The sequence below is a fragment of the Dysidea avara genome, chromosome 11, assembly GCF_963678975.1.
Source record: "Dysidea avara chromosome 11, odDysAvar1.4, whole genome shotgun sequence".
Lineage (NCBI taxonomy): Eukaryota > Metazoa > Porifera > Demospongiae > Dictyoceratida > Dysideidae > Dysidea > Dysidea avara.
In genome coordinates, this window is record NC_089282.1 from 8,290,182 (window position 1) to 8,362,270 (window position 72,089).

The window sequence follows — 72,089 nt, forward strand, 5'->3', positions numbered from 1 at the left end:
TAATGCGATGTTCCATCTCTTTTTCTTTACTCCGATCCGTTCTGCCATCTTGGCTATCCAGGGCAGTAGGACCGTGAGACTTGTACATGTGGAGCGCCCCACTACCTCTGCTGAACTGTGCTTGGCAGAGGTTCAGCTTGACTCATCTGTTTAATGTGTTTATTTTATTTTGTACCTGTTTAATGTGTTCGTTTATGTGAAAACATGCAACTATAGACCTGTGTCCCTTATGTGTATCTGCTGTAAAATATTAGAGCATATAGTATATTCAAGTGCGTCTAATCATCTAACATCCTTTAACATTTTATATGATGAACAACATGGTTTCCGTCACAAAAGGAGCTGTGAAACACAATTAATTTCCATGGTTAATGACTTTGCCAAGTGTTTGAATCATAAGGGCCAGTGTGATGTACTCCTACTTGACTTCAGTAAGGCCTTTGATAAGGTTCCACATTCCCGACTCTACCTCAAGCTTCAACATTATGGGATTGATGGATCTATCCTATTGTGGATTAAGTCCTTCTTAACTTGTAGATCCCAGTATGTAGTGCTAGAAGAGAAAAACAGCTACTCTAAACAAGTTCTCTCTGGTGTACCCCAAGGTACTGTACTCGCACCACTTCTGTTTTTACTGTACATAAATGATCTCCCTGCTTGTGTCAATAGTAAGGTTAAACTGTATGCAGATGATGTCCTACTGTACTCCTACATACATTCCGAATCCGATTGTATAACCCTACAACAGGATCTTGACAAACTCATTGAATGGGCTCATACCTGGCTGATGGAATTTAACATTAAGAAATGCGAACACTTGAGAATTACCAATAAAAGAAATCCCATCATTCATAGCTATTATCTGGAGAATTCTATCATTTCTGAGGTTCCTCACACGAAATATCTTGGGGTCACCATTGACCAGAAACTATCATGGAATGAACACATTCAAAGAGTCACTAGCAAAGCAAACCAGGTTAATGGATTCTTGCGCCGTAACCTTCACCAATGCCCTGTTTCTGTTAAGAGCAATTGTTATAAGATGATGGTCCGCCCCATTATTGAATATGCATACTCTGTCTGGGCCCCCCACACCCACACCAACATAAACCAACTTGAGTCCATCCAAAGGAGAGCAGCTAGATTTTGCTACAATGATTTTTTTGGATTTAGTAGTGTAACAAGAATGATGTCATCATTAAATTTACCTACCCTCGAAGAAAGAAGAAACAAATCTAAGATAACTACAATGTATAAGATAATCAATGGCATAGGCGGCGGAAAGGGGGGGGCTAGGGGGCTAAAGCCCCCCCTCGGTCTGCTGAGGGGGGGCTTAGCCCCCCCTCAGAATGATATCACACCGAAATTATCTTTCTTGGAGTGGGGCTGAAAACCGTGATAAAGATCGAGATACTCTAATAGAGCAGTCACTCTAATAAAGTAGTCAGTGTGTAGCGAGCTATGTAAGGATTTTTATGTAGTTTATCAGCTAGAAATGGTAGCTGGTGAGGTGGAAAGCTCTTGTCAGTTGGTTGTGACCTTTTTTTTTTTTTTTTTTTTTTGGTCTCACCTTACCAAACTATAGAAATAAGTCTGGGTCAGCCCAGCCCCCCCCCCCTCATATCAACTACTTCCTCCGCCGCTGAGATTCAATGGCAATCTAAGTATACCCGCAAATGATCTAATACCTAGCTAATCATTATCCATCAAGGGAAGGATATTATAAACAGCTTGACACTATGATTGATTCTTATAAATTTTCCTTTTTCCCTTCTACAATCAGACTTTGGAACACACTCCCCCCTTTGTAATTCACTCCCCTACCTTAGATGAGTTTTGTACTAACCTGAACATTCATTATGATCACACCTGTGCACAACAATCTTTTTGATTTCTGCACAGTAACAAATATAATAATAATAATAATAATAAAATAAAAAAACTACCAGCACATACCACAATCGATTTTTTAGTGACAAGCGGAAACACCAATGGATAATATAACAAAAGTGCTACAAGATCTGACTCTTACTGGAGTGATCCCACTTGATGAAGAACTGGGACGAGGCGCTTATGGGAAGGTGTTCAAGGTCAAATATTGCAGTATGATTTGCGCCGCTAAAGAAATTCACTCGCTACTCGTTGAGGCAGCAAACACCGAGGAGAAGCGAAAGATAAGAAATAGTTTCCTTCGCGAGTGCTATCACTGCAGTTCTCTTCGTCATCCCAACATCGTCCGCTTCATAGGGGTTTATTATCCGAAAAGAAATTCACTTCTTCCCGTGATGTTAATGGAATTGATGGATGATAGCTTAACCAACTACCTGAAAAATACGAACATTGGTATGAAGAGGAAAACTTCTATTTTGTACGATATATCCCTCGGTCTCGGCTACCTTCACGGTAACGATCCCCCCATTATCCATCGTGACCTCTCTCCCAACAATATCCTTATCTCACGTGATTCTGTCGCGAAAGTAAGTGATCTGGGAGTAGCTAAAGTGGTTCAAGCTGACCGCAAAGCTACACAAAATATGCTTACCAAGGTTCCAGGTACAGCAGATTTTATGCCACCAGAAGCACTAGAAGATAATCCTGTGTATGGGACCAGTTTGGATATATTCTCATATGGTGGCATAGTTCTTCACGTGGTTAACCAGGAGTGGCCCACACCAACAAAAGCAACAGAGTACAATTCCTGGACAGGACGAGTGACCGGGTTTAACGAGGTACAACGCCGACAAAGGCACATAGATAAAATGACAGAATGGGCTGAAGTGCTGAAACCTTTGGTGAAGGCTTGTTTACATAACAACCCAAGTAAACGGCCAGTAATAGCAGCAGTGTTCAAGATGTTGGAGCCACTGAAGGTATGTATGTAGTTATATGCCACATACAAAGCCCAGGCTTTTATTTCCCTTCTAGCCTGTTTGATTCGGCCTTTGAATAACTGTAAGGAAAATTACATTTGAGTAGGAATCATAGAAATAAACAGAAGTGAAAAAAGGGAGGTCATCTACACCTACAGCTATGCTAGTTGATATTCGTTTCTTACTTCAGTCGTAGTTACAGCTTGTCAGTAGTGTAGAGTAAGCCACCAATGTTCGACCACCATAGGTTCGGACACGATTTTTCTTTAAACCCGCAAAGAAAATTTCTGCTCTTTCTATGCCTTTGGAGAGGTCTAGGCCATAAACTCTTGCATGCAAAATTTCAGACCTGCAGCTTTCTTAGCCTGGCTGCAGGAGCTGCAAAAGTGACCTGTCCGAATGTTCTCAATTCTCAGACAAAAATATGTATTATCGGTCAAGTGGCACTGCTCGTAATGCTTGAAGCTGATCAAGTCTTTCTGTGCTTGATATGAAAGAGCAACTCTTATACTCTCCAAATATATGCAGATGTTTGGCTTAGTCCTTATTGGCTGTGAATTACAAAGCTCCAAAGTCACCTCTGTCGTGCAATCTTAAATTCGGCCACATGTGAAGTTCGTACAAATCAAATAGTTACCTATATCGAATTCAAAGCTATTTTTATGAACATTGAGAGCATCAGCTACCGTTCAGTAGTAAATAGATACATGCACAATGACCGCACCTTGATTTTTGCCCAAATAGCTACATTGCATTTATGCTTCTTTGATATTTTTAAGACAGGGGTTAGTCAAAACCCCATTTAGATGAATTTGGATTGTGTATATGTGTGCTGGGTGCAGTAGCTAGGCTGCTACTGTCAAACGTTTCTCTCCAAAATGTCCAGGACATTAGCCAGATCGAAACACTCTAATAGAACAGTCACCTATTATACAATTGGACCAGTCAGAAAATCTGAGGGCCACACCCAGGAATATTCACTTCAATAAAACTATTATATGTGAATTTCATTGATCACAACGCTCAAAACCTGATTACATGTGATATAAATTGGTTGATCGTTATATTCAGGGCTCAACCCAGAATATTAACCTAGAGGGGGCGAAGTAAGTCACTTCGGATTCTGGGGGCATGCTCCCCCAGGAAAATTTTGAAAATTTAGGTGTAAATATACTCAATTTTGGTGAAATTTTACTGTGATGCCATTGAATATTGACCATTGGATCAATATTCAATGGCATCACAGTAATATTGACCAACTTTGGGATCAATTAAACCTTTCCATTTCTCAAGGCTTTAGGTATAAACCTAGGGGGGCAATAGCTAACCCAGAGGGAGCCTGTGCCCCCCCCCCTAGATTAACCCCAGATATTAGAGTAATTGACTGCTCTATTAGAGTATTTTGATCTGGCTAATGTCCTGGAGATTTTGAAGAGAAACTTTAAACATTTTTAAGATGGGATAGTCAAAACCCCATTTAAGTGGATTTGGATTGTGTATATGTGTGCTGGGTGCAGTAGCTAGGCTGCTACTGTCAGAGAAGCCTAAATGCAATGTAGCTATTTGGGAAAAAATCAAGGTGCGGTCATCGTGCATGTATCTATTTACTACTGAACGGTAGCTGATGCTCTCAATGTTCATAAAAATAGCTTTGAATTCGATATAGGTAACTATTTGATTTGTACGAACTTCACATGTGGCCGAATTTAAGATTGCACGACAGGTGACTTTGGAGCTTTGTAATTCACAGCCAATAAGGACTAAGCCAAATATCTGCATATATTTGGAGAGTATAAGAGATGCTCTTTCATATCAAGTATAGAAAGACTTGATCAGCTTCAAGCATTACGAGCAGTGCCACTCGACTGATAATACATATTTTTGTCTGAGAATTTAGAACATTCGGACAGGTCACTTTTGCAGCTCCTGCAGCCAGACAAAGAAAGCTGCAGGTCTGAAATTTTGCATGCAAGAGTTTATGGCCTAGACCTCTCCAAAGGCATAGCAAGAGCAGAAATTTTCTATGTGGGTTTAAAGAAAAATTACTTCCAAACCTATGGTGGTCGAACATTGGTGGCTTACTCTACCCATGACTGAAGTATGGATTAAATTTCAACTAGTATAACTGCAGGTGTATAGTTGACCTTCCTTGTTTCATTGTTTTTAACCAGTGCATACCCAGCAGGCGGCCTTCGACTGACAGTGGGGGCATGCACCTTGGTTACTGTAATCATAGAAAGAACTTTCAGTTTTACCAATATCCAATTTATCGGTGCCTTAACAAGCTGATACCAATTATACTTCAGTGCTGGTCACTGTAAAGTACTAATTATACAACCAAGTACTAAAGATAATACGAAATGCGGTTAAAATTATGTCATAAATAATAATTAAATAATTAATGTTCTCGAAAACTACGAGGTCTAGAGACATGAACTAACCGGGGATAGATTCGCCTGTGAATGAATGCACAAACGTATAATCATCGCTCCTGTTCGTGCTGATTACTTGACCATACGTGTAATTCTATATATCACCCAGCACCACACCCTTGTTTAATTACAGATTTCTCGAAGGAGAAGATTAGTAAATGTTAGTAAATGTCCGCGAAGTGACTACAGCAGAGCCAGAGGCCACCTTACACGTAAACAACAACATTACAAGTATGTTTAAATGTTTGTAACTGTATTTTGTATGCAGGATATGTGCTCCAGGCGTCATGCAGTAAACCACCAGCTGATGACCAGTTGGGATACCAGCTGATGCGCTGGTAAACAACCAGCTGGAACAACAAGGTAATGAGTAATGTAATACTTGTACCGGTAGTTGTACTATACATCTTCATCCTTCATCTGGCTTGCTAGCGGCTGGAATTATTTTCCACTTGGCTTAACTACTACTCTACTGTGAGTCTGTAATAGCTAAACAAGAAGCCGATGCAGTACTGCATATACAACAATGTGTAACTATCTCCTGTATGTTGTGCATGGCTGTATGCATAATATTATAGACTGTGATCACTGTGCCAATGCCACACCGCTGATATACAGGTACATCACCAGTGGCCCCTAGTTACAACAGAGTCTGTTGTGCCATATTGGCTTGATTGGGATCAATTGCTAATTGTGCCTTCACCATGTCCCTTGTTCTGCATAGCCTCACTTCACTGCTGAGTCATCTTCAGAGACACGTCACACCTACAATATATAGTTACTTTCAATATAGCTAATTTAACTTGGTTTTTGTGTAGGCTGTGTTTTAGTATTGTGGTTTTCTGATGCCAGTTAAACTCCCTTGCCTGTGTACGTTTGCATATGTATCATTTCCACTGGTACACACACACTGCTCTGAGTGCTGCCTATGGCACTGTTTATACTTGCCCAATGGGTAGGTTGCAACGTTGGTGTATGTACTTGGTTGTATGTGACGCGGTCCTAGTAATAATAATAATAATAATACCAATCCGGTACTTGTATTTTTGTACAAGTACACAGAAAACTTTGGAATTTTCAACTAGAATAGGGACCATAGCACATCGATAAAAAGTACTGAAACAAGTTGGAGTAGTGCACGATATTAAGTCACAGTAAAACAATAAGAAGTGTTATATCCCTACTGTGCTCATGATACCATAATGGAAATGCACAGTAGGGATATAACACTTCTTATTGCTTTACTGTGACTTAATATTGTGCGCTACTCCAACTTGTTTCAGTACTTTTTATCAATATGCTATGGTCCCTACTCTAGTTGAAAATTCCAAATTTTTCTGTGTACTTGTTTGTTAACTTTTTTGTAAATAATTATTATGACTCAACTGGTGAACCCACGCAAAAGGCATCTGAAATGGTACCACGCGCCCCAATTATCATCTAAAATGTTTACGCTTCGTTGTCGGCTATGTTCAACCCGTTACACAGCAGTATGAATCAAGAACTGTTTGAAAAGCACCTCTGCTATCAAAATAGCCACTATGACAAATACGGACGATTTCTATTATGAAGGGAAGCCATCGCGTGCTATTGCCAAATCGACACTTTTCGCTGTCAGCAAAGATGAATGGGACACAAAGGAGGACACTGGTAAGTCCATGTAGAATGCATTGTACATACTGCGGTATGCCAAAAGGCACCTGTCGGGCTGAAGTAACATCTAACAGTGAAAAAATCAAGCCCGTAGCTTTAGCCGCTATTGAGTTTACACTTGTCTGAAGGCATCAGTCAGTCAGTTACTCAGTCAGTCAGTCACTAGAAAATTCCATTAAATAAATTATTTTTAAAATTCCGTAGCAACTTGTTGAAAGTGTTTCGGGTCGATCTGAAGGCTTGTTTGGGCTTAGTTTTACTGTCGTCAGGGGAAATTGAGGCTGTTTTGTGGGTGATATTATTTCGTGGGCCATGCCTACTCCTTTGTGGTCCCTACTATACAGTTACTATCGTACTGTATGATACACAGTGAAATGTAACATTACAGGTGTACTGATGTGACCATTAGTGAATTCTGATATGATTTTTAGTATGGAGAAAACAGAGTGCTGTAACTTTTGCTACAAAGCACCTGGCTACCTATGGTGGTGTGACCTATTTTACACTTCCCAGACAAGTAGGCACCGCACAAACATTTTATTACATGCTTCCACAAAGACTTGTCCACCCTATTATCAAGATGCATTGCATAATTGTAACACACTGAACAAAAACTGGCCATTTTTGCACATTCCTCAAATTCCATTTTATTGCATCTCTGTAATCTGTAGTAACAAAAGAGTGGACAGCCAAAGTTTCAGCCTATATTATTATGAATGGTCTTGGAGTTATAGCGATAGACAGTTGGAACAGTGATAAACTCGATTTGTACAGCAACAGTACAGGGAATATATTACAGACGCTTAGATAATCGATCATAACCCACGATTAAAAGAAGTTACAAAGATGGGGCGTGGCTCTATCTGTGCACCATGAATTGGGAAATCAAGCAAGGATAGTACTTTCCTTGTACTCCTTTGTGTTGACAAAGAAGAAGGCCATTCCAACTAAGAAATGATGATGGTGGACGTCGTTTTTAGTGCATCCTAAACAAACGCCCATAACTCACGTATCCTTTGCTGTGTAAACACAAAACCAAGAATTTCTTACTCTTTGTAAACAGGCAAATCCAATGATGTATAGTTTTTATTAATTTGAGCTTTATTTCAGTGCATACGAATACGATTAATTAAAACGTGCATAAATTTTTCATGTAGCACGCATACTTTTACCCAGTGTATTTCAATACAGTTTTATGGCAAACTATAATTTTGCGAAAATGTCCGGTTTTCACTCAGCGGGTCACAATTATGGCTGGATTATTTAGTAATGTAGTTCTTCATCAATTTTACACAGTAGGATGCAGCATTTCCTTTGATGTGTGGAAGTCTCTTATTTACAAAGAAACCTGGTATCAGTTGTCTTACTGGTAAAACACCTGACTCAATAGGACAGTTGTTTACAACCACAATGTGGCCCACAGTAATGCAATTAGCCTTTTGTGGACAATTAGTATTTAGCACATCAGTAAACACCAAGGGAAATGATGCGATTGTGAGCAGATTGTAATAAAGAAATTACACTCAGGTATGCTATCTGTGGCTAGCTCAGTGGGTTCATGGTAGCTGGTTAATCAAAAAAGCCATTAATTCAGTTTGTGGCCTTTACCATATTAAAGCGTACTCTGTAGACCTAGACAGCCACGCTGGCACTGTATATTCACATTCGCTGCTATCTATAATGCCTCAAATATTCTTTTTATCAACTTACAAACCTTTATTCATGCTCCATGGCTTGCACAACCTCACATCGTTTGCTCACTGAAATACCCTCAGTGTTTACAGATGGGAACTCGCTATACTAACTCACTGCTTCTACGCCGTTGTCTAAAACACTTAGACACTCGTAATAGGCATCTTCGAGGATTTAAAACCATTGGTGACGTCAATAATTATCTCAGCTGCACCTCAGTAATTATTGATGTCACCTCAGGTTTTAAATCCTCGAAGACACCTATTATGAGTGTCTAACTTTTACAAAATGTAACAAATGCTGTAGTTCAAAAGACCTGGTTAAGAAGTACTACTACTACTACACGCATAATTGTATGGCTTCTTGTTATGCTACATTGTATAGCACAGGTAATAGAGAGGCTTTCTATTTGTATGGATGGTAGTATAGCTATGTTACTTCACATGCAAACTATCGGTAGCGATATCATTTCTTGGAGTGTTTGCGCCAATTACAGATATGGTAGAAATGGCCACATTGACAACTGATTCAATCACCGATCCAATTGTCAGTACATCTTGTGAAAAGTGTGTTTGTGTGTGCATGTGTGTGTCATTCTGCTTGCGTGAGCAAAAGTTTTGTGTTAAAGGCAGCCTATGTGTGAGAAATTAAGGCTATACGGTTCTAGTATTAACCTTCCAGGTAGGTAAGGCCATTATTATTAAGACTCATGATAGTGAGTTGTGCTACCAAGGAAGTGACTATCCTATGTTATTACACAAATGACAAACTCTAGTAGAATGCTCACCAAAAATCAACCTTTAACACTATTCTCTAGTAAAAAAAACACACCTTGCAATACAGCACAACCTTTGGTATAATGTTATGTAAGCACATTAGTAAGTAAATAATTCCTCTCATATTTTAGTAATGCCTCATGGCATTTTATGCGAAATGTTGTATTCTTCTCCTTTGCATACTTGTTAGTGCAAGAGGCCCTGTGAAGCCAATGTTTCTTATGGTTATATCTTAGACTGTGTTTGTTCCACAGCCTTGAATTTACTAATGTAAGTTCTTTGACTAGTTAAGTTTCTTCAATACAAATCTTGGAACTCCACCTATCTTGTGCATGAGAGCCATCATAAGGAATTTCTCAAAGCTTGATTCAGTCTCATGAGACAATCTTTGATATGTAATTAAATATATGGGGTAGTTTCTGGGAAGCAGTGAGTTATTTTCCATATGCACACTCATAAGATAATAATGTTGCCTATGATAATTTCTGGCTTATTTTGTGATCTTTTAGAACCCTATCTTAAATTTAAGACATCTCTAAAATATGTAGTGTTTACTCGAGTAGCAGTGAACGTTTGTTATTATACAGTTTGCTGAACTCAGTGAATTCGGTACAATTCCCCGTAAGCGTTTATTTGCTATCAATGCTATAGGTGAATCAGTGTGGTGAATTCAGTGAACTTGCTATTCGATGCCATTCCTATAAGTGTGAAAGTGTTTGTGAGTTTGTTTGTTTGTTAAGGGCCTGAAAGTAATGCCAAAATGCTAAAGGTCTGAAAGTAACGCCGGAACGCTTACATTGTTTGTGTGTTTCAAGGGATACCCAGAAGCCATACTCTAAATAACCATTAAGGTTGCAACATTACTACAAGTACCTGCCTACTTGTACCAAACTGGTTTTGGGGATGCATCACTTCATATCCTAAGCTATGGACATGAGTAAAACACAGAACGGACTGGAAAACGGGCTCACAAACAGACTGGGTACTTCAATCCCTCACGCTGCAGAGCAGACAATGTTTTATGATGAAATAAGTAGCCACAAATGAAGAAGGAAGAGCAATATACGTGAAGAAAGTAAAGTAGGTCTTATATCTTCTTCATCGTGGTGCAATGAACAAAGTAACCCATAATTTATCGACTATTAGTGGTTGTCGTTTTTTGATAGGACCTTCTGGCGAGGAATGGCGTAGTGATGAAGAAGACTGATTAGTGAATGCTCAAGTCCGGAAGAAGAGTATCTAACAGTGGCGTATCTAGACCTTCCCTATTGGTAGGGCACAGCTAGGGCCTCGGCTAGGACACTGTATATGCTGCTGAAGGTAGGGGCATCCCCCACCCAGCAATTTTTCGAATTTCAACAGCTGCAAAATGGCATCTGAGGCCATTCCAGTTGCAAAATGGCATCTGAGGCCATTTCAGCTGCAAATAAACATGCTTTTAGATTTTTATGAAGTAGCTTATTATTATGTTTAACCTGTTCAAATTGTACAGTAACACGAACAACATTAGGGAAGTACCCTCGTGTAGGACTAGCCTTTTGGTGCCACCCCTTCCAATTTGGATGAATTAGATAGCTAGCTAGCTACATAAATAAAATTAGAACAAGACAATACTATACACCTTAGGCAAGATGAAACGTTACAAGGATCTAAGATATGATTACAAATTACAAGAACACTAGGAAGACACATACTTGTCAATGTTACCAACAATAGGTAATTTAATAACATGTTTAATTGGTGGGTGTTAATTAGAATCATTGTACTTTTTGACTTCATGACACCTCAATACTAATAATTTGGTGAGTAATTTAGTATAGATTAAGTTTCACTTGTTAGATAATGCAATGATCCATGAAAAGCTGGTGATTGTGGGTTTTGTACTCTTCAGTTTGGTAGGGCACTAGCCAAGTTTAGCAGGGCCTAGGCCCTACAAAGCCCTGCTGTAGATACGCCTAATGTTTGACAAGTTAGAGGACAAAAGTAGAAACTCACATTTGATTGTATAGTTTTAAAAATTTAAGGCTCTAAGTCATGAAATGTAAGACTAGTTCTAATTTAAAGCGAAAAAGTATAACTTTCTAATTTAAAGCGAAAAAGTATAACTCGCGTGTGGCAATGAGTTAAAACACAGGGTTTGAACTAAACTGTGCGCTGTTGATTCTTTATCTCGAGGAAAGTATGTATCGTAGAATTGGTTAGCCCGTTTGTGAGTTATAAAGGGAAGATTTGTGGGAAGCCATACTGAAATAGTACAGAGCACCCTTAATCCGATATTAAGCACCGCACTAAAAACTGCTCTTGAACTTAATTCTTTTGTGCTGAATTAAAAGTGCATTCTTCGTGGTGCATGACTATATAATGCTGTAAACAAGCCAAGATATATATACAAGATTTAAGACTTGTTGAAGAGATGCTGTTAACATAGCATGAATTTATTGCTGTAGTCAGCATTGCCAGCCAATGAAGTACAATGTGGTGTGATTTTGAAGCCTCCCGTCACCTGTTAAACTGAGAAGCAGTTACAAAATTATCCTGAACACAAATCTATTAGTAACAGTATCTCTTCAACAAGTATTGAATCTTGTATCTTGCTTGTTTACAGCATTATACAGTCATGTTCCACGAAGAATGCGTTTTTAAGTTGGCACAAAAGAATGAAGTTCAAGAGCAGTTTTAAGCGCAGTGCTTAATATCGGCTTAAGCAAGCTTTGAGACAACAATGTTCAGAGGTTTATTTACTGTCACTGCAGTGTCTGATATTGTTTTGGAGTGGGTAGCTGATAAACAAACGTTTGGGGTAAGTTTTACCCAGTCCGTTTGCGAGTCCATTTTCCAGTCCGTTCCGTGTTTTAGTCCCGTCCCTAAGCTATGATGCAATGCACACAATAACTGTTGAAGCTGTTGTGATAACCAAAGGTGGCTTCTATAAACTATTAGCTTATAAGCATTACTTTTTTTTGTCTTGATTGATGTTACTCAATGACAAAATGTGTGATGTCCTAAAACAAAAACAGCCTTGGGGCTGTAAAAAAGGGCGCTGCCAAGTAAAGTAAGATCAAACAAACAAGCTTATTCAACATAACTGGTAAGAACTAGGACTGATATCAAGTTGCGGCCAAGTAGATTGGAACATTGCCATGATGAATCCGTAAAACAACTGCTAAGAAAAGGACTGATATCAAGTTGCAGCCACGTGAATGTGGTATTATGCTTTATCTTTGTAGCTAGCTATAGCTATAATAAAACTAGAGCGAATACACATGCAACTATTTTATTTGGCTGTCAAAAGGTGCAGAAACTATGCACCCTAGTGAACAAGAGTGGAGGGACTGCAATTGTTCCTGCTATGTTTATATGCACAGCTAAATACATTTACTTTGATATTCGGTCATTTTGTGCCTTCCTCCATCATGAAATGAAGCATTCATGTGATCTACAGAATAATCAAATAATTATATAAAATTCAGTGCAGCTAGCAAAATGATCTTTCTTCCTGCACCTTTTGTAAGAAATTCTACTAGCGGTACATTGTGTTCCATGAGGATAGGTTGTTTGCTGCATTAAGAATATGATCATGCCATCACCTTTGCAGAAACAAGGACTGTTCTTGCTATTGCCAAGTAACTCAGAGTCTATGTGCACAGCATCTTGAATGCTCCCTACCAGCTTATCACATAACATTTCAATCTTCCAAGTTGCCGCATGCACAAGTGACTAGACGGAACAGAGCCATGACATACACTGACTTTCAATTAAATCATACTTACTCAAAAATGATCAATGTTCTTTTCCACCTTGAACATTCATCAAGCTTACTCTGTACTTTTCTGTGTCCTCAGTGGAACTATTAGTCAATTAGAGAGATCATTTCTGGTTCTTCACCTAGTCAGTAGAGTAAGGTGTTAACTTGGCATGTTTCATCTTGGAGGCTGGAAGGCCTGAGGCATGAAAATACTACAAGTCCATTAGGACTATATATTCATCAGGATGCTTGAAATCAAACAGAGTGGGCTACTTTCTGTAGTTGTAATTAAAATGCATGGCTGTAGTTGAAATGCAAGCATTTAGATTAATCAATAATCTTTGTGATTGAAGTACAAGCTCAACATAATCAAGACTCACGGTAGTGAGTCGCGCGGCCAGTAAAGCAGAAACGCGTGCCGCAGACAATAAATGACGCGACCACTACGTGAGGATTTTACAAGAACGAACGTTGTCAAATTCGGCCTTCCTGTAATCCACCCGTCACTTACGCTATCCCTCTGAAACTCTGGAGTTGAACTCATCGTGTCACTAGTAACTACCACACAAGCAGTGAAGCAAATCCATGCCAATTGTTTCGTGATTGAGGTTGCTGACATCAAAGGGGAAGTTTCTTTTTTTTTTTTTGTTTTATCGCATGCGGTTAGACGCAACCGCAGGTGTATGCCTTGCGTTCCTTTGTGCATTCCGAACATTGATTGCCCTGTTATCGCTTCAGTATTCACTCAATCACCTCAAGATTCACATCATCGATTTCACCATACATGATTACCCTACAGTTGTGATTTCAGCACCAAACGAAGTTTCAGTCGTCCTCAGTCGACCTAGAGGCCAAATACAAATTCCAGATTGTTGTTTTCCGCAATACTCGCTTGGCATGTAGGGCAATGTGTCTTTAAACTGTTCTGAAAGTTTCGTTCAGATTGAAACATTTGTTTTCGAGAATGGCTAGTTTGAAATTTGAATTTAGTCGCCCCCACGTCATTTGCTCTCTAAGAATTTTACTCAGAATTTAAAGAATGACGCAGAGCACAACTGCGGTCACTGGGTATTGATGAACTGGCGCTCTATGTAGTTAATCAGTACATATAGCCACCAAGAAGTGTGCTGCCATAGATTATAGTCCATAGATATAATCTATGGTGCTGCATGCATACCATCTTTCGTTTTGAAATTAGTCGCCCCCACATAATTTGTCCTCTAAGGGCGCGGTACAACTGCGGTTACCAGTTGTTGACACAAGCTGTGAGTAATTAGCACATGTAGCTAGCTTAAAAGGAAGTGTGCAAAATCGCCTAATACAATTGTCATCATGCATTATTGCATTTTATAGCACCCCCACACAAAATTACACATGTAATTACAACATACAGAGGAGACACATGAATACCAAACACTTTTCACAACAATAATGTAAGAATTGTACAATAATGACTGTAATATAACTGCTATGCAAATGTTTTCCAGTGGCCCACCATGGTAGCAAGTCTCACATGACGGCATGTATATTCATCCAAACACAATGGGAGTAACGAGTAAGTATGATGACAACAAGTTGGTATGACTTCATTTGTAGAATCCAGATGAGTGGGTGTGGCTCCAGTATGTCTAAACAGTTAACAAACATTCCTGTTATAAATACGTGCTAGAGTTGCAATATAATAGTATAGTATTTAAATGCAATAGTACATAGTCTCCATTGCATCACTATCAAATGACACTAAGTGGAGGATATTGTTGCATCTCTAGTATGTACACTCTATCAGTACAACCTATCTTAATGGCCACTAGTATAGAAAGACAACCACTCTTGAAAAGCCAATTCCAATTGAGAATTTATACACTGTTACCTGCTGAATGAGTGAAGGTGGCAATAAACAAGTTCCACCGTAATTTATACATGTGATCTGATCCTGTATATTCTGTCAGTGGATGAGATCCACTTGGCCAGGACAAAATGTGACTCAAGTGCCCTGGATGATCCATACTCAACCAACGTATGACCCAGTGGCACAATGGAACTGACTATTTATAGAGAATACAATTATATTTATTTCTAAGATGTGTGGATGAGTGGACACATTACAACACATTACATGTACATACAAGACATGCTACGTACTGTTTTAGCATTTCAAGTCACCACATTATACATGTACCAGTCAACAATGCTTCATAGTGCCCATCAGTAAACCTGAAGAAAAGTTACGAAAAATAAAAATTCACATAAGTACAATGAAACCTCATTAATATGGCAGGCTGTGGGACCAAAAAATTTGGCCTGAATAACAAGGTGACCTTATTAATGAGGTCATAAGTAATGCTTAGCTATATTTGGGACCTACTAGAGGTGGCCAATATAATGAGGTGGTCTTATTAAAGAGGTGGCCACTAAGTGAGGTTTCACTGTACATATAGTTCACAATATTGTGAACAATATTAATGGTTAACAATATACACTGAAACTTGCAGGTCACTTCTTGTGGAAGATTGCTCTCTACACAAAATGACACATTCAGAGATTGTATTTAGATGGATGATACAGTAACGCATTGTGACTTCAATACTCGTGATGTGTCACTGCTAGGCAGCAACCATATACACGGCACTGCCACATCGCACTTGCTCGCACACACAATTTTGCTAAAGATTTTACAAATTGATAATTAAGGGGTGTGGCAACTAGCTGTTTCGCTCGCAAGACTGTGTGGCAGCTGTTTCCCTTCTGTACAAGTGGCCACCAAGACAGGTCCACTGTGGATGAAAGCCAGGCATTAGATATTTGGTATTTCATGTGTTGAAGACATTCCAGGGCTTCTGGTAGTCTCAAATCTCACCACAGTTTAACTCAGGCAGTGTTGTGGTCACCACTTAACTACTGGAATGCTGTGTTATGTTCATCTTATGCTTGGCTACTATATTGTAGAACTGAAATGGATACTCTGAAAAATATATCCTATGGATAATGACTTCATCACTTTCTTCATCAGGAGCTTATAAGGACCAATAGTGAAACTTTTTACACTTGGGGCTGACAGTCAACTGCCTATGTCTGAAGCAGTGCTTTTGGTGCTCTAACAGATTGGCTGCCCCCTTGCTGCCAGCACTCACTGTCTCATACGCTGTCATACACTAAATCCATCTCTATAGCCAGTTAGAACAGCATGCTTCTTACCTTTTTTTAAGGCAGCATAATGCAGCCACCTCTTTAAAAGGCAAGGTTAGAAAATTTTGTCCCTACGGCCTGAATAATGACCAGTTTTCACTGTACTATTAGTGATTAGTGATCATGGGGGATTATTTATTAAGATACTAAGATATACAAACGCTACAACCTCTAAATATAGCAGTAAATTTTTTACCCTGGTCCAATGTCTCGTAATAATCGTGACTTCGTGAGAGACTCTACTGTGACAAATACATGTTTATCATGATATGTGCTAATCGCCTTTTTACAATTAAGTTTTACAACACAAATACATGTATAGTTAAACTCACCAATTGCGACTAAATCCCTTCAACACGAAAAGACAAGTAATGAGACAACCTTGGAGACAACAGCCACACAAGCCTATTCTGGTGCGTTTATTTAGTAGTAATATAAATTTTAAAGGCGTTTATTTACAACAGGACATAATTACGCGCCCCTCTATTGTCTCTGTACATACTTGCCTTTTCTTTACTATTCTCATTTCATTTCACAAGATCTCTTGGCAGGGGCGTAGCTTCTTCACTTGAATTAGTCAATGCTTGAAGTAGATCGAGATACTCTAATAGAACAGTCACATTTCTACAAGTGCCATATTTTTATATTGTAAAGTCTGTAAGTAGCTAGTAATTTAAACTATACAATCCGATGCTAAGCAGAAGTTGTAACTATGCTAAATTTTGATTGCTGTGTTACAGCTGTTTTGTGACTGCTCTAATAGAGTATCTTGATAGTTTCAATGCAGTACAAGATGAAAGGCAAAGTGTTGTTAAGGGTTTACTAGTTAAAATGGGTGTTAGTTGACTGCAGTTGCATGCCACTAACAGGACCGTCCAGAGAAATTAGAGGGCCCAGGGAAAAGAGTTAAAGAGGGGCCCAGGGGCAAGGAAGGGTCTAGATCCTGACTGCTCTATTAGAGTATATCGATCTTTCTTTAAACAGGTATTCAAGTGGCCCCTTTCGGGCTGTGGTAGGGGGCAAAATACCCCAGTTACCCCCAATGTGGGCGGCCCTGGCCACTAAAATTACAGTTATATTTTAATATTCTGTCACTGTAATCTGGGGTTTCTGTCAAAACCATGGAAACTCACCTATTGTTATCAACAGTGCATTGCTTATTCTAACAAAAAGTATTGAAATCCCATCCAAAAACAGCTTATAGCTGTAAAAAAAGTGCGCGTCCAAGTAAAGCAGAGTTAACGGCGACAAAAAGTAATGATATCATAATGCGGCCATGTGCGAGGTGTGCAAGTTGTAAAATTAATATTAGCTAATCAGATAATACAATGTTATTGTTAAAGTGTTAATGAGAACTATGTGATGCTGCTAGTTTTTAAGTGTGTGAGCATCTTCATAAATGCCACATAAATTTAATTCTCAATAAAGCAATGTGTATAGATTCTCTGATAGTAATAAATAGTTTGAGTTTGGCCGCCTTTCCTGTATACAGCAATGCTACGAACAAAGGAAAGGTGGCCAAACTCAAACTATTTATTACTATCAGAGAATCTATACACATTGCTTTATTGAGAATTAAATTTATGTGGCATTTATGAAGATGCTCACACACTTAAAAACTAGCAGCATCACATAGTTCTCATTAACACTTTAACAATAACATTGTATTATCTGATTAGCTAATATTAATTTTACAACTTGCACACCTCGCACATGGCCGCATTATGATATCATTACTTTTTGTCGCAGTTAACTCTGCTTTACTTGGACGCGCACTTTTTTTACAGCTATAAGCTGTTTTTGGATGGGATTATAAAATACAAACAAGTGTACAATAATCATACAGTATGGTAGCACATGATGGCTTCATTGCTGACTATCACAAGAATTGTCTGTAATTTCCTTTGTTGGTGTATTGATTACAGAAATACTCTTCATACTGTTCTTCATTTGTAATGGTGCATAACTGGTAAAACACAGCAGAAGACGAAGCCAAATTACCATGTCACTATTTAGTATAGAAGGAAAAATTAGGAAGTATAAGTTAATCAAAGAAATAAGTAGTGAAACAAGGGAATAGCTAAAAAGTGGTGAAACAAGGAAGGTTGCCTATACCTGCATGCAAACATACTAGTGGAGATTAAATTCATAAACTTCAGTCTATAACCATGAATGAATTAGTGATTAAATGTCCACTAGCATATCTGCAGGTATAGGAACCTTCCTTGTTTTACCACTCTTTAGCTATTCCCTTGTTTCACTACGTTCCCTATTCCAACTTAAAATTCCTAACTTTCCTTCTACTTGTTTGTTTGCTTTTTTATAATGAACCATTGTGTAACTGATTGTTGGGGCATGTATTCTGATGCAACATTACTTTTATGGCATTCCTGGCACCATTCTTTCTTTTAATGTGGCATGCGCTGATGGAAAGGGAGGTGGCCATTATGCTTTGTTTTCAGCTATACTTCAGCTATTACACAGCATTACAAATGAAGAACAATAGGAGAAGCATCTCTGCAATCAATCCAGTTGCTACAGAAAATACAAGTGATAAGCATTATAGCCCTCACAGCCACAGGGAAGCCACATCGCTCTAGGGCAAATCAACACCTTGCGTTGTCATCAAAAGAACTGGAACACAAAGGAGGACAAAGGCAAGTCCATGATGCTTGTATTGTACGTACTGCCGTTGATGAAAAAGCACATCTTGGGATATAATGATGTTGAATAGTGCAGAAAACAAGCCCATAGAATTATCCATTGTTGAGTTATGCTTGGCTGGAGGCATCAGTTAGTTAGTTAGTTATAATTAGTCAGTCAGTCAGCATAAAATTCTGTTAAGTAGAAACTTTTTCTATATAAACTTTTTAGAGGGGTTTGGGTTGGTCTAAAGACATTTTTTAGGCTTGGCTGTACTTAACCAAAATGCTGCCAAGATGTCATGAAGGGGAATTGAGGCTGGTATTGCGGTGATATTTTTGGTTGGAAAAACCCAGATCTTCATGATCCCTAGTATCTAAACCAAAACAGCCAAGCTGTATAAAAGGAGTGCGGCCCCCAACAAGGCCAGGGTGAAAAAAGATGTGAAACCCATGGTGGCGGCCAAGAAATAGCTCTGATGGACTGATGGATGGATGGTTAATGGCAAAAATCTTAATTACATCAATTCAGATGAATTTGCGTTGCCTCCTCCACTAGGATTCGGCACCAAATTCTCCTGAATTATTGTAATTAAATTTTTTGCCATTAACCTACCATCATGCATCACAGCCATTTCTTAGCCACCACCTTGGATTTCACATCTTTTTTCACCCTGGCCTTTTTGGGGGCTGCGCTTTTTTTTTTACAATTTGGCTGTTTTGGTTTAGATATCACTTCTTTTTGCAAGCCACAAAGCCGGCCATAAACTGGTCCTTTTAACTTTTATTTTTTCTTTACTGCAGGAATTGTGGAACAAAGGAAGTAATTGTGTGTATAGCTTTTGTCTGATTAAATATTTGTATATTTAACACTGAATGATTATCACATACTGTAGTTAATAAGGTGACTTCTTACATAACTGAACTGTTGCTGAAAGTCTCATTGTTTGTAGCTGAAACTCTCATTGTTTGTAGCTGAAACTCTCATTGTTTGTAGCTGAAACTCTCATTGTTTGTAGCTGAACTCTTTTCAGGGTGATTTGTTTCTAGCTGAACTCTCTACAGGATGATTTGTTTCTAGCTGAACTTTCTACAGGGTGATTTGTTTGCAGCTGAACTCTACATGGTGGTTTCTTTGTAGCTGAACTCTCTACAAGGTGACTTGTTTTAGCTGAACTCTCTACAAAGTGGTTGAACTCTCTACAGGATGATTTGTTTGCAGCTGAACTCTCTACATGGTGGTTTCTTTGTAGGTGAACTATCTACAAGGTTACTTCTTTGAGTTGATCTCTCTACAGGGTGACTTGTTTGTAGCTGATCTCTCTACAGGATGATTTGTTTCTAGCTGAACTCTCTACAGGGTGATTTGTTTGCAGCTGAACTCTCTACAGGGTGATTTGTTTGCAGCTGAATTGTCTACATGGTGGTTTCTTTGTAGCTGAACTCTCTACAAGGTGACTTCTTCTAGCTGAATTCTCTACAGGGTGATTTGTTTGCAGCTGAACTCACTATATGATGGTTTCTTTGTAGCTGAACTCTCTACAAATAACTTCTTCTTGCTGCTCTCTTTACAGGGTAAATTGTTTGTAGCTGAACTCTCTATAGGTTGATATGTTCGTAGCTGAACTCTCTACAGGGTTATTTGTTTGCAGCTGAACACTCTACATGATGGTTTCTTTGTAGCTGAACTCTTTACAAGGTAACTTCTTCCAGCTGATCTCTCTACAGGGTGACTTGTTTGTAGCTGAACTATCTGCAGGGTGATTTGTTTGTAGCTGAACTCTCTACAAGGTGATCCTTCTAGCTGATCTCTCTACAGGATGACTTGTTTCTAGCTGAACTCTCTACAGGGTGATCTGTCTGTAGCTGAACTTCCTACAGGGTGATTTGTTTGCAGTTAACTCTCTACATGATGGTTTCTTAACTCTCTATAAGGTAACTGCTTCTTGCTGATCTCTCTACAGGGTGACTTGTTTCTAGCTGATCTCTGGATGACTTGTTTCTAGCTTATCTCTCTACAGGCTGACTTGTTTCTTGCTGAACTTTCTATAGGGTAATCTGTTTGTAATTGAACTCTGTACAGGGTGATTTGTTTGCAGCTGAACTCCCTACATGATGATTTGTTTCTAGCTGATCTCTTGTTTGTAGCTGAACTCTCTACAGGGTAACTTGTTTCTAGCTGATCTCTCTACAGGTGACTTGTTTCTAGCTGAACTCTCTACAAGTGATTTGTTTGCAGCTTTTTACTCTCTACATGGTGGTTTCTTTTTAGCTGAACTCTCTACAAGATGACTTCTTCTACAGGGTGATTTGTTTGCAGCTGAACTCTCTACTGGGTAGTTTTTTGTAGCTGAACTCTCTACATACAAAGTGACTTCTTCTAGCTGGTCTCTGTACAGGGTGATTTGAACTCTTCCACAGGGTGTTTCTTTGTAACTGAACTCTCTACAAGGTAGCTTCTTTTTTCAAGCTGATCTCTCTACAGGGTGACTTATTTCTAGCCGATCTCTCTACAGGGTGATTTTTCTCTAGGTGAACTCTCTACGGGTGATCTGCTCGTAGCAGAACTCTCTACAGGGTGATTTGTTTGCAGCTGAACTATCTACATGGTGGTTTCTTTGTAGCTGAACTCTCTACAAGATAACTTCTTCTAGCTGATCTCTCTACAGGGTGACTTGTTTCTAGCTGAACTCTCTACAGTGTGGTCTGTTCAATTTGTAGCTGAGCTCTCTCTTGTTTCTAGCTGCTCTTGTTTCTGGCTGATCTCTCTATGGAGTTAGAACTTGTTTTTTTTTATAGCTAAACTCTTTTCGGGGTGGTTTTTTAATTGGTTGCTGAACTCTCTACGTGGTGACTTGTTTGTACTACAGAGTGACTTGTTTGTAGCTGAACTCTCGTACAGAGTAACTTACTTGTAGCTGAACATTGTATAAAGTAACTGGTTTGTGGCTGATCTCTATAGGGTAGCTAACTTGTTTATAAAAATGAAATCTCTACTGGGTAGTTTCTTTGTAGCTGAACTCTCTACACAGTGACTTGTGTGTAGCTGAATTCTCTACAGAATGACTTGTAATGTTGTAGCTGAATTCTCTACAGGGTGACTTGTGTATAGCTGAACTCTCTTCGGTGTGTTCTGAATTACTACAGCGATATATTTGTAGCTGAACTCTCTACAGGGTGACTTGCTTGTAGCTGTATTGTCTATAAGATTAACTGGTTGTAGCTAAACTCCCTACTGAATAACTTGCAATGTAATGTAATTAATGGAGTAAGTTATAAACATAGCTGAATGCTCTATTAGGGTGACTGTTCTATTAGAGTATCTCGATCTCTCATTTGCTACACGTAGTTGGCTTTCGAATGATAACTCAGTGGTTTGTAATCCGATTCTTCTATACTACTGCAAGGACTTTCTATGATCAAGACACACGATAGTGTGTCGTGCGGCCCAAGAAGCCGGCGTGTCACACCGTGAGTATATTAACAGGAAGAAAGAAAATGCAATTTTCACACCTATGTAGCTCTGTGATCCCTTATCCGATTGGAACCAAATTTGCCACAGACGTGCCGGCCAGTTATGGGAGTCTACATACCAAATTTGAAGAAAATCGGTCCAGCCATTTCCGAGATACGAGCGAACAAAATTTCATTTTAATTTCTTCGTTTTTTTCTTCTTCATCTTCATTTCGCACACTTCGCAAAATCTGCCATAAAACACGAATGCGTACTCGGATAGGGCTAAAATTTGGCACACTTGAAGGGCTCATTAAGGCGGATCTCAGTACCAACTTTGGTAGGAATCCGATGAACATATACGGAGTTATGACCGATTATGTGCGTACAATAAGGCCAAAGGTCTGTCACGCCTACAGGGTAAACCCCTTGGAGGAATGAGTTGAAAATTGATATGTAGATGGAGTAACCATCGTAGGAGTGCCTTTTTGTGGTGTGAAAGGAATTGAGATAAAGACCATGGGGATATGACACAAAACCCAACCTGTGTCAAAATTACGCGATCGATTTTTATGAATAAAAAAACTATTAATTTTCACATCTACCAGGCAAACCGCTTAGAGCAATGAGCTGAAAATCAGTATGTAGCTGGAATAATCATCATAGAAAGTCCTTGCAGTAGTACAGAAGAATCGGATTACAAACCACTGAGTTATGATTCGAAAGGCAACTACGTGTAGCAAATGCGAGATCGAGATACTCTAATAGAACAGTCACCCTAATAGAGCATTCAGCTACGTTTATAACTTACTCCATTATAGAATTATATTACACTGCAAGATATTCTGTACGGAATTCAGCTACAAACAGTTAATCTGATAGACAATTCAGCTACATGCAAGTCACCCTGTAGAGAGTTCATCTAGAAACAAGTCACCCTGTATCAGCTAGAAGAAGTCACCTTGTAGAGAGTTCAGCTACAAAGAAACCACCATGTAGAGAGTTCAGCTGCAAACAAATCACCCTGTAGAGAGTTCAGCTACGAACAGATCACCCTGTAGAGAGTTCAGCTACAAACAAATCACCCTGTAGAGAGTTCAGTTACAAAGAAACCACCATGTAGAGAGTTCAGCTGCAAACAAATCACCCTGTAGAGAAGATCAGCTAGAAGAAATCACCTTGTAGAGAGTTCATCTACAAAGAAACCATCATGTAGAGAGTTCAGCTGCAAAAAATCAATCACTCTGTAGAGAGTTCAGCTAGAAGAAGTCACCTTGTAGAGAGTTCAGCTGCAAATAAATCATCCTGTAGAGAATTCAGCTACAAACAAATCACCCTGTAGAAAGATCAGCTAAAAGAAGTTACCTTGTAGAGAGTTCAGCTACAAAGAAATCACCATGTAGAGAGTTCAGCTGCAAACAAATCACCTGTAGAGAGTTCAGCTAGAAACAAGTCACCCTGTAGAGAGATCAGCTAGAAACAAGTCACATCGTAGAGAGTTCAGCTACAAAGAAACTACCATGTAGAGAGTTCAGCTGCAAACAAATCACCCTATAGAGAACTCAGCTACAAACAAACATGCCCTGTAAAATGATCAGCTAGAAGAAGCTACCTTGTAGAGAGTTCAGCTACAAAGAAACCACCATGTAGAGAGTTCAGCTGCAAACAAATCAACCAGTAGAAAGTTCAGCTATGAACAGATCACCCTGTTGAGAGTTCAGTTAGAAACAAGTCATCCTGTAGAGAGATCAGCTAGAAGTATCACCTTGTAGAGAGTTCAGCTACAAATAAATCACCTGTAGAGAGTTCAGCTACAAACAAATCACCCTGTAGAGAGATCAGCTAGAAGAAGTCACCTTGTAGAGAATTCAGCTGTAAAGAAACCACCATGTAGAGAGTTCAGCTGCAAACAAATCCCCTGTAGAGAGTTCAGCTAGAAACAAGTCACTCTGTAGAGAGATCAGCTAGAAACAAGTCACCCTGTAGAGAGATCAGCTAGAAACAAGTCACCCTGTAGAGAGTTCAGCTAGAAGAAATCACATTGTAGAGAATTCAGCTACAAAGAAACTACCATGTAGAGAGTTCAGCTGCAAACAAACACTCTGTAGAGAACTCAGCTACAAACAAATCGCCCTGTAGAAAGATCAGCTAGAAGAAGTTACCTTGTAGGGAGTTCAGCTACGAACAAATCACCCTGTAGAGAGTTCAGCTACAAAGAAATCATCATGTAGAGAGTTCAGCTGCAAACAAATCATCCTGTAGAAAGATCAGCTATGCAAAGATCACCCTGTAGGGAGTTCAGCTAGAAGAAGTCACCTTTTAGAGAGTTCAGCTACAAAGCAACCACCATGTAGAGAGTTCAGCTGCAAACAAATCATCCTGTAGAAAGATCAGCTATGCAAAGATCACCCTGTAGGGAGTTCAGCTAGAAAAAGTCACCTTTTAGAGAGTTCAGCTACAAAGCAACCACCATGTAGAGAGTTCAGCTGCAAAAAAAATCAATCACTCTGTAGAGAGTTCAGTTAGAAGAAGTCACCTTGCAGCTGCAAATAAATCACCCTGTAGAGAATTCAGCTACAAACAAATCACCCTGTAGAAAGATCAGCTAGAAGAAGTTACCTTGTAGAGTTCAGCTACAAAGAAACCACCATGTAGAGAGTTCAGCTGCAAACAAATCACTTGTAGAGAGTTCAGCTAGAAACAAGTCACCCTGTAGAGAGTTCAGCTACAAGAAATCACATTGTAGAGAGTTCAGCTACAATGAAACTCCCATGTAGATTGTTCAGCTGCAAACAAATCACCCTGTAGAGAACTCAGCTACAAACAAATATGCCCTGTAAAAAGATCAGCTAGTAGGAGTTACCTTGTAGAGAGTTCAGCTAGAAGAAGTCACATTGTAGAGAGTTCAGCTACAAAGAAACCACCATGTAGAGAGTTCAGCTGCAAACAAATCACCCTGTAGAGAATTCAGCTACAAACACAGCATAATTCATACACAAATACTGACTGTATTTATTCCGTCTATGTTGTGGTATTGGAACTAATAGTCTAAAAATTCTACCTAGGCTCAAACAAAAATAGACCACAGCCCCCAATAGTAAATAACATTAGAGTCATTTATAGATTTGAGGTTCGTTTTGTCTCGTTATAGGGAGTTTTAAAAAATAGCTGTTCCAATATTGAATAAAGACGGGGTTAGTATTGGAACACTATTTTTGCTGTGAAACAAATCACCCTGTAGAGAGACCAGCTAGAAACAAGTCACCCTGTAGACAGATCAGCTAGAAGAAGTTACCTTGTAGAGAGTTCAGCTGCAAACAAATCACCCTGTAGAGAATTCAACTACAAACAGATAACCCTGCAGAGAGTTCAGCTAGAGTCAAGTCACCCTGTAGAGAGAATCCTGTAAAGAGTTCATCTACGTACAAGCAAATCACCCTGTAGAGAGATCAGCTACATTTCAAGTCACCCAGTAGAGAGATCAGCTGCAAATTATCCTGTGGGGATTAATTGACATGTAATAAATATATGCATTATATATATAATTTGTACATTTACTGATAAAATCGTAAAGTATTTATAAAATCTGCTTCATCTTTTTCTTCTTCCTGTGGTAAAGAAAAATATATAGGTTTAAAAGCCCCAAAGCTGGCCATAGGCTGGCTTTGGGGTATACAAATACAAAAAGAAGTGAAATCTAATCAAAAACAGCCAAGCTGTAAAAAAAGGAGTGCGGCCCTTGAAAAGGCTATGGTGAAAAAAGATGTGAAATCCGAAACTCCCCTACCTAGCCGGCATTTCCGTAGCAAATTTGGTTTCAATCGGATAAGGGATCACGGAACTACAAAGGTGTGAAAATCACGATTTCTTTCTTCCTGTTAATATACTCACAGTGTGGCGTGCTGGCTTCTTGGGCTGCACGACACACTACCGTGTGTCTTGATACTGTACTTTATGATAAGTCAGGGTGCACAATTTCTGTAGTGACTGGATTGATGGCATTCTCCTACAGTTCTTTGTAATGCTGTATAGTAGAGGTGTACTGATAATCAGATCGGTTAAAATTACCATATTGGTATTGGTACAGAACAGTAGGAGGACCGATATTGCTACCGATATTTATACATTAGCAATAGTTTGTACTTAAATATATATTAGTTTTCTATGTTATGCATGTGGCTGTTTAGTGCCAGTGGCTTATTGTTCTCTCTACCAACAAGCGCCATGCTACGAGAAGCCGTATAAACACACATGATTCTAGTGTTTGCTGCTGGAAAGCTTATCGCAGTCTTTAAAAATGAAGCAGTTATATAGTACCTTTGTAATAAAAAGAAGAGTCACAGGATAACCAAGGAAACCTGCTGTACCAGCCTTCACACAAGCCATTAAAATGCAGAGTAATGCAGAAATATCCTATTAAGGCTTTCTGGGAGTATGCATAAAATGTTTGTGGGTGCCTAAATTGTCTGGATTGCACAATAGAAAACCAAGCCACTACCACCACAGGCATAGAGTGATTAATGAATATGATTATGCACATGTTGTTGTAGAGTGGGTAATGTACAGTTTTACATAGATCATCTATGACTCTTGGTTGTAGAATTGAGCTGAAAACCATGAATATACAACGAAAAGACTAACAGTGTGTAACAATTATGCAATCGAGATTAGCTAATAAAAAATTACTACTTGCCACGCCTACCAGAAAAACCACTTGGAGAGCAATACTTTGAAAATCGCTGTACAGATGGAGTAATCATCTTTGAAAGGCTCTTCAATGATGTAGAAGAGTCAGACTTAAAGCCACAGAGTTATAACATGAAATCCAACTAGGTGTAGCAAGTGCAAGATCGAGATACTCTAATAGAGCAGTCACCCTGAAGAGAGATCAGCTACGTACAAACAAGTCACCCTGTGAGATATCAGCTAGATACAAGTTACAGTATAGAGATCAGCTACAAAGAAATCACCCAGTAGAAATAAGTGCTGAAAACAAATCACCATGTAGGGAGATCAGTTAGGAACAAGTCACCCATTAGAGGGTTCAGCTAGAAATAAGTCATCCTGTAGAGAGATCAGCTACAAACAAATCACCCTGTAGAAATATGTGCTGGGAATAAATCACCATGTAGAAGAGCTCAGCTAGAAACAAGTCACCCTGAAAAGAGTTCAACAACAAACAATGAGAGTTTCGGCTACAGTTCAGTTATGTAAGAAGTCACCTTATTACTTATTATTCAATTTATTCAGTGTTAAATATACAAATATTTAACCAGACAACAGATATATACACAATTGCTTCTTTTGTTCCACAATTCTTGCAGTAAAAGAAAAAACAAATTAAAAGGAAGTACCAAAGCCAGTTTATGGCAGGCTTTGTGGCTTGCAATACAAAAAGAAGTGATATCTAACCTAAAACATCCAAACTGTAAAGAAGGCGGCCCCCAAAAAGACCAGAGTGAAAAAAGATGTGAAATCAAAGGTGGTCGCCAAGAAATGGCTGTGATGGTAGGTTAATGGCAAAAATTTTAATAACGACAATTCGGGTGAAACTTGGAGGAGGTAACGCAAATTCACCTGAATTGTCGGTATTAAAATTTTTCCATTAACATACCATCACAGCCATTTCTTGGCTGTCACCTTTGACTTCATATCTTTTTTCACCCTGGCCTTTTTGGGGGCCTCACTCTTTTTACAGCTTGGCTGGTTTGGTTTAGATGTGTAATTACAGCATATAAGTGCACCAAATGTTCATGCATGTATTTTCATAATTATAAATTCTTTCCAAGTGCAATGCTACACTGTAGTATAGCATTAACAACTGCACATAGCCCATGATCTGCTCCAGTTATTTGTTTCTGTACCTCTTTGACCCTTTAAGACACATAAAACTTTACAAAATGCCTGTACCGTATCTGCATAAGCCACTAAGGTAGCTATTGATATTCATTGATGAATAACTCATATATGGAGCTCACATGAACTTGAAATTTAGGAATTCTGATGTCATAAAAAACAAAATGGTATACATGTTTCACCAATTGCAATGTTTCTTCATTATACTATGACGGTTAAAACACAGAGGTGTAACTTGCATAATTCCTTGAGGTTTGTGAACTCTGGATATCTTAGTTATATGATGGAAAGTTTATTTTTCAATTTAAAAGTTGATATAGTCTACTGTTGCACCTTTCATTTACAAATCACTTAAGATCAGTCACCTTATTGTCATCCTCATGAGCAGAGCCATCAAGTAAACTACTGGTGATTTTAGTCAATCAAGGACAGATTTTCATCAGAAATTAGGCGAATAAGACCACAGAGAAAGAATACTACTTTATTATTAATATATAACACTTTGTTTCCAACACAGTTGTTACTTAAGCATCATGTGTTTTCCATACATTTTTAACCAGGCGCATGCCCACAGCCCGCCAAAGTGGGTGTACACCTAGTTTCCTGAATTTGTTTCTTATATTATTTACAGAGTTTATTTATGATTATTGAGCAGTCAACACTGCTGGTATGCCCAGGGAAAAAAAGGTTAGGTATTATCAGTGATGCTAATTGTTAGTGAAAAGTAATTGTACAGGATGAATAAAAAATTTGAAAGGGGAATAGGGATCGCTAAAAAAAGCTGTGAAACAAGAAGGGATCACTGGAGTGGTAATGTAAACCACAAATGTCTATGTCATAAATTTTAGTTACATGCTCCCTGATTTTGAGACAAGTCAAAATAGGGATTTGTGGTTTACATTACCACCCCAGCAATCCCTTCTTGTTTCTTGGCGATCCCTATTCACCTTTAAAATTTTCAATTTTTTATTCATAATTTTTATTATTAATCCAGTAAAGGATTGTTTTATTGATAATGGTAATTGTTGTACGTAGATATGTAGAGCAATTTACATTAGCGGCTGTTAAGTTCAGTGCAGGGGCATAGCTAGCCAGAAGGTGGTGGGGGGGGGGCAGGTACCCCCCAAAAAACACTCGACATTGTTCATAATTGCACAAAAGGCTAATGACTCAATGATGGGCTAGCCAACATACGGTGTTGTATTATTACAGCTTATGTAATTAGCTACATAACTACTTCATTACTGATTGCTACCAGTTATCACTTATCAGTGGAAGTATTTTCGTCGAGCATCATCGCATGTGCCACAACTGTACTCCAACAAATTCGCCCACAATCCAGTAGAACTATATTGCGAATATTTTAGTACAAATACAATGTGTCACAGTTACTTACGTCAGCCACAGTCTGGGATACAGTCCTAGTACACTGGCACAGTATGACGAGCTCACTCACTTCAACCGGCAAAATTCAAATGCCATGCCGGTTTTGGCACGAAATCCCAGCTCTACACCTCTCCTGTCTGTTAGCAGTATTTGTAAGCTTGTAACGGATCGTCTGACTGACAGACAAAGTAAAAAAATTAAACTGGCATGCCACTGCACTGTATGAAGATCCATTGTGATCAACTCTGGAAAATAAAGTTGGTCCATTTAAAACTTTATCACCTCGTAGGCAGTAGGTTTGTAGCGTCATCGCATATCGCCGTGGCTTGAGTTGCGACTTTTGCGAAGTCACTTTGAGCGGGTCACTAGTCTTTTTAGGTTTGGAAAAAAAGCACTATCACGTGAGTAGTGTAGGTTAAATATAGAATTGTGAGTCTAATATTTTCGTTACGGGGGGAATCCCCTGGGAATTCGGGAATGCCCTATTTTTAGCACATCGTTTTATTCAGTGTTTGTAACGTGCAAGAAATGGTCGCATTATTACCACGATTCACAAACAAGTTGAATGTTGTGTGTACTCGCGTAGTAGCGTTCAAACAGTAATTTGGGATGCGTGTCAGTTACTGGTAAGCTTGTGACGGAAGTTTAAAAAACACCACTTTGTGATGGGGAGGCAAATGCCCCCCTTGCCCCCCCTTGGTTACGCCACTGGTTCAGTGTAAGCTTTGTTGTTATCAGATACACTTGACTGCATTATTACAGTATTTACCTGTATTGTTGTGGACGAGACTATCTATTACACAAGTTTAAGGAAAAAAGTTGTTTTCTATGATCGAACTTAAAATTTCTGATTTTACCTTAAACTTGTTTGTTTACATTATTATGACTGGTGACCTAGTGTTGTTTTAGTAAGGACTTTTAGTTTTAGTTATAGTCATAGTCAGGTTCGTCAATAATTTTAGTTTTATAGTAATTTTTCTTAATTCCTTTTAGCTATTTATTTAGTTATAGTTATATTCTCTGTGTTATTTTGGTTTTAGTTATAGTTTTAGAAATGCGAAAATCTTTTAGTTATAGTTTTAGTAACATTTATAAAAACGTTTTAGTTATAGTTTAGTTGTATATACATAAGAAAATCTTTTAGTTTTAGTTATAGTAATCTTTTCTAATTCTTTTTAGTTTAGATTTAGTTTTAGTAAATATTTTAGTTATAGATTTTTTTAGTTATAATATGGATTTGCTTTTAGTTATAGTTTTAGTTGTAGTTAATTAAACCATCATCTGGTCACAAACTATAGGATATGTTTGGATGCTACATATAGCAGTACAATTTTATTCTGTGCTTCCTTCCACCTATAGAACATACGTTAACTTTAAGGCTCAAACGAATAGTGGTTTACTGTATTCGAATATTCGCTCAGCTCTAACGAAATTAGTCGAACAATCGGTGTAAGGTTTCATTGCAATTCAGCTAGTAATTAAGGTGGCCACTACCAAATAACCACAAACAGCTTTGTGTGAATAACTTTGCTAAGAAAGAGGTGCCATAATGCCCTTTCTGAAAAGTTTATCACAGCGATACTGTGATAGCTAGAAAGTGATTGTAACAAAGTATAAGTACCTGGACAAGCCGGGGTGACACACAGGCACTCACTGTAGGTAGATCTGCGACCGCGGTCAAAGTCTAAGTCAAAGGTCAAGGCCACCAAAATCGTGCCAATTCAACGGTCAAGGGTAAAAGCTTCCAACCCACAATCTAAAAGTGCTGAAATATCGTCGCTAAGTCAAAGGTCGAAAAAGGCTCTTAGTCACAGGTCAAAGCGAAATTTCGGCTGGTCAAGACTTTGACCGCGGTCGCAGATCTACCTACAGCGTGTACCCACGTGACACCCCCTTGCTGGAGTAATGCACCAATCAATGTATTGCCCCACTACCCCCCACTCGGGCATATATGGGACTATAGTGGGGATTTGACACAGCCGAATGTCAAATGCCCCATAGTAGGGAAAACTTATCGTGTCAAATCCCCACCGTTGGCCCCAGTTGCAACGCGGGATTTACTTGGGATTTGACATAGCGAAGGAAGTTACAACGAAAATATTTGGGAACTTACTGAACGATTGTCAAATGCCCCATAGTGGGGCAGCAGCTTTGTGTCAATTCCCCCTGTAAAGCCCCACTTACGCCCGAGGGGGGGTGGGGCAATTCATTGATAGGTGCATAAGCTACAAATCCGTACGAAGTCTTGTGCTTATGACGATTCACCATGGAATTAGTACATCTTCACCAATTAGTGGCTGCCTTATTCTATTATACTACTCTTCACTTCATCATCATAGTCCTTTCCTTGTTAGCATCACCTTCTGCTTCGCTAATTACTGACAGCTAATCACGTGTCACCATATAAATGATCACGTGCGAATAATCGTCTGTTAATTTTATTATTCGGCTACAAAGCAAACGAATATTAATCCGAATATTCGGCTAATCGTTTGAGCCTTAGTTAACTTATATGTGCTGTGGTCTGAGCAACATGGTGTTGTTTTAGTAAAGAGTTTTAGTTTTAGTTATAGTCATAGCTAGTTTCTTCAATAATTTTAGTTTTAGTTGTAGTAATTCTTCTAAATTCATTTTAGTTATAGATTTAGTTATGGTTATATTGTCTTTGTTACTTTATATTTTAGTTATAGTTATAGTTTTAGTTAGAAACATGAAAACATTTTAGTTTTAGTTGTGCATAAGAAAATCTTTTGGTTTCAGTTATAGTTTTAGTAATCTTTCTTGATTCTTTTTAGTTTTAGATTTAGTAAATTATTCTGTTGTTTTTTAGTTATAGATTTAGTTATAGTTATAGTATGGATTTGCTTTTGGTTATAGTTTTAGTTAACTAATCATACAGTACGATAGTAACTGTATAGTAGGGACCACAAATGAGTAGGCGTGGCCCACGAAATAACATCACCCAAAAACCAGCTTCAATTTTCTCTGACGATGATGAGGCAGTTTGGTGAGGTAAAACTAAGCCCAAAAAAGCCTTCAGATTGACCCAAAATGCTTTCAACAAGTTGCTACAGAATTTTAAAATTTTTTTATTTGACGGAATTTTCTACTGACTGAGTAATTAAGTAAGTAAGTAACTGACAGATGCCTTCAGACAAGCGTAACTCGATAACGGCTAAGGCTACGGGCTTGATTTTTCACTGTTCGACATCGCTTTGGCCCGACAGGTGCCTTTTGGCATACCGCAGTACGTACAATGCATTCTTCATGGACTTACCAGTGTCCTCCTTTGTGTCCCATTCATCTTTGCTGACAGGGAAAGTGTCGATTTGGTGCGAGCATGTGATGGCTTCCCTTTGTAACGGAAATCGTCCATATTTTCATAGTGGTTATTTTGATTGCCGAGGTGCTTTTCAAACAGTTCTTGATTCGTATTGCTGTGTAACGGGTTGAACATAGCCAACAGCGAAGTGTAATGGATACTTCACTTTTCAGACGATAATTAATAAAATTGGGGCACGGCACCATTTGTTTTGCTATGCGTAGATTGTAGAGGTGCTTCTGGAAAAGTTTTTGATTCGAAATGCTGTATAACGGTTTGGACATAGCTGACAACCAAGCGTAATGGATACTTCACTTTTCAGACGATAATTGATATAGCTGAGGCACGTGGCGCCATTTCAGATGTGGTATGCATGGGTTCACCAGTCATAAAATTATTTGCAAAAAAAGTTAACAAACAAGTACACGAAAAAATTTGGAATTTTCAACTAGAGTAGGGACCATAGCACACGATAAAAAGTACTGAAACAAGTTGGAGTAGTCCATGATATTAAATCACAGTAAAACAATAAGAAGCGTTATATCCCTACTGTGCATTTCCATTATGGTATCTTGAGCACAGTAGGGATATAACACTTCTTAATGTTTTACTGTGATTTAATATCATGGACTACTCCAACTTGTTTCAGTACTTTTTATCGATGTGCTATGGTCCCTACTCTAGTTGAAAATTTTTTCATGTACTTGTACATATTTGTCTTACTAAAAGTACTTTTAATTTTAGTTATAACAACACTATGGTGAACCCACTCATACTGCATCAAAAGAAAAGATGGTTCCAGAATTAATGTTTGCATTTGAACACGTGCCCCAGCTACTTCAAAAGTGTAGTGGCCATTATGCTTCACTTTCAGCTACGTTCAGCCAGTTACTCAGCGCTACAGATGAAAAACAGTAGAAGAAGTACTCTGTAACAATCCAGTCATACCTCTGCAACAATCCAGTCATACAATGATTCGATTTCCCATAACTATCAATTACTGCCTCGAAAGTGCAGCAGCTATTACGCTTCGCTTCAGCTATGTTCAGCCATTACACAGCATTACAAAGAACAGTGTTAGAATTGTCTCTGCAATCAGTCCAGTCACCACGGAAAATACAGACGATTCCTCTTTACAAACATAACATAGGGAAGCCATGCATCATTTTACCACGAATCGACACCTTGGGCTGTCAGTAAAATAAATGGGACACAAAGGAGGACAAAGGTAAGTCCATGATGAGTGCATTGTACGTACTGTGGTACGCTAAAAGGAACGTCTCGGGACGAAGCGACATCGAACAGTGAAATAGTCGTTATCGAGTTACACTTGCTGAAGGCAGGCAGGCAGGCAGGCAGGCAGGCAGGCAGGCAGGCAGGCAGGCAGGCAGGCAGGCAGGCAGGCAGGCAGGCAGGCAGGCAGGCAGGCAGGCAGGCAGGCAGGCAGGCAGGCAGGCAGGCAGGCAGGCAGGCAGGCAGGCAGGCAGGCAGGCAGGCAGGCAGGCAGGCAGGCAGGCAGGCAGGCAGGCAGGCAGGCAGGCAGGCAGGCAGGCAGGCAGGCAGGCAGGCAGGCAGGCAGGCAGGCAGGCAGGCAGGCAGGCAGGCAGGCAGGCAGGCAGGCAGGCAGGCAGGCAGGCAGGCAGGCAGGCAGGCAGGCAGGCAGGCAGATGTCGATCTTGTCATAGCGCTTATCCATTTATAAGCGCATGTGCGAAGGACTAGACTAGGATTCCACAGCATGCCAAAGACCATAATATAGTGTTGTACACATGCTATCTAATACAGAGTTATATAGTTGTAGAGATTAGCTTGTATGCCCCATGCAACTTAGCCTAGCAGGCCAAATCCACAATCTTACACCTTTTAGTATAAGGCACAGGCACTTATACCAAGTGTGGAGGGTTTCAAGGACCTGGCCTACGAGATTAGGTTGGGACATGCTAGATTAATCTCTGACTCTGAATCAGATTTCTAGAGCATGTTTACAACACTATATGGTCTTTAGAGTGCTAATGTATCCTTCACACATGTGCTTATATATGGATAAGTGCTATGACAAGATCGACTCCTGGGTCTGGAAGCGAATGCTGCTGTAAAAACAGCATTAGGTATGAAAAATAACTGTTCTAAAAATGTAAAAATGCTTTTTGGAAATGTCTGTGTCCATGTCCGCGTCCAACCGTATCCGCCTTTTCCAACTACCCATCACCAGCAACTGTAATGACCACAGCCTAGTGACCAATATATTGCAGCTATGTGGTTGTATTTAACTTCAAAACTTTCAATGGAAACTCCCTATTCCAATTCCAGCAGTGTAAAGTGCTTCTCTAGCTCATGTCTGTACAGTTTGACTCTATGTCTGTATATTTGTGAATATATAAGGACATTTGTCCTTGGCACCTTAAAAATTAAATTAAGGTCTGTATTCCATCTCTGAGATATGATCTGATATGTGACAAGGTGTAGTTTGTGTCCACATGCCCTACTTGGTCACAAATATACTTATTCAACAACACTCTACAGATGGTGAAGTTGTAGTCTCACAATAGTACACAGCAATAGTCTTAGCAAGAGTAAAACTCTTCCATTATTTACTCTTGGTCTTAGTAACAAGCCCATAAATTTTGTGTGGATACAACTAGTACAGTGTATAATTATTCATAAACTAGTAAATGAGCTTATCTTGCATTTCAGTGACCTCACTATTCATCTGCTTAACCCTTTAGCTATCAGGTTTTCCACCATGGACCGAAAATGGGGTTGTATTATTCAACCTGTGTGGATATTCACATAGTAACTATGTATCTAAACACTCCCAATAGGCTAAGGAACTCGATCGAGGTGTTTTTGTTTACACAGCGTAAACCACAAGATTTTTAATAAACAATAAAATCACAAAATCAGCTGTAAACACAATCCTATCTCTATCAAACTAGCTGAGAGCGTATAATACTACTTCTAATGCTGTTCTAAGTGTTAACTCACAGAGCGATTCACATCAGGTCTAGCTTTTTGAAGTTTTCCACTGTCACCCGCAATACACATGCATAATGAAATGCATGGCCACCATGCTGTGTCTTGAAAAAGTAGCTTGTGCCTGTACCCATTCTTAAAGATTGACTTCTTTCATTCCTTCTTAATGATAAGTACACAGAAAATTTTGGAATTTTCAACTAGAGTAAGGACCATAGCACATCGATAAAAAGTACTGAAACAAGTTGGAGTATAGTGCACAATGTTAAATCACAGTAAAACAGTAAGAAGTGTTATATCCCTACTGTGCTCAAGATACCATAATGGAAATGCACAGTAGGGATATAATACTTCTTATTATTTTACTGTGATTTAATATCGTGCACTATACTCCAACTTGTTTCAGTACTTTCTATCGATGTGCTATGGTCCCTACTCTAGTTGAAAATTCCAAATTTTTCTGTGTACTTGTTTGTTAACTTTTTTTTGTTGTAAATAATTATTATGACTGGTGGACCCACGCATACTGCATCTGAATGGCGCCGCGCCCCCCAGCTATATTAATTATCGTCTGAAAAGTGAAGTATCCATTACGCTTCGTTGTCAGCTATGTTCAACCCGTTACACAGCATTTCGGATCAAGAACTGTTCGAAAAGCACCTCTGCAATAAATGCACACTGAAAGAAATGGTGCTGCGCGCCCCAGTTATATTAATTATCGTCTGAAAAGTGAAGTATCCATTACGCTTCATTGTCTGCTACGTTCAACCCGTTACACAGCAGTACGAATCAAGAACTGTTTGAAAAGCACCTCTGCAATCAAAATAACCACTACAAAAATATGGACGATTTCTGTTACGAAGGGAAGCCATCATGTGCTACCACCAAATCGACACTTTTTGCTGTCAGCAAAGATGAATGGGACACAAAGGAGGACACTGGTAAGTCCATGAAAAATGTATTGTACGTACTGCGGTATGCCAAAAGGCACCAGTCGGGCCAAAGCAACGTCGAACAGTGAAAAAGTCAAGCCCGTAGCCTTAGCCGTTATCGAGTTACGCTTGTCTGAAGACATCAGTCAGTTACTCAGTCAGTAGAAAATTACGTTACATAATTTTTTTTAAAAATTCCGTAGCAACTTGTTGAAAGCATTTCAAGTTGATCTGAAAGCTTTTTTGGGCTTAGTTTTACCTAACCAATACTGCCTCATCATCGTCAGGGAAAATTGAGGTTGTTTTTTGGGTGATATTATTCCATGGGCCACGCCTACTCCTTTGTGGTCCCTACTATACAGTTACTATCGTACTGCATGATAGACACAATTAACAACTCAAACAACTAACAAAGTAGTCTTCTTTCACAATGAGACATTTTCCATGATTCTGTAACTATCACACAATAATTCTCGAGGAATCCATTTACCCCAGCACCTGGGACCCTGTGGGCATAATAAGGATTTCAGGGTAAGTGCACTGCATTATTAATCGCACAAACAAGCTATAGTAAAGTCGAAATTGTCCTCAGAGCATAAGTTATTAGATTGATCCGCCATATGGTGGTTGTGATGGTTAGACGGTTAAGTTTCCTCTGTCTTATTTGCAAAGCTTCTTGGACCAGTAAATCTGTAAATGTATGGCAGCTCAAGACCACCCTTATCCTAACTGTTAACATGTAAAATATCATTGTACCTCAGTTATAGTAGCCAAAATATACTGTACTGCCACTGTGTCTATTAAACGAAGTAAGATATAATTATTAGTATACGAAACATGTCTGATAACTTCACTGTCCTTCATTATAGCAACTGCAAACAGATATTACAGTCACAAACTTTGTATTCACAATCATGCTTTTCACCAATAAGTTAGGCAGTCCACATAAATTATCTTTGTATACCAGTAATTAATCTGTGAATTAATTGATTGCACTTGTTCCACTCACTGCCATGTGCTTCATTGATTGAGAAGTCACAGTCAATTAAATCAAAGGATGAAAAATTTGTGGATATCAGGTCAACCATGAAAACTGCAAAAATTATGTACATAGAAAATTAAATTGTGCGCATGTCAATTAAGTATTCCACACAGCTCACTACACTAATTGGTAAAATATTACAAAATCACTTATTGTGTAAAATTGATGATTATTGAATACAATATTTTCCAATTGTTAGACGACTGCATGTTATATATAGCTAAGGGCATACTTATTGCCATGACCATGTGATTTATAGTGTTCTTCATGTCTTCCTCATAGGAATCACCACCTTTGGTTCCAGCATTACAAAGTGGTTGCTATAAAATCATATGGGAGAGGTGTGCAGACTTGCCCTCTCTCATGTACACCATATCAGCTGTCCAACATCACAAGAAGGTGTACATCATGGCTGGTGATGCTCCAGATGATGATACGTTAGATCGTGTCTACTGCTACAACATTGCCACTGATGATTGGGAACAGTTACCTCCCCCTGGTCACTATAATGGCAGATTAACAATAATCAATAGCAAAGTAGCTGTAATTGGTGGAGTGGATAATGTCACTAACAAGGTTACTAATAAAGTGTCCACTCATATCAACAGATGGACTGACCATGTCCCCAACTTGTTAAAGGCCAGAAATAAACCAGGAGTAGTGAGTCACTCAGAATATGTCATTGTAGCAGGTGGAAAAAATGACGATGACACTATCAATGATGATATTGAGGTACTGAACACTACACAACCATATCAGTGGATAGTGACTAGCATTCTCCTACCGAGGCCAATGTGGAGCATTTTCCCCACCATTACTGACAATATGATCCTCATTGTAGGTTACATTGGATTAGATGGCATGTATACTACATCATACCGACTACCAGTGAATGGCATCACTTTATCTACTACACAGCAGCCAATGAATTCTCTGCCAGTGCAATGGATAGAATTACCCAGTGCCCCTCATTATGGTACTATAACAATACCAAACTCTCACCCACCAGTGATCATGGGTGGTTATGATTGGGATGGTCACTATGTTCCTACCTCTGATGTTTTCATGTTGGATTATTCCAATAATATCTGGAAGAAAGTAGCATCATTATCCAGCCCCAGGTTCAATGTTGTTGTAGTTCCCACAGATTTAGACACCATTTTTGTTTTTGGGGGTTCTACTGGTGGAGAAGGTGCTGCAGGAGCTAAGGCAAATTCCATCAGTATGGTGCAGAAGGGAAGAGCTGCCCTCACACATGAAGTAGCTGCTATTCCTACAGAAAGCTATAAGTGTAGTATCCAGTAAGACTTTAACCAATTCTAATATGGATACTTGCTGTAACTTATCACTGTTTGCATTTTTGTGTGTTTCTATAGTATTATTTTATAATATCCAAAATGAACTTATATTACTGTGTCTGCAATGGATATCTTAATAGAGTGGTTGGGAGAATGGGTAATTTATACGGATGAAATTATTTTTGCAAATTTTACAAGTGATGACAGCTTTGCGAAATGTGTCAGCAGTGTATCTTACCATTGATTGTTTTTGGAATTCCATGAATAAAAGAAATAATTAAGGATATGAGAATACAAATTTAAGACAACTGAGTTCAGCAGTAAATTGTAACAATACTGCTGTTCAATAAGGTCGGCCATCCAATAATACGTGATGTAACATAAGAAAGCCATCATTGGTGTTGGGACTGTTGTCATCACATTTGTATGTCATATTTAGTAAACTGTATGTATATAAAACAGCTAAAGTGGTTTAAGTAACCTTTTTAAACTAGTACTGTTGTCACTAAAATAATATGTGACCAGGGAAAACCATCCGCTCCAGGTGTTGGCTTCTTGGAACAGTGTTGTAGAGTAGATTTGACTAATCCAGGGGTAATTCTTTGTGTATTAAATATGGAGGAGTCACACTCAGGTATGACTCGCTAACCCAAGATGCCGGGTAAATGATTCCCATGCATTACTGAATTCTTTGAGTAAGTGCTAATAATAAAATGCTTGAGAATCAAAGGAAGGCTCCCAGGATTGAAGCTTCTGGTGCGCATACTTCCAAGGATTCTTTTAGAAATCTCGTTCATCTCAATAGTTCATTGTTGGCAGCGGTAACACCTAAGCACTTTATTATGAGTTTGAACAACACTAATAAAACTATCTGCACTAGACTGTATATATTCTTATGTACCCTGTTCTTCATCACTGAAAGAGTCTGTGATATAGTGTGACAATGTCGGTGATAACTGTTACAACGAGGCAATTTAGAGAGTCTGTATTCTAATAAAAGATCACCCACTACATTCGAAAACTGTTCCGTAGTTTCAGCAGGGGGTAACACATTGTTGCCAAGAAAGTGGTGAAACCAAGCCAAATAATCACAAAGGATTTCATCCAGATATGACCAGCACAACCAACACAGGAGAATGTTGGCCCTGAAACGGTACAAAAATTACCAGTAAAATGCTACCATTAAACAAATTATGGTGTATTAATCGGTGAACCCATTGGCAGTGAAACGGGTTTTTCAAAATTCCCAACATGTATTTCTAAAATCTGACTGCCAGTGCAGGCATTTTTGCTATGCATTTCTGAAATTTAACATTTTTAGAAAAGATGCAGCCAGTGCCCAGTGGACCATGCATGGTTCAATTAGATTTGAACTTCCAGTAGCATCAAATACTACCAGATCACATTGTTTGTAATCACACTCAAACACAGAAATCTGTTTTACATATATCTGAACATTTGAATAGGAACTAAGCTTATACCTCGTGAAGGGCTTTACTCTAGAGTAAATCAAACATGTTCACAATCAAGTCCTTGTCAAAGTAATGTTTACCTGGTAAGAACTGCAATTGAACACAGCAAGAAGAGTGTCAGTTTCCAACAGTTTCTCAATTAGTCCACTTCATGTGTACAAATGCAGTTTACAAAATTGAGAGACCTCAAGTGTTCAAAGTTGCAAACTCTGTGTACACAACCACAAATATATGGTTATTGAGTTAAGCAACTTATGTACTAGCAAGGCACTAGTGGTTCCCAAATGTGGAAACTCTGGCAGTTACATACCACAAGCAAGTAGTTAGCAAACAGTTTCCAAATGTGGAAACTCACTCAATTAATTTTTCAACCACAAAAACCATACAAAGCCTTACAAATACACCTATTAATAGTTGTATGATGTCATAATTAACATACACCACACAACACAGTTGGCATTCTAGCAAATTAATTGTTATATCATAATCTAAATATTTACAAATATACACATAAGTCATATTCAGCTCTATATTAAAGAGTTATAGATATATGTTATCAAAATAAATATGTGACCCAATTTTGGAAAACCATCCCTTTTGGCACATTGGTCAATTTTCTCTTTTGTGGCTAAAATGTGGCACTGGGTGTTTATCTATCTTGTGTCAAAATTTGTCAAAATTTCAGCTTGAAATCTTGAAGGGTTCCAGAAATATGGCCAATTTACTGTCTAATACATTACAAAGCAACTTTTCATCTTAATGCAATGAATTCTGCGAGTGATTAAGCATGACAAATCAAGGTCGTAGTACATGGTTAGGCCAGTCAGGCCAAAGCCTGACCACTTTTCCAGATACGTACTACCAGTATATATATTCTTAAAACTGACAACATATAATACTTAACAAATCATTTACTACACTACTACCGGGCGATACTTACAAAGGATTGGCAACGCGTGATCAAAAACAATAGTGACATCATATCCAATCCTCGTTGTGGTCTTTACGCGCCCTCTGCCAGGTTACTAGATGCACAAGCCTTCTTCATTTCTTCTTCCGTAGCACGGGTAGTTCTCTCTATTGATGTACAACCTTCTTCAAATGAACCCAGCACTACTAGGTGAGTAACTGACAAAGGAAATAACGTAACACACCCTAAAACCTCAACCTAGTTGAATGTTCAGGGAAACTACTAGACGCATCCCCTAAAGTTGAATGCTTGGGGAATCTACTAGACGCAAAAATAAAAACCTTTCGGTTCAATATAAAGGTAAAAGAAACGAGAAGGCGCAGAGGTCGTCAGAACCCCAAAAGGCACATCCCACTGGTAAGTTTATTATTATTATTATTACTAGGCCCAGGGCACATATAACCAAGTACAATCACCAACAGGACAACCTACCAATAAGGCAGTGTATGACCAGTACAGTGTGTGTGTGTGTGTGTGTGTGTGTGTGTTTTATTTTATTTATTTATTTATTTAGCTTTACAGCATGCGTGCAAGTAAAATCAAAATTACATGCTGAAGGTATGCCAGCAACAGGTGCTGACATCCAAAGTGAAAAAAAAAATATTAATAAATAAACAATTTTAGTTACCATTAATTACAGAATTATAGTTACAGTTCATTGAAGTTTACAGATATAGGCACACTGGAGCAACGATGACATGGACAAAGAAGGTGAAAAGTGCAGGCTCGATCAGAATTGAAATTATTGTAAAAATGAGTCCATAAGTGTTGGATTAATTGGCGTTTGATAATGTTAGTTGGTAATGAAATGTTAATAACTGGGAGGTAGTTGTAAAGTCGTGAGATTCTATTGAAGTAAAAGTGACGCTGTACCGCTGATGATGTTCTAGGATGGGTTAGCTTGTGATGTGTCCCTGATCTAGTAGAGTTACTGGTAAAGGTAATATGGTCTCTAATTTCAAAGTTGTCTGATGGCGATTTCAATGATTTTATTAAGAACATAAGGTCATTTATTTCATAGATGTACATTAGTGGTAGGAGGTTTAGTTGTTCCAGTCTGGATTTATAGGTAGAGGTGTAGTCATTTAAAATATACTTAGTTGCTCTTCGTTGTATTCGTTCTAGTGATGTTATGTCTTTTATTAATTGCGGTCTCCACATTTGTGAGCAGTAGATTAGTTGGGATCTTACTAATGAGATGTACAAGTTTTTCTTGGCTTCCACACAATTGGTTTTAAAAGTTCTCCTGATAAGACCTAAAATTTTATAAGCTTTTGCAGAAATAGATGAATAGTGGGCTGTCCAGTTGAAGTCACATGTGAATATTACCCCAAGATCTTTGTGGTGTGATAAACGAGGGATTGGCTGTCCATTAATACTATAAATTGAATTGTCTAATGAGTCTTTGGCCCAGAAGCGAAGATGAACGAATTTGGAATAATTAAAAAATAGTTCTGATGTAATACTCCAGATAAAGGCATTGTTGATATCTGTTTGTAATTTCTCAGTGTCATCAGAAGATCTAATCTTACACAGACACTTGGTGTCATCTGCAAAGATAAAGGAAATTGCGAATTGAATATGTTCGGGTAAATCATTGATGAAAATGACAAACAGTAAGGGTCCAAGGACACTTCCCTGAGGAACTCCTGATAAAACATTACATAGATCTGAAAATGAGTCCCCAACCTTGACGCATTGGTATCGTTGCTTCAGATACGCTTGGAACCACTTCCAAACTGTTCCAGTTATTCCAACAGCCCATAGTTTTTGTAAAAGACGATCGTGAGAAACAGTATCGAATGCTTTTCGAAAATCCATATACACGACATCAACTTCACATTTAGGCTCTAAAACGTTTTTGGCAAATACCAACAATTGTTGTAATGTAGATCTTTTGGGAAGAAAACCAAATTGACATTTAGTGGAGAGTTTCTGTACATGATCAATAATATTGTTGTACACTAATCTTTCCATTACCTTGGAGAGAATACATAAAAGTGAAATGGGTCTGTAGTTGAAAACAGAAGTCTTATCTCCAGATTTATATATGGGGATCACACAGTGGGTGCGCCAGTCCTGGGGTATGGTGCTGCATGATAAAGTTGTACGAAAAAGATGGCAAATCACTTGAAGTAATGGTAGGGCACAATATTTAAAAATTTTTGGACTGAAGCTGTCAATACCACATGCTTTACTGACATCCAGGGTTGTGAGCAGTTCAAGGACATCAGAATTAGAGAAATTAATGTCCTGTACAATGGGAGATCTGGGCTGATAATCTGTTTCATTTGTTGGTACGTCATCAGATGTGGAGAATATAGAATAAAAGTAGTTGTTGAACAATTGAGCTTTATCTGAGTCTGAGGATACACAGTCATCATTGTAAGTCATGTTGGCTGGAAAGTTTTCTTGACCCTTGATGCTAGAAATATACTGAAAGATTTTGTTACTGTTTGTGTGAGCATAACTAAGTGCAAGATTGGTCTCATAATTGGCCTTGGCTTCTATTATCATCTGTTGTAGCTCGTTTTGTAAATTAGTTACTTTGAGTCTTTTCCTGGTAGTAGGGTGTCTTGTAAGTTGTCTTTTGGAGGTACGGAGACACTTAATTTTATGACGAATAGCTGAGTTAAACCATCTGGGTTGATTACATTCTTTAACAGGTAATTTTGGTACAAAGAGATTTAACGCACTGTTAATTGCTGTCTTAAGGAATAGCCAAATAAATTCGGTGTTGCTGGAGTTTAGTGCTAAGACAAAGTCGTATTGGATGAAGAACTCATTCATGTCATCCCAGGAAGCATTGTTATAATCAAATTTTTGTTTGTAAACCCTTGTAGGCCTGTTGGAGGAATGATCGATAAGGAGAGTTATTATGTAGTGATCTGATGAAAGACCGGATGGTAAAACTGAGTATGTATAAACATGATAGAGACTGTTAATATTGGATAAGACTATGTCTAAAGTATTCCCAGCAGAATGTGTGGAGCCATTGATGTGTTGTACTAAATTATGATTGAATGCAAATTCTGCTAGGTTATCAGCCAAAGAGGAAGAACCACTGTAGATATCCCAGTCAATATCGGGTAAGTTGAAATCTCCAAGTAGTATTAAATTCTTAGTGCTGTCCAATGAAGTAAGATAGGATATCATTAAAGAATTGTGTTGGTCTGAGGAGTTTGGCGGACGATACAAGAGACAAACAATAAAACTAGAGTCAACTTCAGCAGATATTATTTCAAGTTCATTTGGAGAGGGGAGCTGAGTCAAGTTAAACGAGTTTTTAAGAGCAAGCAACACACCACCTCCTCTGCCATCACGATCTCTTCTTACAACAGTGTATCTAGATGGAAATATTTCATCCGTGTAAATGTGATCAGTGAGCCATGTTTCTGTTATTGCAATTATGTCAAAACTGTTAGAATAAACAAATGACTGAAAAGCATTGATTTGTTTTTTTAGGCTACGTGCATTCCAGAGAAGTACATGAAGTTTACTATCAGTAAATTTTAATTGAGTTTTGGGAGAGCTAGAGTCAATAAGTGGGGTAATTCTAATCAAAATGTCAACGTTGCAGCGATTAGTAGTGTTTGTGTTGATATCACCATTAGAAGTAATATTAAGAGAATCATTCATATTATTTACAGGACTGTTGCCTACTCCATGGGATAGTCAGGTGTTAGTGTCTTCCATTTCAGTATTGCTAGACTTAGTATGAGCAGGAACATAGGAAGAATTAAAGACTTGGCCGTGAAGTTTGTTGTGAACAAAGATTTTATTGTATCGGATTCTGATTGCTTTGCGTTCAATTCCATGAGTTTGAATTAGGGACCATCTTTCTTTGAGTAAAAGAGACTCCACCAATCGTTCATCTTGTGTCATGTCAGGTTTTATACGGATATTCTTTGGGAGCAATCTAGCTTTAGACAATAAAAGAGAAACATCTACAGTACGGGTCAGTTTAACTAGTACTGGTCGTGGTTTGGTTGTTGAATCACGGTATTTTCCAAGTCTAAAAAGATCACGTAATGATAGTGGACTGATGCTGCTTTCTCCTTCTGTTACAATTTGTGTCACCTTGTCAACATCATGTTTTAGACGTTCATGTCTAGGGGTACCTTTACCACATTCATTTATACCATAAATAACGACATTGAACTTACGGTCTCCCTGAACCTGATCTTCTACTTTGTTGACCTTACTAGTGGTGGGTTCTGATTGTGATATATTGTTGGTATCAGTAGTCATTGATGGTTGATTTGTGACAGAAGACTGTAGTGACTTGATGGTTCCAGTCAGAGAAGTGATGGCAGAGTTTAGTTCAGTTATGATATTTGAAAGCTTGGATATTTCATTGTGTGTGTGTGTGTGTGTGTGTGTGTGTGTGTGTGTGTGTGTGTGTGTGTGTGTGTGTGTGTGTGTGTGTGTGTGTGTGTGTGTGTGTGTTGGCACATAAAATACAAATATTATATATCAGATGCTTAAGCTTTATTGTAAGACAACAGCCACGTGCACTCTAATATATATAATTATATACATATATAGCAGGCCCTCAGAATTCATACTTAATTAAGTCTAGGATATTAATTTATGTATCTGTACACAATTTGTGTCCTCCACATGTGATACCAGTTGTTTAAATGAGGATGGATCATGGTGATGGATTAAGACATGGCTGGAGTTGCCAAGGGCAGACCACAGTGTTATCTGGGAGAAAAGAAGCCGAGTATTCCACTATGTGCCACACACAACCGTTATCTGACTCATCTGCTGAGTTACATTTTTAAGTATGAGATGGGCCGATACGTCAAAAAATGGTCAGATGGTGTCTTGGATACACTGCAAAATGAAATAAAATGTGTAGCAGATCGCTATGAAAGGTGGTAGTGCCTTCAAAGGAATACTCATGGATATGGCATAACAGTGGTGTATGGACACTGAATGGTAGTGATTGGCACTCACAGCAACAGGAGATCATAAATTTATTTATTGTTACTGGGTAGTGAAATACAAACACAGTACAAACAAACAATGCAAACAGTATTACAACATGAAAACATAGTCTACCTCTGTTAATAATCCACCATTATTCCACCTGAACACATGTACTGCCGGCAGCTGGCACTGATGACGGCTACTCGTAAGTTGGGACGGCTTACAGCGGCACCTGGTACTTGTCTGAACGAAGATCTGGTCACAAACGATTAGTAGACAAGTTAGTAGTAGACCTGCAGATGGTCGCTCGTGGTCTCTAATCTTCTCCCGGCCTTTGGAGTGCTGGGCGTTATATAGAAGTAAACGTTCGTTCAAGTCATCAGCACGAACAGGTGTAATTATTATACATTTGTGCCTTTGTTCACCGGCGAGTCGAACCCCGGTTAGTGCAAGTTCACAGGCCTTGTAGTTTTCCCAAACATTTTTTATTTATAGAGACGCGTCTATTATGCCGGAATAATTTCGGGAATAATAGGTAGTGAAAAGAATTAGGGAATATTCCGGAATAATCGGATGAGTTCTAGGAATAATTAGTGCAAAGTTATAAGTTTTTCTTGTAGTGTGATACAAAAATCTTTTGAATACACCACTGAAACAGTGCAAGCAAAAAACGGTTGAAAAGATCGAGATACTCTAATAGGGCAGTCACTTATACTCTAATAGAGCAGTCAACTTCGAGAAGAAGTTTCCTTGTAGAGAGTTCAGCTACAAACAAATCACCCTGTAGAAAGATCAGCTAGAAGAAGTCACCTTGTAGAGAGTTCAGCTACAAAGAAACCATCATATAGAGAGTTCAGCTACAAAGAAAGCACCCTGTAGAAAGATCAGCTAGAAGAAGTCACCTTGTAGAGTGTTCAGTTACAAAGAAACCATCATGTAGAGAGTTCAGCTGCAAACAAATCACCCTGTAGAGAGTTCAGCTACAAAAAGATCACCCTGTAGAGAGTTCAGCTAGAAGAAGTCACCTTGTAGAGAGTTCAGCTACAAAGAAACCATCGTGTAGAGAGTTCAGCTACAAAGGAACCACCATGTAGAGAGTTTAGCTGCAAACAAATCACCTGTAGAGAGTTCATCTAGAAACAAATCACCCTGTAGAGAGATCAGCTAGAAGAGGTCACCTTATAGATAGTTCAGCTACATTTCAAGTCACCCAGTAGAGAGATCAGCTGCAAAATAATATCCTGTGGGGAATAATGGGCATGTAATAAATATATGTATATAATTTGTATAATTACTAATAACATCAAAAATAATTGAAGTATTAAAAATCTTCTTTAAGTTCTTTTCTTCTTCCTGTGGTAAAGAAAAAACACATGGGTTAAAAAACCCCCAAAGCCAGCCATTGGCCGGCTTTGCAGTATACAAATACAAAAAGAAGTGATATCTAATCAAAAACAGCCAAGCTGTAAAAAAAGGTGCGGCCCCCAAAAAGGCCATGGTGAAAAAAGATGTGAAATCCAAGGTGGCGGCAAAGAAATGGCTGTGATGGTAGGTTAATGGTAAAAATTTTAATAACGACAATTCAGATGAATTTTGTGCCACTTGGTCTTGGTTCACCTGAATTGTTGTTATTAAAATTTTTACCATTAACCTACCATCACAGCCATTTCTTGGCCGCCACCTTGGATTTCACATCTTTTTTCACCATGGCCTTTTTGGGGGCCGCACCTTTTTTTACAGCTTGGCTGTTTTTGATTAGATAATACATATATTTATTACAGAACTCTCCATGGTGGTTTCTTTGTAACTGAACACTCTACAAGGTGACTTCTTCTTGCTGCTCTCTCTACAGGGTGAATTGTTAGTAGCTGAACAATCTACAAGGTAACTTCTTCTAGCTGATCTCTCTACAGGGTGATTTGTTTGTAGCTGAACTATCTACAAGGTAACTTCTTCTAGCTGATCTCTCTACAGGGTGATTTGTTTGTAGCTGAACTATCTACAAGGTAACTTCTTCTAGCTGATCTCTCCACAGGGTGATTTGTTTGTAGCTGAATTCTGTACAGGTGATTTGTTTGCAGCTGAGCTCTTTACAGAATGGTTTCTTTGTAGCTGAACTCTCTACAAGGTAACTTCTTCTAACTGATCTTTCTACAGGGCAATTTGTTTGTGGCTGAATTTTCTACAGGGTGATTTCTTTGAAGCTGAACTCTCTACATGGTGGTTTCTTTGTAACTGAACTCTCTAAAAGGTAATTTCTTTTAGCTGATGTCTCTATAAGGTCACTAGTGTGTAGCTGAACTCTCTACATGATGATTTCTTTGTAACTGAACTCTCTACAAGGTGACTCCTTCTAGCTGATCTTTCTACAGGGTGATTTGTTTGTAGCTGAACCCTCTACAACGATACTTCTTCTAACTGATCTCTCTACAGGGAGATTTGTTTGTAGCTGAACTCTCTACAGGTGATTTGTTTGCAGCTGAACTCTCTACATGATGGTTTCTTTGTAGCTGAACTCTCTACGAGGTAACTTCTTCTAGCTGATCTCTCTACAGGGAGATTTGTTTGTAGCTGAACTCTCTACAGGTGATTTGTTTGCAGCTGAACTCTCTACATGATGGTTTCTTTGTAACTGAACTCTCCACAAGGTAACTTCTTCTAGCTGATCTTTCTACAGGGTGATTTGTTTGTAGCTGAACTCTCTACAAGGAAACTTCTTCTAGCTAATCTCTCTACAGGGAGACTTGTTTGTAGCTGAACTCTCTACAGGTGATTTGTTTGCAGCTGAACTCTCTACATGATGGTTTCTTTGTAACTGAACTCTCTACAAGGTAACTGATGTCTCTACAAGGTCACTAGTTTGTAGCTGAACTCTCTATATGGTGGTTTCTTTGTACCTGAACTCTCTACAAGGTGACTTGTTTCTAGCTGATCCCTCTACAAGGTGACTTCCTCGAGCTGATCTCTCTACAGTTTGATTTGTTTTTAGCTGAACTCTCTACAGGGTGATTTGTTTGCAGCTGAACTCTCTACAGGGTGATTTGTTTGTAGCTGAACTCTCTACAGGATGGTTTCTTTTGTTACTGAACTTTCTACAAGGCAACTTATTCTAGCTGATCTCTCTACAAGGTGACTTCCTCTAGCTGATCTCTCTATAGGGTGACTTGTATCTAGCTGAACTATCTACAGGATGATCTGTTCATAGTTGAACTCTCTACAGGTTAATTTATTTGTAGCTGAAACCTCTTGTTTCAAACTGATCTCACTGTAGCATAACTTCTTTGTAGCTTAACTCTCTACAGAGTGATTTTTTTGTAGCTGAACTGTATATAGGGTGATTTGTTTGTACCTGAACTTTCTACAGGGTGATTTGTTTATAGCTGAATGCTCTGCAGGGTGATTTGTTTGTAGTTGATCTCTCTACAGGGTTTCTTTGCAGCTGAGTTCTCTACAGGGTGACTTCTTCTAGCTGAACTCTCTCTTGTTTCTAGCTGATCTCTCTACAGAGTAACTTGTTTGTATAGCTGAACTCTTTACAGAGTAGTATTTTGGTTGCTGAACTCTCTACACGGTGACTTGTTTGTAGCAAAATTCTTTACAGAGTGACTTGGTGGTAGCTGAATTCTCTACAGAGTGACTTATTTGTAGCTGAATTCTCTACAGAGTGACTTACTTGTAGCTGAACACTGTATAAACTATAAAGTGACTTGTCTGTAGCTGAACTCTCTTCAGGGTTACTTGTTTGCAGGTGATCTCTATAGGGTAACTTGTTTGTATAGATGAACTCTTTACAGGATAGTTTCTTTGTAGCTGAACTCTCTCCACAGTGACTTGTTTGTAGCTGAATTCTCTAGAGAGTGTAGCCGAACTCTCTACAGGGTGCATGACTTGTTTATAGCTGAACTCACTTCAGTGTGACTTGCAATGTTATGAATCACTACAGTGATATATTTGTAGCTGAACTCTCTATAGGGTGACTTGCTTCTTACTGAACTGTCTATAAGATTAACTGCTTGCAGCTGAACTCCCTACAGAATATGGTAATAGAATTCTATAATGGAGTAAATAAATTAGCTGAATGCTCTATTAGGGTGACTGTTCTATTAGAGTATCTCGATCTCGCATTTGCTACACGGAGTTGGCTTTCGAATCATAACTCAGTGGTTTGTAATCCAATTCTTCTATACTACTGCAAGGACTTTCAATGAAGATTATTCCTGCTATACACCGATTTTCAGCTCATTGCTCTAAGCGGTTTGCCTAGTAGGCGTGAAAACTAATACTTTTTTATTCCTAAAAATCGATCGCGTAATTGTGACACAGGTTGGGTTTTGTGTCATATCTCCGTGGTCTTTATCTCGATTCCTTCCAAACCACCAAAAGGCACTCCTACGATGGTTACTCCATCTACATAGCAATTTTCAACTCATTCCATGAAGCGGTTTACCCTGTAGGCGTGACAACAAATCGATTTTGTTTTACGCGAATAATCGGTCATAACTCCTGAATAATTCACCGGATTTACACCACATTTGATGCTAGGATTCGCCTTTGTACTCCCCTTCTGTGTGCCAAATTTCAAGGCGATCGGAGTACGCATTTGCGTTTTATAGCAATTTTTGCAAGTGTGCGAAAAGACGAAGAAGAAAAAAAAACGAAGAAAAAAAAACGAAACTTTGGCCACTCGTATCTCGGAAATGGCTTGAGTGATTTCCTTCAAATTTGGAATGTAGACTCTCCTAGCTGGCGGGCAACTCTGCAGCAAATTTGTTTCCAATCGGATGAGGTATCACCGAGATACAAATGTGTGAAAATGACGTTTTCTTTCTTCCTGTCAATATACTCACGGTGTGGCGCGCCGGCTTCTTGGGCCGCACGACACACTATCGTGTGTCTTGATATATATAATTTGTACATTTACTGATAAAATCAGATATTTAAAGTACATCTGCTTCATCTTTTCTTCTTCCTGTGGTAAAGAAAAAAAGATAGGTTAAAAAAGTCCCAAAGCCGGCCATAGGCCAGCTTTGGGGTATGCAAATACAAAAAGAAGTGAAATCTAATCCAAAACAGCCAAGCTGTAAAAAAAACAGTGCGGCCCTCAAAAAGGCTATGGTGAAAAAAGATGTGAAATACAAGGTGGCGGCCAAGAAATGGCTGCGATGGTAGGTTAATGGTAAAAATTTTAAATTTTTAATAACGACAATTCAGGTGAATTTTTGTGCCGCTTGGTCTTGGCAAAAAATCACCTAAATTGCCATTATTAAAATTTTTACTATTAACCTACCATCACAACCATTTCTTGGCCGCCACCTTGGATTTCACATCTTTTTTCACCATAGCCTTTTTGAGGGCCGCACTGTTTTTTTACAGCTTGGCTGTTTTGGATTAGATAACTATTACATGATATTATTGTTATGTGTGCAAAATTTATAAATTGAACCACAGTTAGTCAAAAAAATAGTGTGACAATAGAATTTAAAGCAGTGTTGCTGCATACCGTAGCTGGGGAAAGTTACGTGTGGGAAAACTTTTACGCTGGTTAGCTTCTACATGCTTGTAATTGTACGGTAATAAATTAGTATGCAAAATCAGCACCGCGAAACTTTTATGCCGGTATACAATGTAGAGTACAATTCGCGAAACTTTTCTCATGTGTAACTTCCCCACCTACGGTACTTAATAGTAATGATCTTACTACAAACCTGTAAAAAGGAAACAAAAATATATTAAAACTCAGGAAAAATCCCAGACCAGCTAGGTGGTGACTTGATCCACAATTAATGTTGGTTGGTAAATAACAGAACCACAGTACAGTAAGCTGATATTATTCACTTGTCAACCGCCATCCAATGATGGTGGTTGTTTTGGTAAACCTCATGCAATCGGGAGCCACAATTTGTGGTTGATCATATCAATACTGCATGGTCCTATTGCATAGTCGTATAGGAGAGCCATGGAACCCTACATACTTGGGGGCACAATAATTGGGGATTCCTGTCTTTGAAGCCACAGAGATTTCTAACACCATTCTACACATACTTAGGAACCACGCACTGCAATAACCAGAACACTGATGACAAGATAGGACAGAGAACAAGCTTAAGACAGGTATCGGACATCAGCTATAATAATAAAGCTGATGTAATAGAGTATTCAAAATTCGGTGGTGCACCAGATAACAGAATAACTAAATATCCAGCCCTATCTAGGCCACCAAGAGCAAACAACAGAATATCCACTTATATCAAAGGGGTGTAACTAGGCCATGTAGAACAAAAATAGATGGGTATCATCATTATTCAGGTACTCCCTTGATGTGTGTGTGTGCTGTATGTGAGTGTGTGTAGATAGATGTAATGAAGGGGTAATGCAGTCAAGACAGGTAAGTTGTGTAATCCTGTGCAATGTGTTGTGTAGCACTGGGTACCGTTGGCCATAACCTGTGGCTCAATAATGAACATTTTTGATAGCAATATGGTTTCAGTGACATTTTTAGGAACTTGCTGCATTTTAAAAGTCTTAATGGTGGTTGGGTGCCACAAAAGTTTAACCGCTAATAAGTTTGCATGCCAGCCCTCTACTGTGAAAGTTTCACTCATCAAAATTTGCCTTTATATGGTAGTTATTTAAGCAGATGTTTGAGTCCACCAAGGAAGCCTTGCATAAATGGTTTAAAATTGGGAATGCTGTATATCCACGTTCTAGCATTGGTAGCAATAAAATTAATTAAAATTATAATCATGGTCCTGGAACACCCAATACAATCATGCCAAAAGTTATGTGGAAATTTGCTACACTAGGTTGGTTGAGGCCATTTTTGTATGCCAAATTTCCATGAATTTGCTTTGTCTAGTATCAGAGAGTTGCCCTGCACATATATAACACCTGGAAAGTAGACTATTGAAATGTTTTGAATTACAGTATGATTCTCACAATTTTTCCATGTGTATTTCCACAATACAATGTATGTAAAATAGAGTAATGAATCTAATAAAACAACTGCATGGTACAAAATCTACATTGCATGTGTGTTGTGTGTAGCATACTTTTATTATAGCTATATAGTTTATACAATAATTAGCTAGAAAGTGTAATAGTCTGCAGGTACAATGAACCTAAATCTAGTACTTCAAGCAATAACGATTCACCGTGGTGAGCTGTGTTAAGTACTGTAAAATCACCACTAAAACTTGTGCCAAGACTGTCCATCCGGGCCACACTTGGATTTAACTGATCTACAATTTTCCACATGTTGGCTTTCGGACAACAAGAGTAGATAACATATGGTGACCAATGTGTTGGGTCTGAGTGACCAATAGCCAGCAAATAATCTTCAACCAAGACTCCAATACACAAATTTAGGGGAACTGCTGAATTGTTTTCCATGTTGGTGGCATTGAATACATGGGAAAAAGAGTGTGTAATCAGCTTAAGGACAGAGCAAACATAATTATTTTTACCACCTATCAAATACAAACTAGCCCGAGCAATGACAGCAGAGTAACCCATTTCAAACTGCTTTCTTTTGGAAATGGAGAAGAACATCTATACCACCTATTGAAGCTTAAATCTAGTATATCAACATGGCTGCTGTAAAGCTGCAATAATCCACCATAAAATACGATGAGGTGGTCATCAAATACTACAGTGGCTTGTGAAGAACAACATTTTTTCATTGGAGGAAAGCCTTCTTTTTGCTTTTGTTCCAGCAGTACCATTTGTTAGTAGCTGTGCCTCTTCTGTCAACTCCTCCAATTGTTACTAATTTTCCTTTTATGACAACCAACCCAAATCACTTGAGAGGGGTGTTAATTGATGAGCATTTCCTTTTAAGTTTATAAGCAATGATTTTGAATCTTCTTCTCCAAGACAAATCATACCATTGTAAAGTACCTTTTGTCCATGACAGTTAATCCTATATACAGCCATTTCTGGTGGTAAAAGTCCATCCACATGGTGTATGAAGTCGGCATTATTGTTCAATGATTCTACATCATGCACAAAAGTTTGGAACAATTTATGAAGATCGACATATCATCAACTATTGTTGCCTCTCTAAGGCATGCATAGCTCCAGTGAAGACTCAGGCAATCCTCTAGACTGGCAGCATTAATATATTCTCACTGGACTAGTGTAAAGAAGTTAGTCGGCTCTCTGTCCAACTTAATTGAAAAACTCCACGTACCATAGCATTACACTGAACCTGAAACCATAAGCTAACCATTACATGGAATTAAACCAATGTTAGTCATAGGGTGAAGACATTACTGGCTACCAGAAGAATGAAATCATTGTCTAGGATTGGTCAATCCAGCCATCAAGAGGACTGGCAGATTCTGAGCATACCTGTAGTAACAACCAGTGTTGATGGATTCTTGTGTAAGTCCAAGGCTACATAGCCAATTATGTCTGACCTTGACAATGTTGAAGAGGCTAACCTACACTGTATAATTGATCATGGATGTGCCTGTTGTTTCACATTCCTTTGTCATTTCAGACATTCAGCTTAGACTACAGGATGTCATTAACAGTATATGAGATTCAGTATTATAGTTTGCGTAAGCTGTTAAACACTACTGCTTATGTACAATATTAAGTTATAATAGAATCAAGGGCTTCAGGGCTACAACAATATTTCTTCCATATCACAGAGAGGTAGTTATAATTCTTTGACTACTGGTGAGGAGATCAAGGAATCAGGATAAAATCTGTTCAAGGAGACTCATAATCAACAATCAAGTATCTTTCTGCTGATCACCCTACTAGTAGTGAAGGTTCTACACATGTTAAGCAATTTGGACTGTTCTTTGAACGAGGAATCATGAGGTGTAGAGGAAGGCTAAATAATTCAACATTACCCCTCAATGTCAAGAAACCAGTAAAACAGTTCTCCTACCCCACAATCAGCTGTTTGTGAACTTGTTGATTCAGCAGTGCCATGAGAGATTGAAGCATAGTAGGCTAAATTACTTTGACATTGCTGAGGGAGAATTATTGGCTTCTCAAGGATATGAGGTAAGCGAGCTGTGAAACAAGTAAATGCGTGACATACTTGAAATACAAAGGACTGCCTTACCGTGTTACCACTACCCCTGACTTACCTTTGGAGAGGGTGTTTGATGACCCACCTTTTACTCATGTCAGTATCAATTTTGCTAATCTTTTTTATATATATCAAAGATAAGTCATCAAATCTACATGCATGCTTACTGATCTACTTTTAGCTGAGTCATTCTTGTTGGTACTCCAAAGTTTTGTAGGAAGAAGAGGAGTAATTACCACCTACTGTATACTCTGATAATACCCAGATGTTTGATACTATGCATATCTAATGAGATACAGAAATTAAGGGTACAGTCTTGGTAGAAATTGAATCCGTGATTAACTCTGAACCTCATGTATGTTGTTTAATGACTCAGAGGGTGTCAGCTACCCACTGTTACTATCTCATTAATATTATGACTAAAAGGTTGCAACAATACCTTAACATTGGTCACTTTGAAATAATAGTACAAGCGAAAGTGTGTCAAGGCATGCTGAGCGTCATCAAACCCTGCTTTGACACTACAGTGGAGAAGTCAGTATTCATTGACCTTACAAGAAGTTCATTCCTCAACTTCCAGACCATCAGCTGTATAATCAGTGAAAGTTGGTGATGTTGTGATCCTATGTGATAAATAAAGTGTTTTGGATATTAGGCATTTTGACAGAAATTCTCACTGGAAGAGACAATGTAACCATTATTATACAAGATATGACACAATTACTTCATTGCAACATCTAACACTTTATTCTAGTAAGATGAGCTGCCATTATAGTGTAGAGAAACGAAGATGGCTTAACTGTAACAAACAATTTTGTATATGTGTGCATTAAGACTTTATCATTTTGTAATTTCGAGTTGGTTACACTTCTGTTCACTGATCACTATACTTTAGGAACTTCTGATTATTTATAGGAAGTTTTTGCTGTAATGATTCATGTGATACAAAGTTGACAAGATATGCGGTTACCGTGTTGTAGTGAAATTTATCTAATGAAAAATGGCATGTTTTTATTTCTATGCTTGATCCCCACTCATATGTAAAATTCCTTACACCTGTTTGTTTACCTTTTTGTAGACTAGTGAACCTGCATATTGGCACTGACCAAACATGCTAATTGAGCAACTTACTGTATGCCCTGATTATTAATTACTGGAAATGATGTGGCTATTCTTCTTCTTTTCAGTTTTGTTCCACCTGTTACACTGCATTAAAAAGGAAGAACAGTATGAGAGAAGCACCTCTATGATCAATCCAGTCAGTATAGCTATACTAAACATGTGTCCTGACTGTCACTAAGAAGTGAAAAGGTCATTCCACTTTATTTCATGTACATTTTACAGTAGGAGAAGCACCTTTGGATAATCCTTTGGACTACGGAAATTATGGACAATTCTTGTGATAGCCAGCTCCACTGAAGCCATCATTCATTACCATGAATCAACATGCATTTAGTGGAGAAAGAAAAGAGACACAAAGGAGGACAAAGGTACGTAAGTCCATGATGTATAGACTGTTAGTAGATGCTGTGGTTGGTAAAAAGGCATATCTTGGGCTGAAGCAAAGCTAAACAGTGAAGAATTCAGATCTGTAGCCTTAACCATTATTAAGTTACTGTATGCTTGGCTGCAAACATTAGTTAGTCGGTTAGTAGAAATTTAGTTAAATAGGAAAATTCCATAAAGCTTGTTGGAAGGTCATTCTGGAGGCTTTATTATGCCTAACCAGTTCTGCCAAGCTGGCATGAATTAAGTAATAATAGTTTTTGGGCAAGAAAGCCCAAACCATCATGATTCCCACTGTACAGTACTACCACACACACCATGATACCTATGTACAAGCCACACTCTGCCAATCTCACCGGATGCCATCTAAGCTTTTGCAGAAATTCTTTCGCTCAGGCCACCCATTGGTGGAACTCATTACCTGACATCATTAAGGAGCAAACTTCATTTGCCAACTTTTATAATGACTCAAGGCTTCACTTTGTAAATTTTAACTAATATTTGATGTGTATTCACTGTGTTTGTTTATTGTTATTTTTGCATTGCTTGTTACTGTTGTATATTGTATTGTTTTTGTTACTGTACTGGCATTTTTCTTGTACTCCAACGATTGTTGTGAGTTTAAATTATAAATCAATCAATCACTCAATCACTACAGTCTGTAGCAAGACAAAGAGGATGAAAGTTGGTAAAAGCAAAAGAGGCTTCGAGATAACATGCAAGTTGTTAACTGATAAATGCACAAACAAAATTGCTAATGGGAACTGGTCAATAATTGGTTGTTTACTCTAATTTAAAAGGGGGTCAAATACTACAAGCTAGTGAAATTATTAATATATGTTCCCTTCACAGCGGACAGTTCTTAAAGAGGTGCAAGTGTTACAAGTGAAATATTTCTCTTCTCACTTTAACAAATGAAAGATTTTATCCATATCAGAGCATTTAAAAGAGTCCAATATTACATGTGGAATATTTCTTGTCCCCAGAGGGATTATTTGTTCTTTTCACAGAACTTTATTAAAAGGGATCAAATAATTATTTTAATCAAAGCAATTTGTTTCCTCCACAGCATAAAAAATTAATATTTCAAGTGAAATATTTTTCCACTACAGCATGGAATCAAGTATGTCATACAACTGTATATTTTAAGTGAACTCTTTGTTCCAGCTTAGGGTGCAAAATTCCAAACAATCCTTTATATTGTATATTAGTGAAAATTTTGTATATGAATTCTATGAAATAATTAATTGAAGTATCATTTTGTTGCTGGCATGTGAAATGTGTGAAAGGCACCTTTTTGCAAATCCGGTCACATATCAATTCAACCATCCCCTTTTATAATGTCCTGTATTATTTACATGTACTGTACATATGGTCAAGGCAAACATTGCTGTAGTGGGCTAGATTATAAGAAAACCATTGCATGCATATGTATATACATTTAGTGATACATATAGCTATCTGATTTATAAGGTCATTGGAAGACCCATCCACTTTTAGATATACCACCAAAACAATCATTAGAGTAATATTATTATGAATCTTGTCTTATTACATACTGTATAATTATATGAATTCAAATTATTCTATATATATACATAGTTTGCACTTACCTGCATAGACTCTGTGGTTAGTGCATGGCCATGGACTCAGTAACTAGTTTACAAAACTTTACACACTTGGCTATTATGTTATCTTCAGACTTCAAAGTTTGTGATCAAACACAATGTTGTGTATTGCCAAGTGCATCCTTCTTGTACATAGCAGGCTTGGGTAGACCACATTGACAAAAAATTTCACAACAGGACCTGTAGATCTCACCAATCGAGGCCACTCTAAAACATCAGGGAGGCTATGTATGAAGGTAGCCACTGTTAGCAGTTCCTGAACCACCAACTGGGGCTAGATATGGACAGAAGCTGACCTATATGAACCGTAGTCTGCACATTTACTGGTCCTGTCATACAGCAGGATGACAAACCTCTGAATAATATGTGTTACAGTAACATGTTCCAGTGGTTCATTTGGTGTAAAATAAGTGCAGTTGTGAGCTCTGGCAGTGCATTTTCAGGTATTCCATGCTTTCTTCTTATGTCCAACAAAGCTGGAAACAATCTGAAGCATCACAGTCTGAATTTTAGTATGTATATGGATGAAGCTACAGTGTTTGTGTATTCATACTAGTCTTTAAGATTTGACCTTCGAGTATGTGTCACGTTTTACTAAGGTTAGCACAGGCACATAACCAGGATTCTTAGCAGGATCATTTTCTGTTCAGTGGATATATAGTGTATATGTTTGCATTTTGCATGGGAAACATGCAAAAGCCAGGAAGTGTGGAGACATGGTCAATTTTTTCACTTGAATAGCTAAATACTTTAATTCAGCAAATTTTATTGAATTGTTTTAATTAAATAGTGTTGAGAATAACTGACTGTTATATCAGATAATTTTTAATAACTCTATTATAGTACCTTGATTGTGAGTGTAATGTACTAGTAATTTTTAACAGAGGGTGGCATATCCGAGGTCACCAAATCCCCTCTAAATATTGGCCTGTAGAAGGAAGGGGTAAGAAGATCAACCCACTGGATAACCCTCAAAAAGGTTTACCTTTCCCAAGCATTTGACCAGTTATGAACAATCTTTAAGTGCTTGTGCATATCATTGTCATTATCTAACTCACAGGCTTTGGCGTATATGGCTGATATTTTCTTCAAATGCCATTAAAATAATTATTTCTCCTTTCTTCTGAGCTCTTACATCAGTAAACAAATCTGAAGACACTATAGCTACTGTAGCAGTGAATTACGTTATATATATAAGGGACCAAAATATTAATAGATTTTACTTGTTTCCTTGCGTACATTATGTTTGCCAGATATACGGTTACCTGTTTTGCATCAAAGTTACCAGCCAAAACAATGATGTCATCCACCATGTACGTACATCCAAAATAATATTTATCATAACTGGCTATATACATCATAAAGTTAATGATCTTTTTTTGGGAGTTTCCAGTTAGTTGTCAGAAAGAACCTGTTTCCTAGCCCTAGGCCATGCAGCTGTTCAAATTCATGTTGTGACACCGATTCCAGGTTTTTTGAGTGTGGTCAGCATGGAATACCTGAGATGAACTAGCAGAGCTCACAACTACACTGTTACTATTGTATCATACACCAATGATCCAATGGAACATGGTACGTATACACATTATTCAGAGGTTTGTCATCCTGCTATAACAGGACTAGTAAAAGTGCAGACACTGACAAAACTTGATGAAAATTTTTCACAAAGAGAACTGCATATCTTACCAATTAAGGCTGCTCTAGAGCAACAAAGAAAGCTACTTATCAGGGAGGCCATGTATATATGGGGCAGTCACTGTTAGAGGGACTTTTGTATGGTAGTGAAACAGGTGTGGCATTAGCAAGAGTAAATTATTTACTCTTTGGTATTAGTATACAAACTACAGAATCTATGTAAGTAATTGTAAACTATAGAATTCATGTACGTAATAAGACAATTAGGTTCACCATACTATTATTTTTGTATTGCTTTTTCATGGTTTTAGTGGTGTATCTAAAAATGGGTGGGGCTTCCAATGGTATTATTAACCAAATAGCTATGTTTATCACTTAATGTAGCTAAAGCTATACATAATACATGCAATGGTTTTCTTATAGTCTAATACACTACTGCATGCAAAGTATATTATAGCTATGTACAGTAAAAGTATATTATAGCTATGTACAGTACTATACAAGACGTTAATAATATGGTTGAATAAATTTCCTAGTATGTACAGTATGTTTTCCTACCTTTAACACTTCTTAAATGAATTAAAGTATATGAGAGCATCTACATGGTTGCATAAAACATCAACGAGTTCACAACTGATGAGAGTCTAATAATTCATTCATACTACATTATACTGTTGAAACTATGTTCTCGGTAAAAAATACTACACACAGAGTGCATTTTGGCCATGTCTGCTTTACCAAATAGGTAAGTGTAATTCTATATCATATGGTAGAGAGTTCATGTTCACTTTGTCATTTTCTTTGTTTATTGCGAGATTAAACATTAGTATTTTGTTAGTGTAGTTGAGTGGGCGGAACCTATCAAAGCGGGCATGGTCTGCATTGGCCCAATATCCATATTTGTTTACAAGGTGATCCTCTACATCTGGGCCAATTTTATAGCTAATCCACTTCACTAATAATTATTTTACTTACAAAGCAAAACCTAGGACAAAAATGCACTATGGATAGTGCTGCAAACAAGCTTTTCAATTATCAAGACCATGTCCCCAAACTAAGTCAAGATAATTATTTCCCAACCAATTACAAGCTATATACTGTGAAGTTACATAATATATGTATATGCTTATATGTATTGAATAATGTCAGTCAGAGTAGCAGCGAGGTAAGATCTGTGTTATGCTCCATCAAGACATCACTTAGAATATAGCGCTTACGAAAGAATGATGCTGTTCCTTGTGTTACTCCTTGTGTCAAATAGCAACTGCCACAAGTAAACAGTTTCCTGTTAGAAAATTTACTTTTCAGAGCTGGACTGTAATCTCTTAGGTTTAATAGATTACCACCTTCTGGGGTAAGATCTTGTAAGGTAACAGTTAATCTTGCAAGATTGGTGCAAGGAAAGGACCTTTTTACGTGCACCCAAAAATCTTGCAAGATTGGGCAAGCATCTTGCAAGAATTGTGCAAGTAAAGGATCTTTCACTTGCACAAGTGCAAGAATTGGCAAGATTGGTGCAAGATTTGATATAAGATTAGCAAGATTCGTGCAAGTTTTTTTTACCTGGGATGTAGCTACACAGACTTATATTTCCTCTATGTAAAGGATAGTAGAAAACATCTATACTGACTCGTAACAGTGGAACCTCAGTTATCTGGACCCTACTTATCCAGATTCTCGGTTAACCGAACCACGGAAATGACCTCTATTAGTAGTGACTGTTCTATTAGGGTAGTTGATAATATTTGAATTTTTTATAAAGTTAATCACTCTATTTTAAGGTTATTTATACACAGTTTCAGAGATACAGACTTACAGACCACCCCTGGTCCCAAGGGGTTCAGATAACTGAGGTTCCACTATAATAATAGTTTTGATGAGCCCTAAATTGCATTGCACTACAAAACTTAAGGCAAGTAGAGCAGCTGGTTACAGATCAAGATCTATAATACCGTATCGTTTTTCATTATGTTACCAAACATCAAAATGATCTAGATGATAGCTTGGTGGATACATGCACTATACTTACTTTGAGAAGAAAACCATTAAATTTATGACATAAAAACAGTTTGTCCTTATCCTAACCAAACTCTGCATTACATTGAAGTCTGCAAAAGCACATGCAAAAAAGCAGTTTGTAATGGTGTGTACATGCAAATAATCATGAAAAACAGCTGACTCCTAGTGCAGTCAAGGAAATACAACTAAAGCAATGGCCAATGAGTATGAAGATTGCATGCATGGACCACATTCAGCATTCCCAGTTAATTCTATTATTTGGTTGTAATTTTGAATGGTAAGTACAGTATTTTTCAAATTCACTTTTAGCTGTATATACAAGCTCTTGTACTTACTAGTTACATTAACTTTCATGACATGGTTATGACATAGCGCTTCTTATTTTTGAGAATTTGAGTGGAAACTTTAGTCTTGTAAACCGCAATAACTGTACTGACAGTCGTAAGAGATAACATATTTACAGGTATAATCAGGACACATGTTAGTCTGTCATATGACCAAGAAAGACATCATGCCACCGGTGTATATATTATTAACAGAAATATAATTTTTATTCACATGATGCATTATATCCTTTCCACCAATTCTTCAGCGGCTTGCAATGCCAACCACGGCATAATGCATCACTATTATTCACTATAATCACTTTTAGTACTCCATAAATCAAAATTCTAGCAATATCATTTCGAGATAAACAGTTCAGGTGACACCCCACCCTAGCTGAGTCTCACTCATTTGCTTGGAATCTCACGTTCTCACACCTAACCTTTAAAATCTCACGCATTTAGCTATGATGCTTTCCTCACTCTTACTCACACCACAAAGTGAGAAATGAAAGTGATTTGGTACTTAGAGATAATGAGTTACTCTCTAGAATTCCTATGGATATAATTACATGAAAATAACAAGGAGAAAACATCCTGACCACCTGGTAGACTCCTGTAAGCATTCGAGCGTAAATCGGATGGCTGCAGGTTCGAGGCTACCTAGGTCCAGTCATGGATTTTTTCTCCTTTCTCCAACTTTTCAAATACACCTTAAGTAGTTAAAGTCTAAGTAGCTAAAGTCTTTGAGCAGGCTGTAGGACCAGGCGTCCTACAGACCTTCAGCACTTGTGCTGTAAAGCATTAATAAATAAACTAGTGTCCATTTGGTTCTACTTCGGGTACTTAGAGATAATGAGTTACTCTCTAGAATTCCTATGGATATAATTACATGAAAATAACAAGGAGAAAACATCCTGACCACCTGGTAGACTCCTGTAAGCATTCGAGCGTAAATCGGATGGCTGCAGGTTCGAGGCTACCTAGGTCCAGTCATGGATTTTTTCTCCTTTCTCCAACTTTTCAAATACACCTTAAGTAGTTAAAGTCTAAGTAGCTAAAGTCTTTGAGCAGGCTGTAGGACCAGGCGTCCTACAGACCTTCAGCACTTGTGCTGTAAAGCATTAATAAAAAATAAATAAATAAATAAATAAACTGTGCCAACTATTAAACCAGTATGTACCTGTTCTACTTTGCTAAGAATAAGTTATTATCCATGCACCCATAACTGACTCACTCGTCATGTTCTTCTTCAGTGATCTTCCATCAGTCACTGTCGTATACTGTAGTCCGGGGGGTAGGTAAACTCAATTTGTGACCAGATGTGCAAAAAGGTACCTTTTTCAAACGCAAAATTTGACCCATTTTTTAAACTTTACAGCTTCATAACTTTTTAATCGTTGCATATAAACATCTGAAATTTTCCATGAGTGTAGCTAGCAACAGTATCTGGCTATAGTTTGATGCAAAGAGCAACTTAATCAGTATATGAAGGACATTTTGTTTGCTGGTAAGTAAAATGTGTGGAAAAGGTACCTTTTCGCAAATCCGGTCACATTTTTAACCCCGGCTATAATTACGAGTGGGCGTGAGTGAGCGTTAATACGAATTTCATACTGAGTGGTGGTTGGCATGGAGCTCGGCATGGAGCTCGGCATGGAGCTCGGCATGGAGCTCGGCATGGAGCTCGGCATGGAGCTCGGCATGGAGCAAGTGAAGGACCGTGATTTTGTCTCTAATAGAGAAAGGAGTGGAGTGTTCACAAGCAATTTAGTAGCTCTTCCTACTGAGTTACTGGTTTACATACTTTCTTTTCTAACTGGCGTCAGTCAAGAGCTGGCCAAAATGCGTTATGTTTCGCGAAAATTTCGTAGTGTTTGTGAGACGCCATCGTTGTGGAGGAACTTTTCCTGGCCACAGTTTGATGTCAGGGAGGAACGTTGTGTGAAAAATGTGTGGTGAACAAGTTAGGAGATTGTCATTTTTATCATCACGTGATGCCATCTAAATTGATAGCAATGTTGAAGTGTTGCAGCAATCTTGTACAGCTCAGTATTCCAACCAGTAAAGTAAATACTGATCAACTGGGGAAAGCTATAGAACCTATGAGGAACCTAGAGAGTCTTGATGTTCTATGGTATCATGATGATGACATTAATCCTTTACTGTTGATTAGTGCTAAACTAAAGGAACTCCCAATAAGAGAAAAGGCTAAAAAGCAAACACGTGGTCCTCCCATTTCTCATTCCTTTGATGTAGCACTGCATCTATGGATGGACAAGTGGGTAAAAGAAGGATTTCATCCACAAACATTGGATGTTGTTAGTATTGTACACATTCCATCAACAAAATTAGTAGAGCAATGGGTTCATTCCAATCCTAGTTCACCACCTGGTCACATTGGCTGTTTTAATGTGTATCGTAGCCTTAAGGCTCCTATGGATCTTTATCCTGCATTACCAGAGTTTCAGTTGCAGTTTGGTCAATCATGTACTCTTCCATATGTGAAAGCCAGCAAATGTGGGCTATTAGGCTTGGAAAAGGATCTGTTATTACTGACCAGTTGTAGCGATGGTGACAATATACTATACAGAGCAAGAATTGTGATGTTGAGTAACATTATTATCGTTAATGAAGGCAATCGTCTGAAAAGTGATACGACCAGTCTTACTTTTGTAACGCACTTTGATGCTTCTCTTTGTGTATTAATTCATTCTGGTCATCTTGAACAACTAGCCATGATGTGTCCTAATTTATACCAACTAAACTTAAAACACAATTGTAATTGCTTAAAGAGCTTACAAGGGCTCTGTGCAATTGCCAGATGTGGTAAGCTCCAAGCTCTAAATCTGTTAGGAATATCAATTAAGCACATTGAGAATCGTGTTCAACTATGGGAAATATTGATTAACCTGAAGCTGCTCTATCTGGCCATTGAAGCATGCATTTTGTTACCATTTGGAGAAGATGACTATACTAGGTTACTGGACTTGTATTCGAAATGTTCAAATTTGACAGGGTTAGAATCATATCGTGGGGGTTATTCTTGTGACGATTGTGAAGGGCTTTGTTTGTGAGCAGTCGTCATCATCACTACTATCCAACTTTTCATCACTTACCCATTGTTTTACAACAGATGTTCAACACATCACTCTGCAAGATGTTCTCAGAAGTTGTAGAAATCTGCTTTAGGTATTCCAATCTTCATTCATCGCTTAGGCTAGAATTACCACAAAATTGTGCCACTTTGGAGCAGTTATGTGTTGACTCCATGGGAATAGGTGTACCCAACAGTTTCATGGATACAATATCGGCTCATGGTGGACTGGTACATGTAGTGTTGTGTGTATTTTCAGTTACCACTGTAGGCATTACTACTCTTATTGCAAATTCTCCAAAGCTTGAAACATGTCATATTTATGCATTTTATATCTGTGACTACTAATAGAGGTCATTTCCGTAGTTTGGTTAACCGAGAATCTGGATAAGTAGGGTCCAGATAACTGAGGTTCCACTGTTACGAGTCAGTATAGATGTTTTCTACTATCCTTTGCATAGAGGAAATATAAGTCTGTGTAGCTACATCCCAGGTAAAAAAAACTTGCACGAATCTTGCTAATCTTATATCAAATCTTGCACCAATCTTGCCAATTCTTGCACTTGTGCAAGTGAAAGGTCCTTTACTTGCACAATTCTTGCAAGATGCTTGCCCAATCTTGCAAGATTTTTGGGTGCACGTAAAAAGGTTCTTTCCTTGCACCAATCTTGCAAGATTAACTGTTACCTTACAAGATCTTGCACGGGCTTGTTAAATCTTGCAAGTTTTTTTACCTGGGATTTATCTATCTTGAGTTAGCTATAATGTGTTTTGTGTACAGGAACAGAAAGCAAAGCAAATGATGATCCATGCACCATACATAATTATTATTATAGCCACACCATACATCACTGTATAAATATAGTTGATACAAAAAAATAATGACAACAACAGTTAGTGATAAAGATAGGGTGGCTGATAGCTAAAGGTAAGGACTGCTACTAACTGCAGTACAAGTATCAACCAATTAACTACAACAGTATATATAGTACTTAGTTATTAAGGGGTAGGATGTGTGCTGTTTGCACAGGAGGACGGAGACAACAAAGTATCATTAAATTGTCAAAAAAAATGATGCCATAGGAATTGGGTGAGTTGACTTTTAACTGTTACAAAGGGTATATCTCGAGTCAATCGAATTATTAAAGTAGGGAATTCCATAATTTTGGTAGACAACAAAAATAAAATAATGGTTCGAGTTTGTTGAAGGAATTATGATGGGCTAGCTTATTTGATGATGACAATGATGATGATCTTGCAATGTGGATATTTATACATATAGTTGTTACTATTAAAGTGAGGATAAGGATCTGGCCGGAGTTTTGTATGATCTTATGAAACAAGGAAATCATGCACTCAGTTCAAATTGGTACATTAGAAGTCGAGTTGGTTTTATAGGATGAGTGGTGGTCATTTTGATTGCTATTCTTTGAATTCCTCCTAAAATGGTAACCATGTCTTTTAGGAGGTAAGGTCTTACACAGTTGGCTATACAGTATGTCAGTTGTGATCACACTAGTGTAAGATAAAATAGCTGTAATTATTACTTTGATGTCACAATTTCTATAATAATTATTATCAGGTGAAAGGAAATTAATTTTAATCTTGTGTATACAATTTTGGTGATGTGTGATGTGTATGGATATAAGAGTGATCACATTATGGATGGCACCCCTGCATGATAGGTAGCTAGATAGAAATACCACGGCACTGGAGAGAAGAGTCAAGAACATCACACATATTCAGTTGTCATATTTCAGCTAGGAAATTTTGGTGGCAGATTTTCAAAGTTTTTGTTCCATGCATGCACACTTTATTATAGGGTGGGCTCGTGCATGCTCCACCAGGAAATTATCGAAAATTATGAATTCTGAAATTGAATCCGGTAACAATTTTCACCACAATTACTTTAAAGCTGGCATTTTAAGCATTGTTGCTTATCCTTGGTTGCTTCTGCTGGCAGAGTTAAGAGGTGGAGTTTGAAGCATACACCTCAGAGTGTTTAAGACCTGAAATTTCCCTGGGGGCAGGCCCCCAGATCCCCAGAATAGCATCCCATGTCTGTTGCAATTGATGTTAGACTTTACACTGTGTTGTAACTTTTACAAAATGTGACTACTCTATTAGAGTATTTGTATTTCAACCTTTATACCTTTGCAAAATGTAATTTTAATTACCTGAATATATACTTGACCAGTTTCTGGAAACCTCATAGAAACCCCCTGGATCTGCCCCTACATGCATGGGTTAGTAATCATCAATAATAACATAAAGTCAAAATAATTACATTATATCATGCACTGCAAGTCTGCAACCCTTTTCTCTGTAGCAACTATTTGCAATTGATTCCTTCCTGGCAAGCACAATTCTGTAGCTTCTATGCAGAATTAACTGTTATTTCTACTCTTTAATATAGACTCTACTCCACATTTTGTTGAATAGCTTATAAACAAATTTGATTTGGTATCATTAAACAATCAGTATACGAGGAAAATATAATGTTTGCTCAGAATGTCTTAACACCTTTATTTTCTCCATCAGTATAATTGGCAAGGTGAGGCATGCATCTAGATGGGAAGTACATAAATACATATAATAATTGCCAACAATGCCTTATTTGCAACATGCAGTGCTTATGAGTTCCTGCCTATATATAGGGTTATAACATTTTTATTATTCAGTTGCTGAAATCCTGCATGTGCGTGAAGTGTATTCATGTACAGATATAGCTAAATACAGCATATACCTGAGGCTGAACATAGTAGAACGTTCTATATAATAATAACATAATACACATGCAATGATTTGGTTCGTGACTCCATGCATGCAATAAACCTTTATGAATCTCTTTGTAATAACTGTGCAATTTTGGTGGTATAATCTTTGAGGGTCATAATTAATTTACACTATTCTCTGTAAGAATCACAACCTTTATTATCCTCATAATTATGTTAGTGCGCTCAAACTTTATACTTCGTGCTGCTGAATGTACAGTGTGTTAACTATATAGCTTTAATGCATAGCTAGCTAAGTGCCTAAGGAACACATGGACAAGCGGACACAATGAGTGTGCATGACACTTTTGCAATGCTGTATTCCAATGACTGTTGCAGTCGGTCGACGTCATTACACACAAGTCCTGAAAAAGAGGATTATGGTTGCCTGTTATGTTAACAGCATACATATTGCATTATAGGGAAGGAGTTGCTTCAGAAATCCCCTTCCCTCTTAATTTGAATCTAATTTCTAAGTGTATAAAAGGAGCCTTGTAAACACACTGTTTAGTTTGGCAGCACAAAATGAGCAAGCAGTACATGCAACACAACAATTAAAACTTTTCTTCCATCTCTCACAGAGGAATTGAATTTATGGAGAAAACATAACCCCTCTTATGGAAATTTCCCATGCATGCATGTTATTGGACCTCTTTTACAGTCAAGGTGAGCAGATTGATTTGAGACATGCTTCATAATCAAGCATATTGCCATAAGGAGAAAAAGGAATTGCATATTATTTAAGTAATTAAAACAAGGGAGCCAGGTTCCAGTTGCTAATGGTGTTGGCTGTACTGTAAACTTTACGGAATGACTGAAAAGCTCTCACCTTGTAGCTAGCTATACGTATCAATAGCAATTGCAACCATATATATCTAGCTACAAAAGATATAATATTATAGCTATAGCCTGAATTGCATGTATCTGGCAACCAAGTATCATGAAGGTGTTCTATGGTTGTTTTTATTAGTCAAACTTTGACATTATATTTTAGGCGGTAAAAAGACTTATATAAATGACCGGGCCTGTGAAAATAGGGCATGTGGAGGGCACAAACTACATCCTGACACATAGCATCTCATATTTCAGACTGATCATATTTAGTCTGTACTGCCGGAACTTGTATGTTAAAGCCAACTAATTTATACATGCTGAAAATTTCATGGCCAAGTAGTAGTGGAATACAAAGTTATGACGGATCAACATTTGAAAAAGTAGGCAATTTTTATGTGCCCACATGTCCCATTTTCGCAGGCCCGGTCACCATTGTTGGTTGAGTGCACGTGATATTTTTGTGGGAAAAACCGAGGGAAGACATGGATAAACTTACAAAAGAATTCACTGAAGAACGAGACTTTGGAGACTCAGGGCAGTTGCTTAGTCTTCCTACAGAGCTTTTGGTTCTGATACTTTCTTTTCTTCGTTCATTTCGCGACAAGATTAAATTCCGTTACGTTTCTCGAAGGCTGGGAAGTGTCATCGAAACGCCTTCACTATGGCGTGAGTTCGTGTGGCCCTATTATGATGATCGAGAGGAAGTGTGTATAAATAATGTGTTGAAGACGTGTGGAAAATATGTCAAGAGGATGGCCTTTCCAGATCACGTGACAGCATCTAAATTAGTGGAGATGTTACAATACTGCAGCGGTGTGACACATCTTAGTTTACCAGAAGGAACAAAGTTTAATGCTAGGCAACTGAGGAAATCTGTAGAACACATGGGACATTTGGAGTGTCTGGATGTCCATTGGAGGTATGGTAATGTTCAACCTTTGCTATCAATTGGTGTAAATTTGAAAGAATTGACAGTGTATGTGACTCAAAATGAACCTCGTCATTGGATGTGGGGGTGGATGAGAAATGGTTTTGTACCCCAAACTTTGAACATTATCACAGATGTCTCTATTAGCTATGTAATGGAATTGATAGAGGCCTGGCCACCAGCTAACTCATATTTTGGACCCAGCCACTTTGCCACCCTTAAATTCTATACAAGCTTGAAAGTACCACTATATATTGTTCCAGCAATGCCAAAGTTTCAATTACAATATGGACCTATGGCCACTCTCCCATTTACAAAAGCCAGTAATTTTGGAATATTGGGACTGGAGAAAGATTTGTTGCTGATCACTGATAGTATTTTTGGTGGTAAGAAGGTGCGTAAGGCAGTGACTGTGTCAAATAAGATGTTTAGAATTCAGGTTGATATGCCACTTCGTGAACTAAATGGTCTAACATGGTTTGAGGCTACAGAATTCTACTCTGGCCACCTTGAACAACTCGCTATCGCCTGTCCTAATCTTCAACAGCTAAAGCTTCAGAGGAATTCTAACTGTTTGAGAAGTTTGCAAGGTCTACGTAGCATTGCTAGTAAATGTCAGAATTTACAAGGATTAAATTTGATTGATATATCAGTGAATGATGTGGAAGATCAAATGCAGTTATGGGAAATATTAAGTTGCATGAAGAAGTTAACTCACCTTTGTGTAGATTTCTGTTTATTGAAACATGATACCACTCTTGAGGAAAGAATAAATTGTTCTTGTAACTTAGTACTGCGAGCCTTGGAAGTGCATAAAGGTGATGTACAATCATGTTCCAAATGTGGGACTTATGGGAACTTTGTAACAGAATTGCAATTATCTCACTTTCCAATGCTAAGTTATTGTAAGCTAACTAAATTTAATTTACACCCTTCCATGGTACACGACCTTGTCAATAGTTGTAGTATACTAAATTCTTTGATCATACATTGTGATCGATGTTTTTCTCTTTCACGAGAAATTTCTTTGGCACATAATTATAACTTGAAGCAGTTATGCTTATCGTCACACTGGGCTGTTATTTCAGATGAATTTATGGAGTCAGTGTCAGCTCATGGTGGACTGGAACATGTCATTCTAATAGTATATAGGATCACATTTAGTGGTATTATTGCTCTAGTGAAGAATTCTCCAATGTTGGTCATGTTCCGGGCTTCGGTGGCACAGGCATTGGAACAAGATGGAATACCTGACTTTAAGGTACTCAAGCAAACATTAATGGAGAGGTTTCCATGTAGAAAGCTATTTTCTATAGGAAGTTACATAGTACAACAACATTATCATGACAAAATAAATTATGACTTGTTGGTAGGTACTGACTTCAAGTTATCATTATGGCCAATTACACTTGGCTGTTTGTGATGTGTGTATACCATGTATTATCCAAATACCTTTTATACTTTGTACTACTAGTCTTTTTACTAACATTGCTCAGAGATGTGTGTAATTTTACTATAGTTATTAGGAACTGTTACATCAGTGCTTGCTTGTGTAGTCAATGCCTTGAACTCTAAAACTCATAACATCAAATACAAAAAATCTGTTTGTAAATCTTGAAGATGTTTAACCTTTGCTTGTTTTAACAACCTTCATGCAAGGG

General features: G+C 38.1%; 1 protein-coding gene and 1 long non-coding RNA gene across 2 annotated transcripts; one reads left to right on the forward strand and one right to left on the reverse strand.

The window, feature by feature from the left end:
* The first annotated feature begins 1,984 nt into the window (after positions 1-1,984).
* Positions 1,985-39,366, forward strand: LOC136238538 (uncharacterized). Its single transcript, XM_066029086.1, has 2 exons — positions 1,985-2,870; positions 38,243-39,366. The coding sequence occupies exons 1-2, from the start codon at positions 1,992-1,994 to the stop codon at positions 39,263-39,265; spliced, it is 1,902 nt and encodes a 633-aa protein (XP_065885158.1). The 5' UTR covers positions 1,985-1,991; the 3' UTR covers positions 39,266-39,366.
* Positions 14,506-17,482, reverse strand: LOC136239461 (uncharacterized). The gene is made up of 3 exons (XR_010693474.1): positions 16,687-17,482; positions 15,311-15,382; positions 14,506-14,796 (listed from the first exon to the last, which is right to left on the reverse strand). It is a non-coding gene; the product is annotated as an uncharacterized lncRNA (long non-coding RNA).
* Positions 39,367-72,089: the final 32,723 nt, after the last annotated feature.

Excerpts from the sequence above, each read along its gene's own strand:
- LOC136238538 (XM_066029086.1), top strand. The coding sequence starts at position 1,992 with ATGGATAATATAACAAAAGTGCTACAAGATCTGACTCTTACTGGAGTG. Across the intron at positions 2,871-38,242 it reads AGATGTTGGAGCCACTGAAG|GAATCACCACCTTTGGTTCC; the intron begins GTATGTATGTAG and ends TCTTCCTCATAG.